The sequence below is a fragment of the Malus domestica genome, chromosome 17, assembly GCF_042453785.1.
Source record: "Malus domestica chromosome 17, GDT2T_hap1".
In the NCBI taxonomy this organism is placed as follows: Eukaryota; Viridiplantae; Streptophyta; class Magnoliopsida; order Rosales; family Rosaceae; genus Malus; species Malus domestica.
The window spans coordinates 15,990,104-16,060,807 of record NC_091677.1 but is presented as its reverse complement, the minus strand read 5'-3'; the positions used below and the strand labels follow the sequence as shown (position 1 = coordinate 16,060,807).

General features: G+C 38.2%; 5 protein-coding genes and 2 pseudogenes across 10 annotated transcripts in view; 4 read left to right on the top strand and 3 right to left on the bottom strand.

Moving 5' to 3' along the window:
• LOC103405424 (uncharacterized) overlaps positions 1–2,167 on the top strand; it is a 4,891-nt gene extending 2,724 nt beyond the window's left edge. Inside the window, exon 1 of the mRNA XM_029097215.2 lies at positions 1–2,167. This exon is cut by the window's left edge and continues 2,724 nt beyond it. Coding sequence (XP_028953048.2) covers positions 1–2,037 — 2,037 coding nt within the window. The 3' untranslated portion in view covers positions 2,038–2,167.
• A 13,798-nt stretch (positions 2,168–15,965) lies between these two features.
• LOC103432197 (pumilio homolog 5-like) lies at positions 15,966–24,119 on the top strand. Of its 4 annotated transcripts, none has more exons than XM_070816964.1 (10): positions 15,966–16,196; positions 18,099–18,747; positions 19,051–20,468; positions 20,568–20,709; positions 20,835–20,942; positions 21,263–21,475; positions 21,558–21,668; positions 22,483–22,677; positions 23,108–23,279; positions 23,525–24,119. In XM_070816964.1, the coding sequence occupies exons 2-10, from the start codon at positions 18,100–18,102 to the stop codon at positions 23,554–23,556; spliced, it is 3,039 nt and encodes a 1,012-aa protein (XP_070673065.1). In that variant the 5' UTR covers positions 15,966–16,196; position 18,099; the 3' UTR covers positions 23,557–24,119. The 4 variants fall into 4 exon arrangements, with proteins under 4 accessions (XP_070673065.1, XP_028953008.2, XP_028953010.2 ...); XM_029097175.2 differs by having other exon boundaries at positions 18,060–18,759; XM_029097177.2 differs by having other exon boundaries at positions 15,968–16,196; positions 18,060–18,747.
• A 1,093-nt stretch (positions 24,120–25,212) lies between these two features.
• Positions 25,213–26,565, top strand: LOC103432198 (mitogen-activated protein kinase kinase kinase 20-like; annotated as a pseudogene).
• Positions 26,566–26,817: 252 nt separating this feature from the next.
• LOC103432199 (reticulon-like protein B22) lies at positions 26,818–29,146 on the bottom strand. The gene is made up of 4 exons (XM_008370374.4): positions 28,713–29,146; positions 28,039–28,180; positions 27,338–27,407; positions 26,818–27,146 (listed from the first exon to the last, which is right to left on the bottom strand). The coding sequence occupies exons 1-4, from the start codon at positions 28,898–28,900 to the stop codon at positions 26,950–26,952; spliced, it is 597 nt and encodes a 198-aa protein (XP_008368596.3). The 5' UTR covers positions 28,901–29,146; the 3' UTR covers positions 26,818–26,949.
• An 898-nt stretch (positions 29,147–30,044) lies between these two features.
• On the bottom strand, positions 30,045–33,998 carry LOC103432200 (probable mitochondrial adenine nucleotide transporter BTL1). 2 transcript variants are annotated; one of them, XM_070817344.1, is made up of 6 exons: positions 33,866–33,998; positions 33,416–33,571; positions 32,929–33,023; positions 31,812–32,145; positions 31,298–31,535; positions 30,045–30,862 (listed from the first exon to the last, which is right to left on the bottom strand). In XM_070817344.1, exons 1-6 carry the CDS (start codon positions 33,899–33,901, stop codon positions 30,822–30,824), a joined length of 900 nt encoding a protein of 299 aa, XP_070673445.1. In that variant the 5' UTR covers positions 33,902–33,998; the 3' UTR covers positions 30,045–30,821. The 2 variants fall into 2 exon arrangements, with proteins under 2 accessions (XP_070673445.1, XP_008368597.4); XM_008370375.4 differs by having other exon boundaries at positions 30,045–30,655; positions 33,866–33,997.
• Positions 33,999–34,940: 942 nt separating this feature from the next.
• On the bottom strand, positions 34,941–37,503 carry LOC139193391 (uncharacterized; annotated as a pseudogene).
• Positions 37,504–58,812: 21,309 nt separating this feature from the next.
• Positions 58,813–70,704, top strand: part of LOC103405397 (uncharacterized) — a 13,006-nt gene continuing 1,114 nt past the window's right edge. Inside the window, exons 1-22 of one of the 2 annotated variants that reach the window (XM_029097912.2) lie at positions 58,926–59,052; positions 59,226–59,328; positions 59,795–60,179; positions 60,293–60,409; positions 60,516–60,595; positions 60,934–61,080; positions 61,173–61,321; positions 61,412–61,542; positions 61,658–61,780; positions 61,913–61,986; positions 62,386–62,970; positions 63,099–63,210; positions 63,393–63,530; positions 63,984–64,307; positions 64,559–64,802; positions 64,933–66,206; positions 66,628–67,030; positions 67,122–68,035; positions 68,123–68,188; positions 68,269–68,394; positions 69,109–69,353; positions 69,506–70,704. The exon at positions 69,506–70,704 is cut by the window's right edge and continues 33 nt beyond it. In XM_029097912.2, coding sequence (XP_028953745.2) covers positions 59,868–60,179; positions 60,293–60,409; positions 60,516–60,595; positions 60,934–61,080; positions 61,173–61,321; positions 61,412–61,542; positions 61,658–61,780; positions 61,913–61,986; positions 62,386–62,970; positions 63,099–63,210; positions 63,393–63,530; positions 63,984–64,307; positions 64,559–64,802; positions 64,933–66,206; positions 66,628–67,030; positions 67,122–68,035; positions 68,123–68,188; positions 68,269–68,394; positions 69,109–69,353; positions 69,506–70,704 — 6,763 coding nt within the window. In that variant the 5' untranslated portion in view covers positions 58,926–59,052; positions 59,226–59,328; positions 59,795–59,867. Of the gene's footprint in view, positions 59,053–59,225; positions 59,329–59,794; positions 60,180–60,292; positions 60,410–60,515; positions 60,596–60,933; positions 61,081–61,172; positions 61,322–61,411; positions 61,543–61,657; positions 61,781–61,912; positions 61,987–62,385; positions 62,971–63,098; positions 63,211–63,392; positions 63,531–63,983; positions 64,308–64,558; positions 64,803–64,932; positions 66,207–66,627; positions 67,031–67,121; positions 68,036–68,122; positions 68,189–68,268; positions 68,395–69,108; positions 69,354–69,505 lie in introns of both variants that reach the window. The other variant, XM_008344399.4, reaches the window with a different exon arrangement.

Genomic DNA, 70,704 nt, shown 5'->3' with positions numbered 1-70,704 from the left:
ACTGCCAGAGCTTTTAGTGTTGTTGCTTCTGCACTTGGTATACCTGCACTGTTGCCATTTTTGAAAGCCGTGTGTCAGAGCAAGAAGTCTTGGCAAGCACGGCACACTGGTATCAAGATTGTTCAGCAGATTGCCATTTTGATCGGGTGTGCTGTACTTCCCCACTTGAGGTCTCTTGTGGAAATTATTGAGAATGGTCTGAGTGATGAAAATCAGAAGGTTCGTACAATTACTGCTTTATCTCTTGCTGCTCTCGCTGAGGCTGCTGCCCCATATGGTATTGAGAGCTTTGACTCTGTGTTGAAGCCATTGTGGAAGGGTATTAGGTCTCACCGTGGAAAGGTTTTGGCTGCCTTCTTGAAGGCAATTGGTTTTATTATTCCCCTTATGGATGCAATGTATGCCAGTTACTATACAAAGGAAGTGATGGTTGTTTTGATTAGAGAGTTCCAGTCTCCCGATGAAGAGATGAAGAAAATTGTGCTCAAAGTTGTCAAACAGTGTGTGAGTACAGAAGGTGTAGAGCCTGAGTATATAAGAAGTGATATTCTTCCTGAGTTCTTCAAAAACTTCTGGGTTAGAAGGATGGCTTTGGATAGGAGAAACTACAGGCAATTGGTGGAAACAACTGTGGAGATAGCAAACAAAGTGGGTGTTGCTGATATAGTTGGGAGAATTGTTGAGGATCTCAAAGATGAGAGTGAACCTTATAGGAGAATGGTTATGGAGACAATCGAGAAGGTGGTTGTGAACTTGGGTGCATCTGACATTGATGCTCGGTTGGAGGAGCTTCTCATTGATGGTATCCTTTATGCTTTCCAAGAGCAGACGAGTGATGATGCAAATGTGATGCTTAATGGATTCGGTGCGGTTGTGAATTCTCTTGGTCTAAGGGTAAAACCTTACCTTCCTCAGATTTGTGGTACCATTAAGTGGCGTTTGAATAACAAGAGTGCAAAGGTCAGACAGCAAGCTGCAGATCTTATTTCTAGAATTGCTGTTGTTATGAAGCAGTGCCAAGAGGAGCAACTGATGGGTCATCTTGGTGTTGTCTTGTATGAGTATTTGGGAGAAGAGTATCCAGAAGTTTTGGGATCAATTCTGGGAGCGCTGAAGGCAATTGTGAATGTTATTGGTATGACAAAGATGACCCCTCCTATAAAGGATTTGCTTCCCAGGTTGACACCAATTTTGAAGAATAGGCATGAGAAAGTCCAGGAGAACTGTATTGACCTTGTCGGTCGTATTGCTGATCGCGGTGCTGAGTTTGTTCCCGCAAGGGAGTGGATGAGGATCTGTTTTGAGCTTCTTGAGATGCTCAAGGCTCATAAGAAGGGTATCCGGCGAGCTACAGTGAATACTTTTGGGTACATTGCCAAAGCCATTGGTCCACAAGATGTCCTCGCAACTCTATTGAACAATCTCAAAGTGCAGGAGCGTCAGAACCGTGTTTGCACCACTGTGGCAATCGCAATAGTAGCTGAAACCTGTTCGCCTTTCACAGTTCTTCCGGCCCTGATGAATGAGTATCGTGTTCCAGAGCTTAATGTGCAGAATGGTGTTTTGAAATCCCTTTCGTTCTTGTTTGAGTACATCGGTGAAATGGGAAAGGACTATATCTATGCAGTGACCCCGCTGCTAGAGGATGCCCTCATGGATAGAGATCTGGTTCACAGGCAAACTGCTGCTTCTGCTGTCAAGCACATGGCTCTGGGAGTAGCGGGATTGGGATGCGAGGATGCTTTGGTCCACTTGCTGAACTACGTCTGGCCAAACATATTTGAGACATCCCCGCACGTTATCAACGCGGTCATGGAAGCGATTGAAGGGATGAGAGTGGCGTTAGGTGCTGCGGTTGTGCTCAACTACTGTCTCCAGGGGCTGTTCCATCCTGCTAGGAAGGTTAGAGAGGTGTACTGGAAGATTTACAACTCACTGTATATCGGAGCTCAAGATGCTCTTGTTGCATCGTACCCGATGCTCGAGGATGAGGAACATAACGTATATACCCGGCCCGAGCTAATGATGTTTGTATGAGCGGCTGCTGCTGTGGCCGACCGGATTTAGGAATGGAGCTGCTGATTATGGTTTACCATGCTTTGCCGATTTACTTCTTAGTTGTTGTATTCTCTTCTAAATCAGTAAAATTGTGGTATTGTTGCTGAAACTCGTTTTAAAAACTCGTTCGATCGCAGGATTTTGCGTTCTTTTCGATTTTCTGCGATTCTAGTGCGGTGAGAATACTTCAAATTGTAGTTGTACTAATAAAAACCAATTGCCCCATATAGGAAAAATAATTATTCATAAATATATGTTAAAAATAAAGTGTCGTGTCATTTAGTTGGATAAAAGTATTCGCTCATGTACATGAGCTTTCGAGTTTGAATCTCTGTAGTTTAGATAAATACTTCCGAGTTTGAATCCTTCTTTCTGTAGTTTAGATAAATATAATGGCAGTTTAGATAAATATAATGTAGATTGCCATGTTTCTTCTCTTCTCTGTTTTTTTTTTGGGGCCCTCACATTAAAATGTAAAAAATGCTCCTGTGGGGCGCATGTGATGTCGTTTCCTTTTTTTGACAGCATTTTGCCTATTCGACGAAAATTATCTTTGCCCTACAAGAATAACTTATATAACACGTGTACTTTTTTATCAATGGTGTCTTGTGCACACTGCACATTTGGTACATTGTAAATTGATTTGAATTTAAACCTGACTCATGAGTTTTGAAATTGATTTGTGGTTACAAGCAAGGAACCTGGCGTTTCAAATTTAAACCTATTTTTTTTTTAAATTGATTTGGTAATTGGTGTTTTCATATATTAAATTCTATTCTAACAAAGTAGTTTTTTTTCTTGGTTATGGAAAGTGCCCAAGTGAGATTATCTTGAAGTTCCTCTTTATTACAATATTTTAATTTTGATAGGAGCTTTGTATACATTTTTTTTTTTTTATTGGTTTGAGTAATGGTTTACCTGATGGCCAATGTTGATGAAGAAATCAATTAAAGATGAACTGACTGAACTAAGCCTTAATCCTTACTATTTTTGTTCGAAGTTTATATGATCTAATCTCCACTATATATGTCCTTGAAAATCATCTTTAGACAACTTCACCTGTCATCTATAATTTTTTTATACATCACGTTACTTCCTTCTTTGGATCCTATCGAGGTATTTTAACGGTGACCTTAGGGTGCGTTTGGTACGCAGACGGAACGGAACGGGACGGGACGGGACGGGACGGAACGGGACGGGACGGGACGGGACGGAACGGAACGGGACGGAATGAAGGTGTAATTTTTGAAAAAGACATGGGGTATATTTGTCTTAAAATGGTAAAACATTGCGTTCCACAGACGTGGAACAAACCCGTTCCAGGGGGGGAGGTGGGACGCAAAAACACCCAAAATCTGTCCCGTGGAACAGCCCGTTCCACCCATTTTTGGCGCACCAAACGCGGGACGGAACGCCTCGTCCCGTTCCGTCCCGTCCCGTCCCACGTACCAAACGCACCCTTAATATCCTGCGTTTACCTGCATAAACGAATAAATCACATTATTTTATGATTATTTCTTAGTTCATTGAGATTGCAAAACTTTTGGAAAGCAGTACCGAATAGTCTTGGAAATTATTTTAAGAATTATAAGTTAGATTTAATTATAATTTTATAATCTTTAATTATCACCCCAGATGTTGCAGACGAAACACTGCCAGAAAATGAACTCTCTTTGTTTAAATTTGCAGGTTGGTGGGAAAGAGTTGGATCTTGTTGAGGTTTGGTGGGTTGGGAATGGGAGAGAGTGAAAGTGAGCAGCAGTAAGTGGAAGAATTTGTTTAATGTTTTAGTGTAAACTAATGTTTTTGCGTCGAAGAATCTGATTAACATTTGTGCTTCTTTGAAGAATTTGCTTTTTACTTACGGAAACGTTTGGTTGCTAAGATTGAGGGAAAGGAAGGCAAAAAACTAATTGAGGGTGTAAAATATGCTAACTTTCGGTATTTTATTCTACAACACTCAAACTTAAAGGTGTAAAATGTAATTTTCTCTAAAATTAATGTTGAAAACTACAAAACTAGCCACACAAATGGCTAGCTTAGCGAGTGATTTCAACTATGTTATGAAAGTGAATTTGTCATTGACTATATTTATTAATTATCATTTTCTATTCAAAGCAAAAATTACTATTTGATTACTAAGGTTGTTTGCGTAAGATTATACTAGTAAGGTGAAGAAAATCAAAATACAATAATAGTAAACAGAAAGTGAGGATGCTGACTATACATGAAGGTGACAGTTTTCCTCCTCAAGTAGCCAAGTGGTTGTCCTCTAAAATGGGAAGAGATCATCTCCGGATCTCTCCCGTCAAAGCCACCAAATCCATTAATCCGGGTAATTGAAATTTGATCCAACGGCTACAATTATTATAACTTTTAAAGGAACCTTCTGTTTGTAGTCATTTGATCAAATTTCAATAGCCCGAATTAATGGATTGGGTGGATTTGGTGGGAGAGATCTAGAGAGGATCTCTTCCCCTCTAAAATAGACAAGTGTATGGAGCAATAAGACAGTGAGAGTATCTCCAATCATGTTTTTTTAAGAGCACATTTTCACTCTTTGAAATTGATGGCCTTAGCACTTGATCCTGCGTCACTTAATGTGTCATCGAGGAATCAAAACCTCTTTTGATTCTGCGTTGCTTGTTGCATCGAGGTTTTTTATTTTAGATGCAGGATAAGGACTGTGATCGATGATGTATTTTTTTAAATCCTCTTTAAATTTTAGTTAAAAACTCATTTAGAGAGCCTATTTAAGATGCTCTGATAATGATTAAGAATTGTTTGGAGTTTTCAAATAAAAGGTAGTTATGAGTTTTGTGATTTGAATTCTTGGTTCCAACCCTCTTTTATGGAAAAGGATCCTCGCCAAATCCTTTTCGTAAGGATCCTAGGGATTCCGTGATAGTAATCGCGATCATTCATCGTACATCATGCGGTCAAAAATCATTTCAAAATTTAAATTTTAAAAATAAATATAAATAATACCTAAAGAAAACTGACCGCACGATGTATGATAAACGGTCACGATCACAAAATCCCTAGGATCCCTAGGAAAAGAAACCGACTACGATCCTTAGGAAAAGAATCCGACGATGATCCCTAGGAAAAGGATACTCAATTCCCTCTTTTATGACAAGTAATTGTTCAAATTTAATAGATTCCTTGCTACTGTTTTTTCTTTGAACTTCATATAAAACACTAAGTATGAGCAATGTATTTGTTTATTCTAAAAATAAAAAAGTTAGAAGTTGAATTCTTCTCGTCAATGTAAATGAGAAATTTCTTTATCATTGAAAAAATCTTGATCATTAGAATGGTTCTCTTCACGCTTTTACGTTACATTTACCAAGTGAAATTTATTTGCATCACAAATTATTGTCGGTAATAATTATTAGGGTAAATTACATTTTACCTCTTAGGTTTGAGTGCAATTGCAACATCATACAACATTTCATACATCCGTTAATCAAACTGTTAGTTTGATTGTTAAGTGATTACATGGCAACTTGCAAGTCCCACGCTTTTTCTAATGTGGCAATCAATAATATGACACATAAGATTAGGGGTGGATTTTTTTGCCAAATTGCCGTACCAACCGAATTGCCAACCGTGTCATACCGATTTTGTGCCAAATTTTTTGTACCAATCGGTAATGGTACGGTATTGTACCGTACCGAAATTTCATGGTACGGTATTGGTAATGGATACCATTACCACGGTATTACCGTACCATACCAAAAATACAATATAATTTATAATTTATAAATTATATAATAGATAATTATATAACACATATTTATAATATTCCAATAATTTGAAAATAAAACCCTACTTATATTAGTATTGTTGTTGGTGACTTTGATATCTTAAAATTGTGGAAATCAAACACAAAAGAGTTCCTAATTCTTTCACAAAATAGCCAAAATATCTTTGTAACGCCCACTTCTACTGTTGCTAGTGAAAATGCATTTAGCCTAGGGAGAAGGGTTGTGGACCCTTTTAGGGTATCCTTGACTCCTAAAATAATGGAGGCACTAGTGCGTACTAGTGGTTGACTTAGGGCAGATGAAGTAAACTTCTACAAGGAACCAACGGAATATATGCTTCAATTTTACAAAGAAATAGAAGAAGAAAAAACAAGAAAGATATGCTTTAATTTTTTTAGTAAATTTGTTATTAAATGGTTTTCAACTTTAATTTTTCTTGCTACTAATTAATATGTTTTCTTTGTTTGTAATGTACGCTTGACACAAACTCAATCTTCTACAAATTCAATGCCTCTTCCAAAAGTTTCGACATCTCAAGCTTGAATAACTGATCAATGAATTCTCCTTTTTGAAGTTTACTTCTAATTTTCATTTGGTTTGAAACTTTAATTTCTATTTGGATTGTTAACTTCTATTTGTTTTGGTTCGTAACTTCTATTTGGATTGTAAGCTTAATTTTCATATTGAATCTTGATGCATCATTTGAATTATTATGTGTGTGAATTGTGAATAATGAATAATAGATTAATTTAATCTACAATGTATGAGATAAAGGTACAAAAAAAAAGTTTTGCCCTTGAATTGGGTTAAAAAAACAAAAACAGATTTTGTCCCAAAACAAAATGGCAATTACCATTGTCATACCATGCCAACCGAACTTTTGGCAATACCGAATTTCGGTATACCGAGAGTTTGGTACGGTAATGGTAATAGATTTTACTAAACCGAAAGTTTGGTACGGTAATTGGTACAAGGGTTTTGGTACGGTAACCGTACCGAACCCACCCCTACATAAGATAAAATAGAAAAGAAATCTTGTTTTTATACAAAAAATTTAATTTAAAAAGAAAAATAATATGTCAAGCGGGTCCCATTCTTCCTCTTCTTTCTCCTTCCTTCTGTATTCTCTCATTTGCTCCCTCCCTTTTACGCTGCAATTGTAACGACTTGTCCCGAAATTTACGGAAAGGAAGGGCAATTTTGTAATTTCACTTTGGGTGGGATATTTTATTTTAAATGGCTTGCTTTTTGGGTCTTAATAGGTCATTTCCTTTTTGGTCCCCCAGCCTTCTTTCCTTCTCCCACTTAGACCCGTGTCCTTTCTCCCTCCTCACAACTCTTGGACCACTCTCTCTCTCCCTCTCTCTCCCTCGCTGCACCCTCTCCTCCCCCGAGCACCTTACACACACACGACACACAAGCAACAATGACAGCGACAACACCACAACATTAAAACCTTCCCATGTCACGATCTCGAACCAGGCTAAGAACCTAGCACTCACCAGTGGCAGAGGCCACTGTCCTTCTCCCTTCCCCGACGAACTCTAGCGAGCTCCCACCACCTCCGATATGGGTAAGCCTCGAAAACACTCCAAACATTATTCCTTTCGTCCTCGCAGTTCATTCTTTAACTATATTTATGTGTTATGGACGTCGAGGTATCACAGAATCACCTTGGGAAGGCTTTTCTAGTTCCCGACGATGAGGAACCCGAAGCTTGCAGACCATTTCCCGACCAACTCCGGCCACCACACGTCTTGAAATTGGTACAAATCTCTCCATTTTTCTCACTAAGCTTCATTTCTATAGCTTGTACATAAAAAAATGATGAAGAAATGAGCTCGAACGGAGCTCGGGAAGGGTTGCCTAAATTCCGACCGAACACATGGCCTGAAACCAAGTCGACCTGACCCGATTACCCTGAAACCAAGTCGACCTGACTCGATTACCCAGATCCATGACCTAATCTTGCAGCCAGCCTAACCTAGACACTTTGGGCCAGACAACCAAGCCCAAACCTATAATTGTGACCCACTAACCTAACCCAGAAAACCAAGCCCAGCCCACTAACCCAAGCCCAAACCTATAATTGTGACCCACTAACCTAGCCCAGAAAACCAAGCCCAGCCCACTAACCCAAGCCTAAACCCAAACCCAGAAACTAGCCCAACCCAAAACCTAGAACCCTAACCAGTGCATGGGCATATGCGTGAGCACCTATCTTTGACGGTGTGTGGAACATACGTGCCTTCACTGGAGGTACTGGCCGGCGAATTTTCCGGCCAACTTTCCGGGGACCCAAATCGGAGCGTGAGGCTACGCGTGGCGGTCCAAGACGCCCCTCTGTGACGGTGCGTAAGGCAGCGTGTGTGGCGGCGCGTAGGGGTACCCGAAGTCCTCTTTTATGTTTTTCGACGTCCTGAATCCGTTTATGACGTCTGTTTCCCGAAATTCAATCGTTTTAGTATAGTTTTATTAATTGGTACCTTTATGTGCTTAGGTGCAATTGTTTATGGCATTTCCATCCTCTCTAGTTTTCACAGCTCTTCGACGGTGAAGTACCTATGAGTGGACCCCTTCCAAAATGCATATTTTACAATTAGAAATGCATACATGAAAAGAATGATTTGTTGGTTACGTTTTATGAAACGTTTATGAGTAAATTGGATTTACACTTTATGATATATTATGCTTTATCGGATTTACCGGATTTACACTTTATGAAGTATATATGATTTATAATTATATACTTTGAACATGATTTACGATATGATGTTTTAGCTACTAGGCTCTGATTGAGATATATATATATATATATATATATATATATTATAAATATTATGTTAATGTTTTTTACTTAGTGGTTATTCATACGATTTGCCTACGGGCGAATGGTCTTGCCTACGAGCGAAAGATACTTATATTGGCTTTGGCCAGAGGTTGTAATGCCTACGGGCGGAAGATATTTTTATATTGGCTTCGGCCGGGGGTTGTAGTGCCTACAGGTGGAAGATACTTATATATGGCTTTGGCCGGGCTTAGGTTGATGGCTTCGGCCGGAAGATATTTATATTGGCTTCGGCCAGGAGATGTAGTGCCTTCAGGCAAATGAAGATATATGTAAATATATATATATATATATATATATATATATATGCCTTTGTGCTACTACTACTTAGCACACTATATATAATATATGTTTTATGAAGTTTTATGGCATGCTAAGGTTTTCGGAAAACCTATTACATACTACGCTATTGAGTTTTCATAAACTTTGGGGGATAATACGTTGTTGAATAACTGTTTTAGTATTACTTATATATATAAACTTGGTCCACTCATGTTTTGTTTTGCACCCCCTCAGGACTTAGAATCGAGGCGTTCAATCCCCGTGTCAAGGCACTCCCGTATTGGCATCTTCGAGTCCTCTCAGTGTATGACCCATCCTTTTATTCATTCAATATTATATTATTCCATTTTAGTGTCTCGGATTAGTTGTATGCTCTGAACACATTCCACAATTGCATATTCATTATAATTAAATTTACAAGTTTTATTTATGTTGGTTATTTGTTTTTAGTTCTCATGCATCCTAATATGGCTTCGTTACCTTCGGGAGTCGGCCATCACATGCCTATCTTGGTGTTTGGAGAATATCAGGGTTGAACGCATACTTAGGATCTTCTGTTACTGTAGTAGTGCGTAGATCATGACATTATTTGGATGTCACTACTTCCGAATTTGGTGTCATTCGACGCAGTTGTGTGAACCTTTCTCTGTTTGATTTGTCACTTTCTGGTTAAAATACAAGAATTTGTGTTAAGATTGTGCCTCATCGGTGACGAAATGGATTGTTGGACGACTTTCAACATCGGATCGATACTCTGTAACATGCGTTCCTTATGAATTGCGAGCATAGTCGGTTTTGCAATGAAATGACCTGAATTTAGAAATCTTAGTAAGAGGAAGTTTGGTTAAGACCATCTGAAGATCCGAGATGGCGATGCCACTCTGCAACATGTGTTCCTTAGGAATTGGGAGCAGAGTCGTATCTACATAAGAGTGTGGTGAAATGAAAAATCTAATTGGTTTGAGTTTGGGAGATCTAAAACGGTGATGTTACTCTGTGACATGCGTTCCCTAGGAATGGTAGGCAGAGTTATATCTTTATAGAAATTGTTTGAAACAATCGAAGAGCGAGTAAGCATTAGATGTTACGAAGTTTAATAGGTGTTAGTTAGTGGAATCGAATCAATGTCCTTTGACTTACTCCCACTGAAGAAATTCGTGTGGATCTTTAGAACGACTCTCAGCGATTGTTCTATTGATAACCTTCTTGCTTACTCCAACCATGAGGTCAAGTTCACTAAACATCGACTGCCAGCTATGCGTCAAATCCTTTTACCATTGTTTTTATTTTAGAGTAGATACTTTTCTTGGGAATTTCTTTGGTAATAGACGTTATTCTCATCAATTTCCAAAAGGAGTTATGACTGTTGAAAATTGAAAATCCTCACAAGATGTTATGAAATACGAAATGTCTTTGGTCTTATCAACAGTTCTTAATTATTCTTTTGAGCTTAAACCTATTTCCTTTTTGGCTAAGAAACCAGTCAACTTTATTACGATGCTGACGGTGAATGAAGTTTTTGACAATGGGGTATTGTCTCATCTGATTGTAGTTCTTACACTTTTCGAATTCTGTGGTGGTATATTATTATTAAATGTTTGGCTACACATTGATGCAGCATGATCGAGTAATGCATGTGCCTCTTGACGATTGGAACCACATGATGTGAACCATCCTATCTTTGAACAAGAGCTAATAACGATCTTCCTTACCGTAAAATCTGCTGATGTTTTCTCTACAGCAAGAAATGTTGCATCCCTTTTTACCGAAGAAGTTGTAGTGTGTTTCACACGAAAATGGTTAAGTTGTGACTGAAGAGGTGGATGGAACTCATCGATGAGTTGATTGCACCTTTAAGTACCATCATGGTCAGGCAATTCTAGTAGCTAATGCTCTTAGTCGGAAATCTCATGGACAGTTTACCTTCATCTGAGCTATCCATGTCCCACTAGTGTTTTCTCTTCGAAGAATTAGCTTTACGTTGGTGTTCGACCCACGGTGAATATTGTCAGCTTACATTTCAGCATATGCCATGCATGCTTGAAGTACTAAATGGTACCACGGTGCTCATCCACTTTATTACTTGCATTGTATGAATGGTTTATCGCTAAATATGTGAGGGAATATCTAACTTACTGATATGTGAAAGAGTTGAGATGGAAGCTATTGGACTTATCTCAATCTTCTTCAACACCTGTTTGGAGGTGAGAAGAAATTTTCATGGTTATCCTTTTTTAGTTGTCGAAGACCCATTGGGGATGCGAATGGAAGCGGACAAGTGTCACCATTGACTTCCTGTACAGACCACCTTGTACTCTTGGAGACTATGATGACGTTTTGGTATTTGTGGTCAACTCACTCGTAGTATTATTTACCAGTCCGCGAGGATAATACTTTTGACTACTTGGTAGAATTCTTCTTCCTAGACTTTGTTTGACTGATGTCTCAATTAACATCGGTTTCGATCAAAATTTCTGTTTCACCTTCGGGTACTAGAATGTGTTATAGTCAACTTTGGATTCTTGTTTACCCTTAAACACTTCGTATCATTTCCAAACTAGAGAGACTATTCAGGAGAACCACTAATATCCAAAAGTTTTAGCCGAAAACATCAGTCATTCAATCACCCATTAAAACTCTATCGAGCGAATCATTACCACTGGTGTTTGAATATCCCTAAGATTTCGTTGTAACAAGTTGTTGTGAATTTTGGAATGGGGAAAAAGTTCAAGTTCCCGTCTATCAGATTACTTTTGACTACCACTTGAGTCAAGTCCCCGCTCAACCATCTTGACTTGCCACCACAAAATCAAGTTAGCTACTCGCACATGTTCTTGCATCAAAGTTACACATTTATTCCAGTTATCTTATACTTTAGATTTGTTGGACTTGTTTTGACCCTTAAATTCGTGAGTGTTCAATTAGCCTTCTCGGCATAGCCGTTCGCTAAATCCGAGAGAAATTTTCAATGAATCAACTTGAGTAGGCGTTGTGGATCATATTGTTCTGGTTTTCAGTGTATCGTCACTTTTGTACCCTATCGTGATGCATGTTTCACTTCTAAGTTTTGTGAAGTTTTTGTGAAGGCCTTGAGTACTAAGTTGTTTGTCCTGTATCATATTTTTATTTGTAGACTGTTGGATAGTCTAAATGAACTATATAGATCTTGAAAGACGTGTTGCGTTCTTTTGATTTGTGGTTTTTGAATGATTAGATTTTGCATTGATCTCTTTTAGAGTAGTTACGGCAATAGTTCTTTTATTTCCAGTTTAAGTATGGCACTATTTAAGACTTGGTTTGATTGATTCTTTTGGCAGCACTAGTTGGACAGTGGAGTTTTGCGAATTAGCTTTTGGATGTTTGATTTCTTTTCGTTATGAGAAACTGTGTGCTTCTGTTATTGTCGACTTGGTGTTGAGCAAATGGTAATGTTTACACCCTTAGGAAATTACTACTTGCTTATCGAGACAACAATGTGTTGTCGATATCATGGGCGACCAACTGTGATATCAATGGATTCGTTGGGTTCATTAAGCAAGTGGGCATGTAGACCCGTATACGATAGTTGTTACAAGCAAGTGGGCAAGTATAGTAAATTATTTAAAATTTCAGGATGAAATTTTCTTAACGGGGGTAGATTGTAATGACCCTTCCCGGAATTTATGGCAATGAAGGGTAATTTTGTAATTTCACTTTATGTGGGATATTTTTATTTTAAATGGTTTGCTTTTTGGGTTTTAATAAGTGTGCCATGGGGAGAGCCACTTCCTTTTTGGTCCACCGGCCCTCTGTCCTTCTCCCACTTGGACCCGTGTCCTTTCTCCCTCTTCACAACTCTCTAACCACACACTTTCTCTCCCTCTCTGCACCCTCTCATCCCCCGAGCACTTTACACAAGCAACAATGACAGCGATGACATCACCATCTTAAAAATTTCCCATGTCACGATCTTGAACTAAGCTAAAATCCTAGCACTCCCCAGTGATAGAAGCCATTGTCCTTCTCCCTCCCCCGACATGGGTAAGCCTCGAAAACACTCTAAACATTATTCCTTTTATCCTCATAGTTCGTTCTTTGACTGTGTTTGTGTGTTGTGGACGTAAAGGCATCGCAGAATCAACTCAGGAAGGCTTTCCCAGTTCCCGACGAGGAACCCGAAGCTTGCAGACCATTTCCCGACCAACTCCGGCCACCACACGTCTTGAAATTGGTACGAACCTCTTCATTTCTCTCTAAGCTTCATTTCTATAGCTTGTACATAAAAAATGGTGAAGAAATGAGCTCAAACGGAGCTAGGGAAGGGTTGCCTAGATTACAGCCGAACCCATGGCCTAAAATCGGGTCGACCCGACCCGATTACCCTGAAACCCAGATCCAAGATCCAATCTTGCAACTGGCCCAACCCAAACCCTTTGGGCTAAGCAACCAAGCTCAAGCTTATAATTGTGACCCACTAACCCAGCCCAAAAAACCAAGCCCAACCAACTAACCCAAGCCTAAACCCAAACCCAAAAACTGGTCCAACCCAAAACCCTAGCCAGCGCGTGGGCCTACGAGTGAGTGCCTGTCTTGGCCGGCGCGTGGAGCACACGTGCCTCCACCGACCAACTTTTCTGGCCAAATTTTCGGGGACCCAAATCGGCGCGTGAGGCGTCTCGTGGCCGTCCGGATCTTCGATCCGTGGCAGTGTGTAAGGCGGCGTGTACGGTGGCGCTTAGTGGAACCCGAGGTCTCCCTTTATGTTTTTCGACGTCCTCAATCCGTTTATGACGTTAGTTTCCAGAAATTCAATCATTTTAGTATAGTTTTATCAATCGGTACCTTTATGTGCTTAGGTGCAATTGTTTATGTCGTTTGTGTCCTCTCTATTTTTCACGGCTCTTCGACGACGAAGTATCTATTGGTGGACCCCTTCCAAAATGCATATTTTACTATTAGAAATGCATACATGAAAAACATGATTTGTTGGTTACGTTTTATGAAAGATTTATGAGTAAATTAGATTTACACTTTATGATATATTATGCTTTATCATATTTACGTTCTTTGAACTATATATGATTTATGATTATATACTTTGAACATGATTACTCCCGCATCGGCATCTTCGATTCCTCTAAGTGTAAGACCCATCCTTTTATTCATTCAATTTTATATTATTCCTTTTTAGTGTCTCAAATTAGTGGTATGCTCTAAACATGTTCCACAATTACATATTCATTATAATTAAATTTACAAGTTTTATTTATCTTGGTTATTTGTTTTTAGTTCTCATGCATCCTAATATGGCTTTGTCACATTCGGGAGTTGGCCAACATGTGCCTACCATGGTGTTTGGAGAATATCAGTGGCGTGTCAGCAATAGGAGCAAAATGCAGTATCGCCAGTTGCACTGCTCACCATTTTTCCGGAAAAAACTAGATGGATAACAAGAAACAAGTTATGGGGAAGAAGAAGAGAGTCACACTGAACAGGAGAGATGGATTTTTGCCAAAACAAAACTCTGGGTTCGAATTAGAAATGGGTAGAAAGGAAGGGGAAATCGAAAGATGAGAAAGAGGTTTTTTTTTTAGTCCTCCTCAGTCCTGTGTGTTTAGAGAGAGGTTTTGCAGTCCAATAAGGACTGGGTAGAAAGGAAGGGGAAATCAAAGGGTCGAACATGTTTGAACTTTTAATCAAAGGGTCTCAATAGGAAATTGGACCTAATCGGGATTTTTGGGTTTCACTTTTAATTGATTTCAAGTTATAACCAACTGTGAGAGAGATTGGAGATAATGAGGTGATGCAAACAAAGGAGGCAAAGAAGTTGAAGGAGACAAAGAACTAAATCGTTGCAATCTACACATAAAAATTACCAAATTCGTACGACCCAAAACACATCTCCTGCATATGGACGGGAAGCTGATGTAACAAACCAACCGGTCAACCACAACGGTCTCTTCGAACAGGGGGAGAGGGAAAAGGAGGCCCTTATAAATGTAGGCGAGCACAAGGAAGTCAGAGAGGGGGAGGTCATCGAGCAGAGATCGGCGAGGGCGGATGTTAAGGATGATGATGGAATTGATGAATTGAAGGGGGTGGGGCTCACTCATTTTGGATTTATTTAAATAATTGAATCTTTATTTGTTTTATGTGTTTTATATTCACAAATTTGACTGACACGTCATCAACTAACAATGTGCTTAATAGAATTTTTAACAGAAGTATGCAATTGTAACAAATGTCAAGTAAATGTATGAAGTTGAAACATTTTAAGGATGTATGAGGTTGCAATTAGCCTCATACCTAAGGATGTAAAATATAATTTACCCTAATTATTATTATAACGTCGTAATAATGTTGGTCAACTTAAAACGATCGGATCTTATACTAAAATTAACTTTATTTACAAGCAACATAGGCAAGGAAAGCATTGATGCTCCAAGTCTCATAGCTAGGAAATTTTGTATCAACTCTGGAGAAATGGCGTGGAGCTTCTCAAGAAAGTTGAATCAAAATCCAAGTAAATACCCAACAAATTTTGGGCATTCCTTGACACATTCAAATACATCCAAACACTCCCTTGAGTTGAGCCTTTGAAATGTCAACAACAACCGGGCTGCCATGTGTTTGAAACCTTTACTTGCACAAACGATGACTCAGCAGGTGTTGTTTGGACGAAATTACCCCTATGCTCAGTATCCAGATTAGAACATTAGTTTATTAAAGTCCAAATTGCATGGGCATTTATGTCGTTTAAATACATAACCAGATTTAATCTATTTTTTTGTAACATAAAAAAATAAAAATAAAAATTAATCATCACCAGATGGCCCAGTGATTGGGGACAAATTTCAAACTCTTATTTCACACAACACATTTTTGAATTGTTTCTTGTTGCTGGTTAATCACACGATGGTAATCAAGAGATGTTAAAATACTTATGTCAATCTTCTTTTACTAAGAAAAAAATAAGTAAAAACAAAAAAAAATTAAATATTAAAAACCGCAAACCCTGGGAAGTGAGAATGTTACGCAAGCAACATTTTTCAATTTAGTATTTTCCAAACAACGAAAAACTCTCTCTGCTTCTTCTCAAGTCTCAGGCAATTTCTGTGCAAAGACTTTATCTCTCCTCAACTCTCTCTCTTAAAACTTCCCCTGCTCAGTAATTCCAGAGCTCTGCAGAGAGACTTGGGCTTTTGGGTTTTGTCCTTTCAAAGTTTCAGACTTTGAAGAATTGCTGCTGCCATTCCCTGGTGAGATATTTCAATCATTTTTCTGATCAAAATTTTAGTATTAATTCTCAAAGTTTTGCATTCCCTGCTTCTTTCTCATGGTCCTTATACTAAAAAATGTGCAAGTTTGTATTGTTCTGATGGATTATACTATTGGGAACTTGGTTACTTTTATTTTTTGATATATTTTTATTGGGTTTGTTGTTTTTCGGAAAATTATTCAAAATCTATGTATATAGGGTGTTAAATGAGTATATGATTAATGGGTTGAATCTCGCTTTCAAAAGGATTGTTACAAGTTTTGTGTCAATTTGGCTGTGATGGTAAGATTACTTCATGGAACAGAGTAATTGTTGTGGCATGCGAATGTCAAATTTTTCTTAATTTGATTTCGGAAGGAAATGCGCTTAACTGTAGTGCTGTATAGGTTGGAAAGCTGAAACAGGAGTGGTGTACTATATTAGAGTGGAAAAATATGCATAGCTGACAGTGTAAGCCATATGAACAATCATTTCGGCCATACTTAATCGAGTGTAATTGGTTATTGACCATGGTTGGGTGATTCAAACAAATACATGAATTGTATGCAGCAGAGAGCATTTAAATGAGCAGTATAATATATCTGAATATGGACTGTACACAACGGTTTCCATTCGTTAAGTTGGTTCTTTTAATATAAGAAATGGTTCTGCAGATAACATCATTCTTACACGAATAAAATGTATATTTATCCTCATTCCCGTAAGACAGCGTGAGTAGAACATTCATGCTACTTGAGATGCTAATTAAATTTGCTGGTACTCGGTAGATGTATACTTCAGTACTTTGACTCATATACTCTGTGGTCAAGAAATTGGTAGCTTAATATAGCCTCGAAACACAATTGAATTTTGTTAGGTGGTCAAATTTTTTAAGGAACCAAAATATAACAAAGTTTCTCAAGTAGTTTAATAGACCTAGACTAATGTTCTGGTCAAAACATTGGCAATTAAGTGTTATATTGGGTGGAAGTTCATTCATTGGCTGGGAGTCTTACAATTCGAAAAGGCCCAAATGTAAAAGGATTTACCTATATTTCAATACCCTTGGTGCTTGTTTTCCATTCTGATAGATTGGTTACTGTTTGCGTATTAGGTATGTGAATAGTTTTTCATAAGATACCTGGACACCTATTTCTGCATTTGTTGTAGGTTTTCTCTATGGGGTCTGTTCTGTAAGTTAGCAATGTAGAACTAGTTTATTCTTTGTAGAATGGATTTCAAAACACATTTTGCATTACAATCTCTATGAACATGTGTACAGAAGTGACATGGTGTGGATAATTCATACAAACTATGTTCTAATCAAGGTTCTAAAAGACACTAGGCGCTAGTCAGACGATGGGTTGGGGCCTGGCGCCAAGGCGGGGCCTAGGCAGATTTAAGTAAATTAGTTATATATCGTATAAATAAATGCCTGGTAATTGCATTGGGATACATAAATTGCAAAATAGAATGACATAGATTATAAAGTATTAGAACATAACGCAAAATGAAAGTTATCTATTTTTTGTCTAAGTGAGATTCGCAATCTAGGCAGGTGCCAAAGCGGATTTGGACGGGCTAGGCGGGTGCCTAAGCAGGTCTAGGCGCCCTTTCTTAATTTTCAAACGCCTACGAATTAATCGGGGCGGTAGCCAGCCGCCTAGCGCCTAGGCTAGACCTAGGCGGTGCTAGGCGGGGATTTTTAGAATAGTGGTTCTAATGCAGGGGCTTCTTGTTACAACTGCATTATTTAGTTTGTGTGTGTGTTCTACCTGCTTGGATCAAATTTTTTTACTTGCAGTTGTGGACTGTTGAAAGGAGCATAACATGGCTTGGATATGCTTCCAAATTGTTTTTTAAGGTAATTGCTGATACATAAAAACAAGCATTATTCTGGTAGGATGGCAACCGAGGGTCTCATGAGAATGGTAGAAAGCAGCAGGGAAATGAAGTGGCCCCCATCTAAGGATTCTGCAACATTTGGATCTCCACTGAGAAGTATGACAGCAGAGGAGTCGGGCTTCATTTCGAAGGGGCATGGCTTTAAGAGAGATAGAGCTGAACTTATACCTAATAGAAGTGGCAGTGCTCCACCAAGTATGGAAGGTTCCTTTTCCGCTATTGAAAACCTGTTATGTCAACAGAACTCCAGCATGAAAACAAGCTTGACTAATCTAAACAATGATGTGGATAGTGTTGAGAATGAAGAAAATCTGAGTTCAGACCCAGCTCGTTTGGCATACTATTTATCGAATATGAACTTGAATGCAAGGCCACCTCCACCACTTATAGTAAGGGAGAATCATCATCTGGTCCGCCATAGTGGTGGTCTAGGAACCAAATGGAGATCGACTTCTTTAGATGACAGCGCCAGTGGGTCCTTACATCTTTCCCAAGGTTCTCTTTCTACTCTTCAGGAGGACCCTAATGATGCAAGTTCATCCAGAAAATCTCAAGATAACTTGGCAGAAGATAGTGTTGCAGTAATGCCTGTCAAGGACACGGCTTCTTTGGCAAGTTATAATAAGAGTTTAGTGGATCTCATACAGGTAGGAGTTAAAGTAAGTGGTTTAGTATGTATAAATTTTATTAAAAAATTAATGTCTTACTTATGCTAAACCATGTTTAACTCCTCTTTTGTTTATTTTAATATTTGCTTCGTGCATTTAACTATAACATATGACTACTACATTTGGAATCATGGATTCATGATTAACCATGCAGTTCAGAATTTCTTAGCTCCTTTGGCCAGCAAGTGGTTTACGAGTTTTTCATTTAATGTAGCAGCTATAATTTTCCAGTTTGTGTTGCCGTGTATTTATAAGTTTTATTTTCTTGGTGGTTTGTTTTAGCAAGACTTCCCCCGGACTCCATCTCCTGTATATAATCACTCTCTCTCATCAAGTCTTGGAACAACAGATGAACTAATTGATAGTGATGCACATTCGCTTTCACCAAATGCTCTCGACAAGCCAAAATTACCAGAACCAAATTCAAACTCTATCAATGATTGTCCAGATACAAGTGCCTCGTACACGCTTGCTCTTGGGATCATACCAAATGATGTTCCTTTGCCTACCTCCTCCCCAAGTGCTCAACAATGTCAACCTGATGATGGTACAGGGAACCTACAGAAAGATGAATCTAATATTGGGCATGATGGGTCGAGGAACAATGCATCGATTAATGGTGACCTAGGGTTGGATATTTCCAGTGCGAGAGCATCTAAAGTTGACATCAACAATAACAAGCAACAAGAACTATCTTATGGGAGGTATGTACCACAACACAATTTGTCTACACAACAAGGTGTTCCATATCAACTACAGGGGTTCCAGGCACAATTAGTTTCCCAAGGAATGAATTATTTGCAAAGTGGAATGCAAAATCTTCCCTACAGCTACCCAAAATTCTCTTCTATTGAGACACAACCATCATTGCACTCACCTGGAGTCACACCTGCCTTGTATAGTACACCAACACCATATATGACTTCAGGGAGTCCATTCTACCCGAATTATCAATCATCTGGTGTATTTCCTCCACAATATAGTATGGGCGGATATACTTTAGGTTCTACTTTTCTTCCTTCATATATGCCTGGGTACACTTCTCATGGTTCCTTTTCAATGCCTTTTGATGCTTCTTTGGGGCCAAGATTTAGTGGTCAAACTGTTGATGTTTCGAGAGGGGAGAGAATTCCCCATGAAGGTGATATGCAACACCATAGTAGATTCTATGGGCAACATGGGCCAATGCTCCAGCCACCTTTTGTGGATCCCCTTTATACGCAGTACTATGCTCGTTCTTTGGAGGATTCATATGGTGCTTCAATTCAATATGGTTACTTGCCATCAAGGGGTCAACTTTCGCAACAAGAATTAAATGCTAATGCTTATACGGATGGCCCAAAATTCCACTCTTCAACTAATGGTAATCAGGGTATTCCAAGTCCAAGAAATGTGGGAATCAATGGTAGTGGTTATTACGGACTTCCTTCTGGCATGGGTGTAATGACACAGTTTCCAGCCTCACCTCTTGGTAGTCCAATATTGCCATCATCTCCAATGGGCAGAACGAATCATTTTGGTCGGAAATATGAATTGAGGACTCCTCAAGGTTCTGTTAGTGGAGTATATTCTGGGTGGCAAGGGCTGAGAAGCTCCATCTTGGATGATCCTAGAAGACATTCTTTACTTGAAGAACTGAAATCTAGTAATCCCCATAAATTTGAACTTTCCGATATAGCTGAGCGCATTGTTGATTTCAGGTATTGCTTGCTCCATGTTTGTTTTTCCTTTACTTGTACATAACATGATCATGGTTATAATATTAGTTATAATTTTTTAATATTCATATATAACTTCAGTATCGATCAACATGGGAGTCGATTTATTCAACAGAAGCTAGAATACAGCAGTGCTGAAGACAAGGTATCTGTTTTCAAAGAGATTCTTCCAAATGCTTCAAAATTAATGACGGATGTATTTGGAAATTATGTTATTCAAAAGGTATGATTTCATAATTTGTGTCTGCTTAATTGCATTTTTGTTGCATCACCTATCATCTTTATGGACATGTGAATTCTGTGGATGGCCTATTAAAATTGTATGATTCTTGTATTTTTATGTTACAGTTTTTTGAATATGGGACTCCTGAGCAGAAAAAGGAGCTTGCAGATCAACTTGCTGGGCAAATGTTGCCTTTAAGTTTGCAGATGTATGGTTGTCGTGTAATCCAGAAGGTATGCTAAAACTTGATGTTTTCAAAATAAACATGTTGTTATAAGTCCGATGAGCAGGCTATTTTCTGCTTATGAGATTTTTACCAAGGGATGTGTTATTTATAGAAAGTTTTATACTGCAAGTGTTGATGGGGTTGGTTGGAAAGAAGCACGGAAGATAAACTTCAGGAGTTATTTCAAAAACCCTTTGCTGTGTAAACAATGAGTACTCTATACAGATTTGGAGGGAACATCTCTTTATGAGTCTGGGAAAAGTTGTCCTAATGCTTTATATTATCCGAATCTTTTCTTCTTACGTCTGTGCTGAATGTTTCTTTTAGGCTCTCGAAGTTATTGAGCTTGACCAGAAAATACAACTTGTGCATGAGCTTGATGGACATGTTATGATATGTGTACGAGATCAAAATGGAAATCATGTAATACAGAAGTGTATAGAATGCATTCCCACAGAGAAAATTGGATTTATCATTTCTGCTTTTCAAGGACAAGTTGCCACACTTTCTACTCATCCCTATGGCTGTCGTGTCATACAGGTATTGCACAAAGTATTCAATTATGAAGTCTCCAATTAGATTTGTGGATCAGATTTTGAAACATTACACTATAACTTGCTAGAGAGTTTTGGAGCATTGTTCGGATGACCTTCAAAGTCAATGTATAGTTGATGAGATCTTGGAATCTGCTTATGATCTTGCTCAAGATCAGTATGGCAATTATGTTACCCAGGTTGGTTTCTACTTTGTACTTGTGCTGTCTGTTGATTCTTTATTTAGAACACAGTAAATATTTAATTCGTCAGTTCTTTTGTTTGCTAAGAGGAGGTTCCACAAATACCCTGAACCCTAATTTGATTGTCTTTCCTGTTAAGTATTATTCTTAATTTTCTGTATGTTCTCTTAGCACTTGGAAAGTGACTTCACTGCTGTAGAATTCTGAAAATGCTGCCAGGTGGTAAAATTCTTGAACAGTATCACACAGCCGAAATGGTTTTTCTTGATTGAAATAACTCTTGGAACAATATCGCAATTATACATTTCTTTCAAATGTCGGCAATGGTTTAAGGGTAAAGGCTAATTGGTTCTTAGTTAGGTCAATGGTTATTATAATTATATTAAAGTCAAACCAAATATGTCATATGTGGTGTCTCTCCAATCAAGAGAGAAGAAAAATGTGGTGCTGGAGTCTTTATTGATAAAATTTGAAGTTAAAGACTTGTTTTTGAAGAATGGACTTCTCGAAGACTGGCTTGTCCACTTCATCTTATGATGATAGAGTTAGCTTAAATAAGTTGTGGAAAAATGAGGTTACGACAGGTTAGTAACAGCAATTCATTAAAGCATAAAAATAGTTGAGAGATTCTTGTTAGACGATGAGAAGAAATCTGTAAATGTAGTTCATGGTGGTCTAGCTAATGGTTATAGGTGATGGTTCCTTTAGTTTCTAATTTACGTTTTTCTTCTTCATGTGTCCTTACATTGCCTATGTTTCTATTATTTCTAATTGAATGTAATATAAAGATGGAACAATATACTGCTTGCAGCATGTTCTGGAACGGGGAAAGCCCAACGAAAGAAGCCAAATTATCAGCAAGTTGGTTGGGAAGATTGTACAATTGAGTCAGCATAAATATGCATCAAATGTTGTTGAGAAGGGTCTGGAGTTTGGTGATACTGCTGAGCGGGAGCTCTTGATTGAGGAAATCATTGGACAAATGGAAGAAAACGATAGCCTATTGGTAAGTGAAGCAAAAACTAATATGATAGGCTATCCCATGTGTTAAGGTTTTTTGTTCTCCATAAATTTTAATTGCCCATCAACATTAGATATATGTTTGATAGGAAGGTTTGGCTCAAAGGGAGCATAATTATTATGGTTAGAAACCTGAGCCAATTAGGAAACATCCGGTTGTGCATTTCGACATTTAGTTAGAAATATCAAATTTTATTTACAAGTCGACCTGAAGCCGTCATTTCCATGTGAGTAGATTTCATTTGGTTCCAAAAAGTTTTCAAACACACTCTGGTATTTTAATAGCATGAGTATTGTGGATTCTGCTTGACTCTTGGGGACCATCCGGAGTTTGAAAGTGTAGATATTGAATGCTGCATAATGCTGGTTTTATGTTTTCTGTATATTGAGTTTCGTCGTTTTTTTTTATATTCCAGTCAATGATGAAGGACCAATTTGCCAATTATGTGGTTCAGAAGGTTCTTGAAACAAGCAATGGTAGACAGCGGGAAATACTGCTCAAACTTATAAGAGTTCATATTGATGCTCTGAAGAAATATACTTATGGGAAACACATAGTTGTTCGTTTTCAACAGCTATCCGGTGAAGGTTTGTCAATTTCCCGTTTGTGATTTGTGCACATGATTATGAGCATTGATTATTTGTTTCCCATTTTATATGCATCTCATAGAAGACTGGTTGTCTCTAATATGGCTTCTTAATCTAGCATTGTCTGTTGGAAAAATGGTCTCAGGCTGTGCAATTGTTACACGAGCTTAATGGATTTATGTATATTTTTTAGTTTATACTGATTATCCTAGTTGGATGTTAAACCTTTACCCATTAATATGCAGAGGTCCAAACCTCAGAAGCTGAGGGGGTATAGAAGAAAGGGAGAAGCGTTAACAGAGGATCCATTTGGCTCGCTGGGCCCTCCAGTTTTTCCGATCCCCCCATTTGGCTTGAAGGTTTTGCTTGAGGAGTGCGGCAGTTAACAGAAGGCAGAAGCGTTACCTATTCTTTTCAAGAACGGCACATTTTACAAGAAATTCCAATAATACAGAAACAACGGTGGCGTTGATTGATGAAAACTCAATGCCGATGCACCAAACTGATGGTCTTTTAAGTCTCCTAGTTTTTGTTATTGTTGAAAAGTTTATAAAATGTGCGATTCTTGAAAGAGGGGTAGACGTTTGCTAGTTTTATAGGACAACTACCGCGTCTTCGTTGCTAGAAGAAGAGCCGGATGATTGGAGCTGCCGTGGTGTATTTTCTGATTGTTCATTTATGTATATTCTGGTAAACATATATGTAAAGCAATGTAAGGATCCATGCAGGGCTGAAGGCCGGCGTAGATATTACGTTATAGTTATGGCTTAGTCATCGTGTATGAATTTGGGACGATAACAAAACTGCGTTGATAATATGATGTAAAAAGTTATATCTGCAGGGTATGTTTCATTATGCAAATTATGTTTGTGGTTTTGTGTTTCTCAAAACACTGGTGCCTCCAAACCCAACTTTCTCGCCAGTTCCGCCGCCTCCCTTGCCGGCAGTGGCGGACCATAGAAGGGACCGGCGTTGGCCGTGTCCCCTGAAATTCTTTTGAGTTGGTGGTCTAGTTATATAAGCCAATCCAGAAGAAGTCTACAAACGTGGCACCTCCAGAAGTTTAAGTAGTTTTAAAATGTTAGTTTTCTTTCCAAATGTTTGCTAGTATGACAAAATTAACACCCGACTGCACAACTTTAAAAGAACAAATATGCATTTTGTCTATGAATTTATATTGTTAATTTAGAATTTTTTTTGTTTTTTTTATAGATGAGATTTAATATTGTAGAAAATTTTCATTTCTATGTTTACCATGTACATTCACAACCTAGCTACTATCTGAACAAAAATAGTTTTCAATTTTTGTTTGGATTTCTCTTTCACATGTAATTTATTTTTTTATTTTAAAAAAAATGATCAGTTTGTGACTTTGACACGCCAGTTCATCCTTCTTTTTGCAAGAATTATGTAACTTTGATTTGATTCTTTTAGAATCTATGTTAAGGACAACAATATATACACTAAAGGGATGAGGAGTTGGGCTAAGCCACACAATGGACAACTTAATTTAGTATTGAATTCGTTATCCACAATATTCGAACCAGATTGTAGTCCTGAGTGGCTAGTTTTTTCAATTTTAATTTGCTAATTTGACTTGGAATGAGGTATTCGGGTAAGTTGGTTAAGATGGGTCAGATGGCGTAAGATCTACGTTTCAAATTTACGAAAATATTTGTTGTATTAAGATATTTTCTTTTGGTTGCATTAATTGGAGCGTAAGAACACCGCGAAGAAAATATGACCGTTGGAGCCACCATTCCCTCCACGCGCTTTCTTATATAAACCCCAATCCCTGAATTCCAAGTCCCACTAGGAAATCCAAACTCTACTTCCCCCCAAATCCTCCTTACACAGTAGCGAATAGCGACCGACCTTCAATCCAACCAAACCCTAGAATTCTTGATTTCAATCGCGATTCTTTCGTCTTCGTCTTCTGCGTCGATCACTGACGCCGCCGACTTCACTCCTCCGCCGCCAACCAGTTCAGTCTCTCTGTTTCTTCTCTGATTGCTCTGATTCTCTTCTTACCCATTCCATCGGTGCCTCTTTTGATCATTTTTTTCTGAACCCAGAAAACAATGGGTTCGATGAAGAGGAAGAGACCGGACGAACCAGAGAAGAGCTTTTTCCGTTCGAAATTCGAGTGGGTTCGAGGGCCGATGCTCGGGAGTGGGGGATTCGGGTCGGTTTATCTGGCGACCGTGAAAAAGTCCAAGTTGGGTTGCGAGGGTTTCCCGACGGTGATGGCGGTGAAAACCTTCTCCAGGTCGAGTGAGCTCGCGACGGAAAGTTCGTATCTGACCCTGTTTCGGGACTGCCCTTTTATTATCGGAAGCTATGGAACAAATCTGACCATTGGGGACGATGGTTACTTGAAGTGTAATGTGTTTTTGGAGTATGCCGATGGAGGAACAATTGGGGATTTGATCGAGAAATCGGGCGGCTCAGGGTTGTGTGAATCGGATGTGAGCAAGTATACCAAAGCGATTCTGAAAGGGCTTGAGTACATTCATGAAAGGGGTTATGTGCATTGTGATTTGAAGCCGGATAACATATTGCTTGTGAGATCTGATTCTGGTTTTGTGCCGAAAATTGGGGACTTCGGGTTGGCAAAGATGGCGATGCAGAAGCTGTCACGCCAAGGCACATCAATGTATTTTTCTCCCGAAACTGTGACTCACAAAATTCAGGAGCAGCCTTCCGATATTAGGTTGCATTGTACTCGGGATGTTAACGGGGAGACAGCCATGGGAAGCGAAGGGAGGCGCTGACCTAAGGCCTCTTATTGCTTCAAAACTTCCCAATGTTCCCGGCTGGTTATCAGAAGATGCTAAAGACTTTTTGCGAAAATGCCTACTGAGGGACCCTTTCAAGAGATCCACAGCTGCTGAGCTATTGAAGCACTCGTTCGTGACAAAACCGGACAGGGTTGGAGAGGTTGAACCAGTAAAGGAGGTTGCTTCAGTGTCATCTCCGGAGCAAGGCGATTATGGAAGCTTTATACCCCTCGGAAGCTGGAGTTCTGAAGAGGCAGTAGATTTTGGGCCAATTCCTCCTGTGGCAGTCTTGAACCCTAGACCGGTTATTCCAAGCACGGCTTGCCAAGGGGCATCAAATTTTGCTGTAATGGGTGCAGCTTAGCTTTAATTGTTTCCATACCTGTTGACGAAGTCAGGGATGTGTACAGTGCAGCCATCTTCCGAAGGAGGTTGAGCTTGAGGAGGAAGTCCACTCAAAATCCGAGCTCAAGTTCGGTTCCCTGACCTCACACAACCTATCTGATTAGGTCCCCAAACATTTACTACATTTAAGGCGCCGATTCTTCCTCTGGCACTCATGAGCCCAAGACCTGTTCTGCTGTTCATGGATTGGTGTAATACTTCATTATTCCACATCTGTAATTGTAAATTTTGACATGTAATATCTTCTTGGCGGCTGTATCGATTTCACTTTATATATATGGAATAAAAGTTCCACTTTGATCCATCTATCTATGTTTCCTTTATTAGTTTTTAAGTTGCAGTTCTCAAGCTCATTCAACAGTTAAAGCTTTATGCCTTTTTCGAAAGTGGTCAAAATATAAGTTGTTCAAAAGTTGTAAAGCTCATCGAGCTTCTCCGATCCTTGCCCTTTTTCAATTTTTACGACTCAATGATTCAATACTGTGTTAAGTAAAGGCACAAGGTTGTAGCAAAAACCAGCATTTATTCAGCAATAGGGTCATGTAATCAACAATTTGTACGGTATCACTCTCGGCAGCATCTTCCCCGGTTAGATCAGTTGTTCTCCTCAGAAATCGAGACAAACATGCACTGATTGACTCACTATTCTCCGCAACCATATAAAGGCAAAACAAGCATAGTCCTGTTTCAGGTGCAAACTGATTCTTGTCAATTTTACGTATGTGCGATGTTCAAAACAAAGATCAGGCTAGGCCAAGAAAAAAGAGATTATACTAAATCATCAATACATGTCACCCTGAGCCAAAAGACCAAACTACTTTAAATCATTTCAGCTACGGAGAGGTAGGTAACAGATTTAAGAAACCAACGTACCAATATAGGCAACTGTAAGACCTGAAATCAACCGTCCCAAAGCCGAAAGCATGTAGAGACTAAACACTACCTGGAGAAAGATTTACGTTACATCTGTTAGCTGTGCGCAACCATCCCAACAAAAAGGAAAAACAAAAAAGATCAATTTGATGGACTAGCAGAGGCAAAAATTGTTCTTCAAGCAGAATGCTTTTATTAGAGCAAAGAACCTGCCACCGCAAGCTGCCTTACTTAGGTTTAAGGTTCCACAAATAGATTGATATCTTGAAAAAATATAATGAGGGCGACATGTACTCTGTGAAAAACTTTGTTCTCTTGTGTACTTCTATTAAAATTACATTTCAGCTTCCACTTTGTTCTTAGAATATAATTTATAGTAAAACAAAGGTACATTATAAATTGTGCTCCCAGTGGTGTGAGATTCGTCATCAACATAAACATCGAAGTCTTCCCAATGAGAAACGCACATGTGCAGATAAACAAAATGCATATGCAGTTATATGCCAAAAGAAATCAAAATTCTGACAATTTCCGAGTTGTTAATACAGGTATTTAACACCTCTCCCTTGATACTTAAAGCAAGCGGCACTATATCTAAATGTAAGCTTTTGAAATTTATCATCCATACCAGCTAAGTTCTAGAAACTCTGCAACACCTCATATCAAAACAAAAATCCTTTTTAGGCATCAAGCATTCTTACCTTGAAAAACAACCTCTTGTCATGCCCTGTGGCCGCAACCCTCAATACAGACTCAGCTGCTCCTACGGTATTGGCTAACCACGCAACAATGCTATTAGCAGTGTCCTGTGAAATCTGCCACTCAAGTGGATCCACTGGTACCCTAATCAACAATAAAATTAGATATTTGAACACAAAGATTACCATTCACCGCTACAATATTATCAAGTACGTAAAATCATTATTTGACATTAAAGCCTCTTATGAAATGGTACTGTTGACATGTTTTTCATTTGAAACTGACAGCATTTCATTTCAAAGAAATCACAATTTTTCAGTTCATCTATCATGGTACTAAGTACTAACTCTGGTACTTCTTCAATGCCCCATAACCTATTAAATTTCCAAATGCATCCACCAAATTCAACCCTAGAGTGTAGAAGAGCATCACAATCCAAACAAAACCCAAATTTCTATAAGTATTTGTACTCAAACCGAATTAAATACAAAAAAAAATTGCATTCACATTGGACCATTACCAGATAAAACCTGGTCTTATCAGCCAACAACCCAATAACAAGACCATAGAATCCCTAATTCCTCAAAAGTCAAAACCCAGAAAAACAAACCACTCTCCTGAATTTTCCGGGGAGGCAGAGGGGAAGGGGAAAATTGGGAAATGTGGGAGGACTTACGAGACGTTCATTTGGCGAAAGAGGAGGCCGAGAATGGCGAGTGAGCAAAGGAGGACGATGAAGACGTCGGAGACGAGAGAGAGGAGGCTGGAGTTGCGGTGGGCGCAGTGGTAATAGACTAAGCTTCCGCATATTAGCACTACCACCGGCTTCCCTACTTCCGATCGGTAATCCACCATTTCCTCCATTTCTTCATTTCCTCATCTCTTCATCTCTTCATCTGGTTGTGTTTCTTTCACTCTGTTTTTCCTTCTTCTTGCCAATTTTTTATTTATTTTATTTATTGTATATTTGTAAAATAGATGTTCTTTATTTTAATTTTTGAGGGTTTTTTTTTTTTTTTTTTTGAACAAATTGCAACAATTATGATTGATTATTGAGTTTGTTTCCACAAACCAAAGAAAAAGCATTTGACTAAGAAAAAACAATGCAAACGAAAACAAAATTATATTTTAATAATGGTTATACACCGTTGGCTTCTAAACTTTTATACCAATTAAAAGCATATTTTTTTTATAATAAATGATAAGATAATGCACGCTAATTCAACTAAAATATGGGAGAGGAAAAAATTTCAATCCGGAATAAGTTATAACATATTTATTCTTTTTGTTAATTCCATCCATTTTCTGTTAAATTTTCGGAAAAAAACAATTTTGAGACAAATAATAATTTCTGATCCAAAAACTTTTATTAACACAAACAAGAATAAAACAGAATTTTGATCAACTAGAGGCCGGAATCAAAAGTTTTCCATATATAAATAAGCTTCTTCTCAAAGCTCCTACCTAGGGGTGACTTTGGATATCCCCTCAATTTCTTTTCAATTTTATTTTATTGTCTTACATAATTTTTAGAGTTATAATGGTGGTTGTCATCGTGAGAAGATATTAAAATTGAGACATATGTACAAGAAGATATCAACTAAAAGTTCATGACCCTTGGTACAAAAATATGTAGCTATGATCATTTTCGTCAACTTCGTCACAATCTATCAAAATGTCATGTTCAAAGGGTCATTGCTATAATTGGATTAAAGTTGAAGGATCATTACTTCAATTGAGTTAAAGTTGATAAACCATTTCTCAAATTCGGTTGAAGTTGAGAAAGTATTACTGCAATTTTTCTCATTTGGTTTTCCATTTTTGCCCATTAGCTTCACATGCATAGCATGTGACATATTTTGACATAATTTCTAACGGAGTTGATGAAAATGACCATAATTGCACATTTTGATAAGTTAAGAGACCAATGGTCACAAATTTTTAATTGAATGACCATTGCTACAATTTCCAGGTAAAAAATCATTGAGGAATTGAGCGAAATTTGAACTTATACGGCAAAAAAAGTATATTGATAAAAAGACACTATGTTGTAATGGTACAGCACATTCATCGGTACTTCATATTCCTTGCAAGGCACATAACTGAAGCTCAACCGACCGTTTGGTTAAAAAACACAACCGGAAACCAGCCCCAACCGAAAACCGAAAACCGAAAAAAGAAGAACAAGAAAGTAAAACTCTCAACGGATGCAAGATCAACCAAACTAGCCTAGGCCTGTGTAAAACAACCTAGACGTAACTTCAACGAATTAGTCGACACCTCCCGCCTGGTAATTTACACCAGCAGAGATCCCAATGTGAGTTTAAACTATGATCCTATGTGAAACCTTGCTTGAGCTTGTTACAGCTTATAAGGTATGTCTCTGAACAAGCAATATGTCCTTCCAAGCTTCATAAAACATCCAGGTGATGCCGGAGGATGGCATGACCTTCAAGCAGCTTGCACCCCACCCTCTGTAAAGTCCCCGCAAACCTTCTTCCTGGATGACTTCTGAAAGTGCCGCTAACATGTGCGGTGGGCACTTGCCTTTCAAAGCTCCAACCATCAGCCGTTTCCTGGCCACCTCCAATGGAAAGCTGATTGTGCTAGCCGTAAAACCTAGACATGTTTGAGTAAGCTATTAGATAATCAAGTGGTCAGGATATGATACCATAAATTATTCATCCAATCATTCAGCAAAAGAGCGCCGAAGTTTCAAAGTTCTGCATACAAGTTGCAAAATTGACAAGTAATTTTACTCTGTTTACTTCCCTAATTATGCAGTTCATTCATATTTCTTGTGTCCAAGAGGTGGAAGACCTGAGACTATCAGAATAAAGTCGGTGAAATACAACTTCATTGTCCAATAATCGATAAGTAGCCCAAACAAATCAACATAACTCTTCTATACTTCTAATTAGTAATTTACACAAAAATTACGTAAATTGTTGCATGACACTGACAATAACAAAAGCTTTTTCCACAGGATGCATGTTTTACTAAACTGATGAACAAAAGGTTATATGCCGTCGGTAGGCAAAATACTAAAAATAGAAAGCAAAAAGGAAATGCTTCAATAATCTTCACGACTTGAGACATATTATTCTTTAAAAAATGGACTATGACATAAGAGTTAGGATCCACAATGTCCAAAAACTAATCAAAATCGAAACAAGATTTGAAAGGGAAAAGAAAAAGAAACGTAAACGGTTTGCACTATCTTTTCAATTTGATTTACGTAACCCAGGCCAAGTTTCTGACCTGCAAGAGCTCCGACCAGTAGCATCTCAGGACGGTTAAGAGACTCTTTATTCTTTGCTCGGCAGTGGGATTTCTTCAATTTCTCATACATGAAATAGTAACATGTACTGTAAGGAAGCATCCCAATAAGTGTAGGTGAAAGACCAGAATAGCATGCAGCAATCCCACCCTCCTTATAAATCTTGCTGATTGCAATGCTTAAACTGGGATACGCCTCAGGAGACACGGTCAGCCGATCCTGTTGTAAGAAATTAGAAGAAAGAAACAATAAATAGTTAAATACCAAGAAAAAGTGTCAAACATTAGCAGTTCCTAATTGAAACATCGTACAGTGAAATCATACAGAGATGCAATCCAAGAGGATATAAAACGCAGAATATATTTCCACGTGAACACACGAAAACCACACATATAAATGAAACACGGAAGATGAGATAGATAACATAGTCATCAGAAATGATATAACGTAGAGCAGGCTAGACTAAATTTCTATCCTCATAAAGTGTACCCGTACCTTTAGAACTTCAAGGGGATGACACACAAGTGTGCTAACAACTCCAGCAGCAGCACCAGCCACAGCGACAGGGGAAATCCAGGAGATAGAGAAGTTCAAGGTTACACGACCAATCTGCACCTTTGGGGATTCACCCTGCTTCCACTTTTCTTGTGTCGATGTCATTGCTCGTTTAATACACTCAAATGTTCCAAACTCAAGAGCTTGTGTAGGGATTATGCGAAGCATGTTGACCGCATTTCCAGCCCACAGTCCTTGCCACCCTTGCTTCTCAATGACCTCTAAGAAACTACCACAAATGTGTCTAGATCCAACACCGACTACCATTCTGGTTCTGCACATATCAAATCCAACAAATTATGATCATGTATCAACACTTACAAAATAACCTTCATGAATTCATGAATTACATGTCATTACATATTTTCAAAATGGTCTGAATGAAAATAATCTTCATGAATTACATGTCATTACATATTTTTCAAAATGGTCTGAATGTAAGCTATTTGAAATTCAAATCATTAAAAAAACCACTTATAAGAAACCCTTGGAATATCCTCTAACTTCCCTAGACTTTTTCCAAAACTGTAACATCTTAATGGAAGAAATTAAACAAATTTGTCCCATAGCTCCTCAGCCACCCTCACATAAACTCGATTGAACACTACAACATTGAAATTCATAAATGGGGAGTGTTATTAAACATACAACATTAGGATCAATTCATAACAAAATTTATTCCATTTTTTTTGAACTAAAACAAGACTATTTCCATCCATCCCCATTACATACCTTATATACGGAGTGCACAGACATCAAATATAAACCCAACATTGTTGTCTTCAGGACTTTCATTGTTAAATGAGCTAATTTCGGGTAGGATAACACTTCTTCGCTTATATATGCTTATATAAACACAAAGCATCAAATGCAATGACTACTGATAACATTTTTAAAGAGGGTGAAAACATTGTTGTCTTCAGGACTTTCGTTGTTAAATGAGCTAATTTCGGGTAGGATAACACTTCTTCACTTATATATGCTTATATAAACACAAAGCATCAAATGCAATGACTACTGATAACATTTTAAAGAGGGTGAAACAGCAACCACTAACCTGATGGTCTCAAGAGGAGCAAGAACAGCTTTGGTCATTGCCCCTGCTAAAGCGCCGCTTAAGAACTCTCCAACTTCTCTCTTCTTCGATAAATCCTGAAGCACATCAAGGCACACTTTTTGTGATACCAATGACAAAATAGCATGTTATTTTTCTTTTGGCCCCTAAAATTATGCCCAATAAATCGATATGAAATTCTATTGAAGAATGATACCAAAAGTCCCATCTTTTTCAATATTTGGGCTTTTCCAAAAAAGAGGCATCTCATTCTCAGAGTTCAGAGACACAATAATTAAACAAAAGAAACAAATTAAATGGCAAATTTCCACACTGGGTTTTTGTTCCTGAACTAAAATTATCCATATAACTCCATTTCCCTAGCTTTTATGCCATTTTCTCAGCAACCAAACAGACCAACAAGGAAAAAAATAAAATTTTCCCTTCAGATTATAATCAAGAGGCCCAAAAAAGAAGTTGGGGGACTTACTCTCAGGGGTTGGGAGAGGTCAGGGAGCTGAAGTCGGAGCTCGAATTTCGGGTGGGCAGCCTCCTTCTCAAGCTCAACCTCTTTGGGAAGTATGGCCATACTGTAAACATCCCCACAAACCCCACCACCACTGTACTTCGTCTCCTTCTTCAGAGACTGTGATTCAAATGCCATGCTTTTCCTTATCAGTATCAAAAAGCAAAGTAAAATCCCCCAAAATAAAAAACAATTCAATCAAATGCAGATATCTGTATCAAAAAATGAAAAAAATTCCAAAAGAATATGCAAAGTCTTTTTTCTTAGATTCTTATTGCATAAAGCCTGCACACACACACACACACACACACATATATATATATATATATATATATATATATATATATATATATATATATATATTTGATGAAACGGAGAGAGAGAGAGGGGGACGTGGGTTTGGAATTGACATGCCTGAGAGAGGGAGAGGGAGTGGGGTTTTGGGGACATTGATTTTTTTTGTGGGGTTTGGTTTTTTGCTGCCTTTTGTGACCCGCCAAGTCTCGCGTCTGTCTGAAGTTTCTCAAACGTTTATGCTGTGGTTGTTTGAAAGTTTCTTGGGTTTTTACGTCGACACACAAGGGAGAACACTTGGCCACTCTCCCATTTGCGCACTGCAACCCTACGCGCCCAACAATTGAGACGGTTGAAAGATAAGGATGGAAACCATGATTTAGTGCCCAACATTCAATTGAATTGTTGTTCTATAATATGTTTTGGCTTACGAGTGTATTCAATTCGGATTTTGAAAATTTTAAATAAATCACTTTTGTTTGATACATGACATAATTTGGGTAGGATTTATATTGACATGTCATTAGCTCTATTAAATTATTACTCTCCTGATCATTTAAACCTAGTACTTGGGACATGGGCCTCAACAACCTGAACTCAAATTTGGAAATGGTTATGATATTCAGGTTCAGGTTTCTAAACCCACGGTTCAAGTTTGGAATGAGAACTTAGAGGGTTTAGAGGGTCGTGTTGATATTAGTATCTCTTGTCTGCATTTAGGCTTTGTTTGGCTGTCTGTATAACACACCTGATAGGATTAATAATAAGAGTATACTTGTTTGGTGCATTTTTGTACTAAATAACCGGATGACTAATAATCTGGATTTGCTTATTTTGTGCGGTCTACTCCTGCTAACTAATACACTCTTAGGCCTTGTTTGGCAGCTCGGACTGTACTGACTATTTTTGTCGGATAAGATAAATAGCCATCGGATAGTATTGACTAAATTAGTCGAGCGTTTGGTACAGTATCGGACTAATGATCGTATTATTCATAATGTATCGAATATAAATTTAATGTAATTATCTAAAAACCCAAATACTTTTCAAATCCTAAACTTCAAAATAAAAATCAAATTAAAAGCCCCCAATTAAGCAAAATCTAATTTTAAAAAATAAAAATAAAAAATTGCCCAGATGAAATATTGTTCAACAGTCAGGCTGAAGACAACCAAATGAACAAAAAATACACAAATTAAATGTTGAACAAAAATACATAAAAATACCAAAAGATTGCCCAGATGAAATATTGTTCAACATGCATGATGGTAACCCGCTTGGCATGGATGGCGCATAGGTTGGTGTCCTCAAACAGACCCACAAGGTAGGCCTCAGCAGCCTCCTGCAGTGCCAATACCGTGTGGCTCTGGAAACGCAGATCAGTCTTGAAATCCTGGGCAATTTCACGAACAAGTCTCTGGAATGGCAACTTCCTGATCAAGAGCTCAATACTCTTCTGCTACTTACAGATTTCACGAAGAGCAACAGTACCAGGAGAGCAGTGCGACAGTACGAGGAGAACAGCGACGAGAAGAGTAGCGACCGAGAGAACAATGACGACGAGAGGGACAACGGGAGAGGAGGTGTCGTGGAGAACCAAGTGTGAGAGAGAGGAAAGGTTTATACCCGACTAATAATCCAATGCTTTTGGAAAGGTTTATTAAGAAGGTGTATACCCGACTATCCTATCCGACTACTTAAATTAATCTGGTGACTATTTAATACTAGAGGACACCAAATAGCTGGGTTCATACTATTAGTCCTACCCGATTCCTTATACGACATGCCAAATAAGGCCTTAAAGGGTTGGGAAAAGGATTCCGGATCCCTTCCTCCTAATCTACCAAATCAGAGAATCTGTGTCATTGAAATTTGATTCAACGACTACAAACATGGGTCCACTTTAAAAGTTATAATAACTTTAGTCGTTTGATCAATTTTCAATGACACGGATTCTCTGATTTGGTGGCTTGTCTCTATCCTCGTTCTTTTTACTCCAGACCGACTAGCAAGGCCATAATTGGCTAATCAAGAAGGCCAAGCCTGCATAGCCAGCTCAACGACCTTCCCTCATGGAACCCACATTCGATTCTAACCACCGCGTCGGTTCTGGCCATGAAAACCCATAACCCGGCCATGGCCGGCATCCACTGCTTCACGGGGATGTGTTGTAAAACCAGAAAATAAATTAAGTGTTTGCTGTAAAATGGGTGAAAGGGATGCGATTCTGCAATCTTTTCTAATACCCAATTTTGGAATCTTTCCAATTCTGCAACCCTTCCAAGATCAGCGCCTCTCTCTACAATCCTTCCAAGATCCAAGGTCTATGCGAGGATGAAGGCGAAGTCAGTTCGTGCTTGGATGATTGGTATTTTGGATTGAACAAACTTTTGATGTGGTGATTATGGTTGGTATTGGGTAGCTTATGGGGTTTGTGATTTGTCTTGGGTTTTGTTTGTGCTTGGAAATTGGATGAAAATTAAGCAAATTGAAGCTGGAAGTATTGTTTTGTTGGTTTCGGTTCTTTTTCATTAATCAACATTTTTTTCCCTTATTATTTTGAATTTCTCTTATCCCATACAGTATCAAATACAGTATAAAATAATAGGATAATTAGTCCGATATTGCACCAAGTGACACACCCCGATCCTAGAATCAAGGCATGCTGGCCGTCACGTGGGCGTGACGTAACCAAAAGTGCGATGCGGAAGTAAAAGATAAAAGAAAATACGAAGGAATAAAAACCAACTACTAGCAATAATATCCAACTAACATGCTAGAGTGAGTTTAAGTATGAAACACACATATTCAGAGCATAAGTACTAAGTGCAGTCAAGTAGGACCATTACTAAATTACAACACCCGAAGGTGAGTCCTACATTTAAGTAGTCTGTCAGAATGCCGTAGAAATCCTCGTGAGCCACCAACACTGCTAACTAGAACTTGGAGGGGCGTAAAACAAGATTGAGCGGGTCAGTAAAATGAAGCTTTTCGAAAATATTTCATTTAACAACACTTATAACCCCTCACTATAAAACCTGTATACTTGATAGGAGCATATTTATGCGACTTAGTTAGCTTGTTTCTAGGCATTAGTTAGCTTGTTTCTAGGCATTTATGTTGTTAGTTCGTAGTTATTTTAGTATTTTAAGCTATTTTCGTGTGTTTGAAGGTCCAAAGGGTTAATGTGGCAAAGAAGTGCATTTTGGAGAATTTTGGAGCATTTTTTGGCATGGAATGGATAGCATATGCTTGGAGCAAAAGGAATGGACAAAATTTGAAGTTTGTGCATCATCCTCTCCCTATAAATAACCATTTTAGCACACTCATTTCACCCAACACATTCACCTACCACTACATCCACTCATTTCACCCAACACATCCACTCATTACAACCACCCAACACATTCACCTACCACTACATCCACTCATTTCAACCACCCAACACATCCATTCACCTACCACTACATCCACTCATTTCACCCAACACATCCACTCATTACAACCACCCAACACATTCACCTACCACTACATCTACTCATTACCACCACCCACTACATCCTCTCCCTAGCCTATAAATACATCCACCCTTCACCATGACTAGAATTCCAATTCCCTAGCTGTGAACACCTTACATTCATCCATATATTCTCACATCCCACAAACACATACAAATCCATTCCCTTGCCGTGGCACTCATCCAACCAAAAATCAAACACAAATCCATACATTCCCTTCAAACTTGCCGTGGCATCCATCCAACCTAAATACATTCATAACCTTTCCATAAATCCATACACATCCTTAGATACATGTGCTGCAACAAGATGGTGAAAACGAAGGTCCTTGGCGTTGCAAGCTTGAAACTTTGGAGCGTTTTAGGTGTACTTCGTTCTTGTTTTCAATATCTACTTTGTTATTTTCTGATTTTGTTGCAATTATGAGTAACTAAACCCCCCCTTAGCTAGGGGGAAATTCAAGGCCATGAACATAATTGCAATATGAATTGATTACCTTAAGTTGTGATTTCATAAGTTGTGAATTCAATTTGTTTTGCTACTTGATTGTTAACTTATTCGTGTATGTTTATTAAGAGTGCACACTTAGTTGCATGCATGAATATGATGCTAGAATATAAGGGAGTTTCACCTAATAGTTACAAACTTATATTCACAAGTAGTGGAGGTCACTTATAAACAATCGCGTTAAATGAATTCTTGGCATGAGTTTCATGCTCATCATAGTATCGAATGCCTCGTCAATACTTATAGTTTTCATAATGCTTAATGATCTTTGATTGTTTCTTTATTGTGCTGTTCACGTAAAGGACTTTTGAAGAATGCTTGAATTGTTGTATGCGCTTTCCCATCCAATTCAATAACTTAAGGAGAACTTGAAGGTTAATTTAAGCGGACTTAATTAACCTGGGGTGTTGAGTTTCATGATTCATCGAAAGAACAACTGAAAATTGGTTTATGTGCAAGTGCGTCATGTGTGGAGACCAACCATCTAGCTAGCCCATCATCCATAGTTTACCCAAATTCGTCCAAAATCTGTTTTAGCTTACAATCTGTTTGTTTTGTTTTCAAATTCGTCAAAATCCAATCCCCCTTTACTTTAAAGTGTTTTATTAGTCAAAATCTGTTTTGATTTGTATTTTTAAGTGCCTTGAGTCAAGTTAGAACCTAATTTCGTCCAAACCCATCCCTAGAGTTAGTTTAGAGTCTAATTCATTGTTTTAAGCTGTTTTGAGTCTTTTAAACTAGTTTTGAGTCTTTTTAGTTTGTATTGCATCTTTTGAGTCTAGTTTGGTGTTTTAAACTTAATTCTACATTTTTAAGTCAGTTTCAGGTGTTTTAGCAATCCCTCATAATCCTTGGCCTAGAACGATCCCTACTTACATTCTTTACTACAATTGACAACAAGAGGATTTAATTTGTGTGTTAAGTTAATTTTCGCATCAAATTTTTGGCGCCGTTACCGGAGATTAGCAACATTGCTAATCCCTTGTTATTTCTTTTTTATTTATTTTTGTGTGTTTTTATGTCAGTCACTGACCTTGTTTGTTTTCTTGTTTTAAGGTACTAGTTTATGACTCGGAGTTCTCATCCGATTCATGAGCATATCTTGGACTTTGACGATGATTTTGAGAGGACTTTGAGAAGGAATAGGAATCAGCAAGATCGTAACCCACCTATTCCTGAACCTGAGTTTGAAGAACATCCACTTGAAGAAGAAGAGGAAGATCCCAACATGGCAGCGGACAATCGAATAATCAATGAGCTTTCCACTTCGGGATTGGACAATGCCACTCCCCTATGCATCCAATACCCCCTGGCTGCCCTAGGGAAGACGGATGAGTTCGAATTGAAATCAAGTTTGTTGCATCACATTCCTAAGTTCCACGGGATGTCCATGGAAGATCCTAATAAACACTTGAAGGAGTTCAAGGTTGTTTGTTCGAGCATGACCCCTGTGAATGTTGATGAGAGCATTATGAAAATGAAGGTTTTTCCCTTTTCTCTCTTAGAAAAGGCTAAAGATTGGTTGTATGAGCTAGCCCCCGGAATTGTCACATCATGAGAGAGTATGAAATGGGCATTTTTGGAGAAGTTTTTCCCAACTTCTCGAGTCATTCTACTACGCAAAAGGATTAGTGGCATTCAGCAAAACCAAGGTGAATCCTTTCCTACTTACTATGAGCGTTTTAAAACCCTTGTTGCTTCATGTCCACAGCACCAGATGAAGGAGAAGCTTATTCTTCAATATTTCTACGAAGAGCTTCTACCAATTGAACGCCAAATGCTAGACGCCTCAGCGGGAGGAGCTTTGGTGGACAAAACACCCATGGCTGCCAAGACCTTAATTGCTAACCGAGCATTGAATGCTCAACAATATGAAGGCGTTGGTCAAAAGGACACCCCACGGCAGCAAGTGAATGAGGTAAGTTCCGCATCCGACATTCAATCGCAGTTAGCTAATCTTACTTCCATTGTGTCTCAGATGGCTGAAGGAATGAGGATGAAAGAACCAAGTGTATGTGGTGTGTGTTCTATCCAAGGACATGCCTCTGAAAAGTGCCCTCAATTGATTGAAAATGGTGGATGGGAAAGTGCCAATGCAATTGAATTTCAAGGCCACAACCAGCCAAGGAACGATCCATATTCTAATACGTACAATCCAGGTTGGAGAAACCATCCAAATTTCAAGTGGATGGAGCCCCAACAACCCCAACAACAAAGAGGCTTGAGGCAACAACCTCTGGGCTTCTATACCAAGCAATATGCACCAACACAAGCCCCACAACAACCTGCCCAAAACACCTCAAGTACATCTTTAGATAATGACACACTTCTTAAGTTACTCACCAATTTGTCTCTGGGGCAAGAAAATCAAGCCAAAGCAATGCAAAACCAAGACAAAAAGGTGGACCAAATGGAGAAGCAAATTGGGCAGATTGCGGAGTTTGTAGGACAATTCAGAGAGCAAGGTAAGTTGCCTAGTTCGACCGTTGTCAACCCAAATGGAGGATTCGAATCTGCAAAAGCCATGAGTTTGCGAAGTGGAAAACAAGTTAGATCTGATCCCTAACCATCCAATTCACGTTCCAATGAGGTTGAAGAGTTGATAATTGAAGAGGAGGAGCAAAGCACCCCCACGAAAAGGGTGGAAACATTTTTGCCGCAGGCCCCAAAAGGTCCTAAACCATCCAATTCAGCCAATAAAGGTAAGGAAGTTCCAATTTTGATTAATTCTAACGTTATTCCTCCAAATGTACCTTTTCCTCGTAGGTTTATGCAATCAAAGAATGAGGAGGCTGAAAAGGATATTTTGGAAACGTTTAGAAAAGTTCAAGTCAATATACCACTTTTGGATACAATTAAGCAAGTTCCAAGGTATGCCAAGTTTTTAAAAGAACTTTGCACAACTAGGAAGAGAATTTCGAGCAAAGAGGTTGTCAAGGTAAGTGAAAATGTCTCAGCTGTTTTATAGCGTAAACTGCCCACTAAATGCAAGGATCCGGGTAGTTTTACCATTCCTTGTGTAATTGGGAATACTCATTTTGAATCTGCCATGTTAGACTTAGGTGCATCTATAAATGTCATGCCTTATTCAATCTATGCATCTATGCACTTAGGCGAATTGAAAAAGGATGGTGTGATTATACAATTGGCCGATAGATCTAATGCCTATCCAAAGGGAGTTTTGGAAGATGTTTTAATGCAGGTCAATCACTTAATCTTTCCGGCGGATTTCTACGTGCTTGAAATGGACGAGTCGGACCACTCCCCTACATTACCTATCCTCCTTGGATGGCCATTCATGAAAACTGCCCGTACTAAGATTGATGTGTTTAATGGAACTTTGATGATGGAATTTGATGGGGAAGTTATCAATTTCAATCTTTCTGATTCTATCAAGTATCCTAGTGAGGATCACTCATGTTTTTCTATTGATGTATTTGCTTCTTTGGCGCAGGACCATTTTGAACAATTGAATGACGATGCACTTGAATTGGTCATTGCACGAGGAATGGACATTCAAAACAATGAAGCAGTAACCATGCATCGCCACGGCATGAATGATTTTTCCCTTGCCGTGCCCTCTAATGAAGACGTGATTGAGATGGTGGCTACCCTCGAATCATTGCCACTACAATCTGGTAAGTTTTTGGACCCAATTTCCATTTCAGTTTTGGCTAATAAGTTACTTCCTTCAGTTGTGCAGCCACCTACACTTGAACTTAAGTCATTGCCAAGCCATTTAAAGTACATTTTCTTAGGCGATGATGAGACGTTGCCCGTCATCATCTCAAGCACACTCACGGCATAAGAGGAGGACAAGTTGGTAAGGGTGCTAAGGGAGTACAAAACAGCAATTGGGTGGACATTGGCCGACATAAAAGGAATAAGTCCCACCACTTGCATGCATCACATACTTTTGGAGGAGGGGTCTAAAACATCTCGAGATGCTCAACGCCGACTCAACCCTCCGATGATGGAAGTTGTGAAGAAGGAAATAATCAAGCTTTTAGATTGTGGAGTGATCAATCCTATTTCCGATAGTCGTTAGGTTTCGCCCGTTCAATGTGTCCCAAAGAATCTGGAGTAACTGTAGTGACAAATGTCGAAAATGAGCTTGTGCCTATTCGAATCCAAACAGGTTGGAGGGTGTATCTATTACAGGAAGCTAAACGCCACCACTAGGAAAGACCACTTCCCTTTGCCATTCATTGATCAAATGCTTGAGAGGTTAGCGGGTTATGCTTTCTATTGTTTTCTTGATGGTTATTCTAGTTATAATCAAATTGTCATAACACCCGAGGACCAACAAAAAACCACTTTCACATGCCCCTTTGGTACATTTGCTTATCACTGCATGTCATTTGGTTTATGTAATGCACCTGCCACATTTCAAAGATGCATGATGAGCATATTTTCTTATTATGTTGAGAAAATTATTGAAGTTTTTATGGATGATTTCAGCGTTTTTGGTGATTCATTTGATGGTTGTTTGCATAATCTCAGTTTGATCTTAAAACGATGTGTTGAAACTAACCTTGTTCTCAATTGGGAAAAATGTCATCTCATGGTTAAACAAGGCATAGTTTTAGGACATATCATCTCTGAAAAAGGAATGGAGGTTGATAAATCAAAGATCGATCTTGTACGTCACTTACCCTCTCCTACATTGGTTAGAGAGGTTCGTTCTTTTCTTGGACATGCAGGTTTCTATCGAAGATTTATCAAAGATTTCTCAAAGGTTTCCCAACCTCTTTGCCGTCTCCTTCAAAAAGATGTGGCGTTTGACTTCAATAAGGAGTGCACGACATCCTTCAAACAACTCAAGGAGTTGCTGACCACGGTTCCTATTATTGTTCCACCGGATTGGAGCCTTCCTTTTGAGCTCATGTGTGACGCATCCGATTATGCTTTAGGGGCTATTTTAGGACAAATGAAGGATAATAGGCCGCATGTCATCTACTATGCTTCACGGACGTTGAATGATGCCCAATTAAACTATTCCACAACGGAAAAAGAACTTCTTGCCGTTGTCTTTGCTTTAGATAAATTTTGATCATATTTAATTGGTACTAAAGTAATTATTTTCACTGATCATGCAGCTTTAAAATATTTGCTGAGCAAGAAGGAGGCCAAGCCAAGGCTAATTCGATGGATATTGCTTCTCCAAGAGTTCGACATTGAGATTCGAGATAAAAAGGGAAGTGAAAACGTGGTGGCTGACCACGTAAGCCGTATGATGCATAATGAGGAGTCCCTACCCATTGCTGAAACGTTTCATGATGAACAATTGATGTCCATTAAGGTAAGTGAACCTTGGTATGCTGATTTGGTTAACTTTTTGGTGTCTAAACGAATTCCAAGCACTCTCACTAGACACCAACGTGATAAGCTTAGAAATGACGCACGGTTTTATGTATGGGATGATCCATATTTGTGGAAATATTACCCTGATCAGATTGTCCGTCGATGTGTGCATGATTCTGAGTTTCATTCTATTTTAAGCTTTTATCATACATATGCATGTGGTGGTCACTTTGGCACACAAAGAACAGCATTTAAGGTGTTACAATGTGGGTTCTATTGGCCTAGTATCTTTAAGGATGCTAGAACTTTTTGCTTAACATGTGATAAATGCCAAAAAACATGAAATATAAGTGCAAGGGATCAAATGCCGCAGATTTCCATCCTTAATGTTGAAATTTTTTACGTTTGGGGTATTGATTTTAGGGAACTTTAACGAAAAGCACCCGGTACTGTTCACTTTAACGAAAAACCACATTTTTACACTAAAAAGTCAATCTTGGTACTATTCACTTTACCCTTTATTTTGTCCTTATCATTAAAACTCAAAGTTTTCAAGCCTTTTTCATTAGTTTTCCTTTGATTTTATGGGTCCCTTTCCTTCATCAAATGGTTTCATGTATATTTTGCTTGCAGTTGATTATGTGTCAAAGTGGGTGGAAGCAAAAGCCACCCGGACTAATGATTCTGAAGTGGTTGCAGATTTCATTAGAACTAACATATTTGCAAGGTTTGGCATGACACGAGTAATCATCAGTGATAGAGGGTCTCACTTTTGCAATCGGACCAGTGAGGCGTTGTTGAGGAAGTACAATGTCAACCATAAGGTTTCTACACCTTACCATCCTCAAACAAATGGCCAAGCTGAGGTTTCGAATCGAGAGATCAAACAGATTCTAGAGAAGACTGTTGGGCCAACAAGGAAGGATTGGAGCTTACGCTTAGATGATGCATTGTGGGCGTATCGTACTGCCTACAAAACACCAATTGGGATGTCACCATTTCGGCTTATCTATGGGAAACCATGTCATCTTCCCGTTGAGTTAAAGCATCGTGCACATTGGGCCGTCAAAACTTTCAATATGGACATTGATGCTGCCGATCTTCATAGAAAGCTTCAATTGAATGAGCTTGAGGAAATTAGGAATGAAGCTTATGAGAATGCTCGTATTTAAAAGGAGAAGACGAAGGCATTCCATGACAAGATGATTCGTAGCAAGACGTTCTCTATAGGGCAGAAAGTGTTACTCTTCAATTCTAGTCTTCGTTTGTTTTCGGGTAAGTTGCGTTCCAAATGGATTGGTCATTTTATTATTACTAATGTTTTTCCTCATGGTGCAGTCCAAATACAAAGTTTGAAGACGCAACAAGAATTAAAGGTGAATGGGCATCGTTTGAAGCCCTATTATGAAGCCTTTGAGGAGCATGTCATGGAGAATGTACCCCTCCATGTCGTGGGCCCTGTTCAAGCTTAAATGGAGGTATCGTCCGGCTGGAAGATGTTAAAGCAAGTGCTTCTTGGGAGGCAACCTATGTATTCAAATATGGAAGATTTTTGAATCGCTCCACAATCAGTTTTGTGTTTCTAAAAACCTTCCCTTTTCTGCATTTTTATTTTTTATTATCATTTTTATTTTTTTTTGTTTAATTATTTTTGGGTGCGGGTTTATTTTTGAAACATTGACAGATATGTGAAGTATTTTTACATTCATTTTCATGAAAAGAAAAAAGGAACATTAAGCAGAAAATACAAGAGGAAGCCTTCACAAAGGCTGCTTAGGAGAAGTTTCAGTAGTCGGCGGAGCCTCAGCAGTCGGCGGAGCCCCAGAAGGAGGAGGCATCAGAGGTTGATCATTTGGAGCTTCGTTACGCGGTACAGCCCCAGAAGACAAAGGCAAATGTTGTTGGAACAAACCCACAAACCTCTGATGATCAAGTAAAATCTGACCATCAGATTCCTGCATCTGGTCAATCTTCCTCTTCATGTTTGTAGCATAGTTATGTGCGAACTTGTGCAACTGTTTATTCCATTGTTTGAGCCCTCTAATCTCCTGTTTGAGACTCATCACTTCAGCCGCCAACGATTCAACTTGACGGGTTCGAGCAAATAGGCGTTGGGCCATATTGGACATAGAACCTGCACACTGCACACTGAGAGCCAGAGTATCTTTAACAGCCAACTCATCAGATCGTTTGGAAAGTAGTCTGTTATCTTTGGAAGTGACAAGGTTCTGGGCTACCACCGCAACGGTCATATCATTCTTCATCACCGAATCCTTAACGGGAAGATGATCAGAAGGGGATATGAAAGATGGGCGCCATATGTTGTCTAGAGAAGGCATGAATGCCTCTTCACCAAGATTCAAGTCAAAACGACGATCAGAAGGGCCATACATTTTCAAATGTGTTGAAGAAAGAAGAGGTCTGACAAGTCAAGATCGTAGAAGTGCAAGAAGGGAGTTTCTACAAGCAGAAATTCAAGTGTGCTTTGAAACGTACTGCATACCTCTATAAAAATCAGCACTTGACGGGATTTCAGAGATCGAAGAGGCGAGCTCAGAAATCAAAGAGGCCAATTCAAAAATCGAAGAGGCGCTAGCTTTCTCAAAAGCTGGGCTTGCTCAGAAACCGCGGGCCAATCTTCTTTTCCAGATTTATCCGCACTTATCACATGCAACCTCTGCACTCGACGGAGCTCAGAACTTGAAGAGGCGAGCTCAGAACTCGAAGAGGCAAGCTTAGAAATCGGAGAGGCATCTGCTTTTCCAGACGTGTGAGCGCCTGTCACATACACACTCAGCCTTGCGAAAATTACAGGTAATTTGTCGAAGATTTCTGGTGAAGTAGAAAGCACGTGAAGTTTATTGTTCAATCATCCAACGGTTGTTGATAAGAGTGAAAGAATAGTACTGGTTATTATTTCCTATAAATGTCAACATTCACCCTCCATAGCAAGGCAGACATACATAACCTTCCGTCATCTCCGAGAATGCCTTCCCAACGAAGCCTCTCGAGTCACTCAGTATTCCTTATTCCTTGGGGTACCTCTGCAAACAACTCATCCAAAGCAAAAGTATTTCATATCATGAAGGTTGAAAGCAAGAGTATCTCATATCATGTTTTCTCCCTGTCATTCTCCTTATCGTTGTTTTCATCTGCGGGATAAAGAGAAAGAGAGCAATCAGCCAGCACTTGGTATCAATCTTCCGATCTGGAACCGACTGCCTGAAACCCCTTCCTGATTGCTTACCTAGCCCTGCTCTCGAGTACTCATCTTCAACATTTTATGCTTCCTCTTCGTCTACCACATCTGCCTGGGGAACAGATAAGGGAAGTGAAAATGATACCTCGAAGCATGTGGAGATAATGTGCTAATTCATCCTCAGCTAGGGACAAGGAGAAAGAAAGCAAGAGGTGGGCACTTGGAAAGATTGAAGAAAGAAACAGACAATCACCTCTACCTCGTGCCTGCCTGCCGTGCAGAAGAAACAAGCAGAGAAGAATGTAGACTACACAATCAAATCAACCCAACAGAAAGAGTCTGATTTGAAACCAAGGAACTCTCGCTCAGAATTCCGAACCAGTTCGAGATCAAAGCTATGGAAAGACAACAAGATCATCTATATCCAAAACCAGATTTGCGTTCTTAAACTCTACTCTGTCTGGTTTTTACTTTGCCATACTTGTCATGTTTATTCGTTGTTTGTTTGATTGTTTGCTTGTGTTTGTGTGAGTTTATGCTTGAAACATTGAGGACAATGTTCGATTTAAGTGTGGGGGGGGTAACCAAGTTGTTTTGCATGAAATTCGTGGGAGTTTATCACCCATTACTTCTAAGTGTTGTTCCTTGCTATTTTAAAGTGTTTTTAAGCTGTTTTGGAGTGTTTTAGTGTGTTTTGACTTAAAAATCCGGAAATCTCATAAAAATTTGAAAAATTGTTTTGAAAAACCCAAAAAGAGTTGTTTTTGTGTGTTTATTTGTGTCTTAGGGTACCTTCCAACACAATGATAAAGATTAGGTTTTTAATTACATGACTGTTAAAGAGAGTTATAAACATGGATGAAAATTTGATTTACTCTTTGGTGTATGCTTGGTTGTGGTTTAAATTTATGAATTCACATGCAATCATAAAAGAAAAATCAGTTTTGTAACATGCTTGAAGGAAGGAACTCAAATTAACGCCACAACCTTGTGAGACTTGAGCCTAAAACGTTTATTTGGAGAGTAATAATCTATGCATTCTTGTTTTCTAAAGTCGTTGCATGATCTCATTATTCTTTGCTTGGTTACTACTTAGAAGGCGTTTCATCATTTAGTTCCAAATGCTAGAACTCATGCCCATTTCATTCAAAGCATGCTATTGATTTGCATAACACATATTCAAGATGAAGTTGTGTAGTGACCACCACCAAAGCCAAATTGCCGTGTATCCTACTTCATTATATGTTTAAGTTTAACCCCGTTGAGCCTTGTGTAGCCTATGTTCTTTGTTAACCCACACTGTCCTCACTTAGCCTATATTAGAACCATCCATACCCTTGTTCTTGAAGCATAGTAAAGCATGACTCAAAATGAATTCCTTTTGATTAATGTATTGCAGAAAACAAGTGTGGGGGAAGTGATTCTTGTTGTGTGTGTGTGCCAAAGTCCTTAATAAGGCACGGGTACGAAAGAAAAAGAAAAAGAGAAATTCGTGGAAAATAGAATGAAAAGAAGAAAAGTTGTGAAAATGAGCTTTAAAGTGTTGTTTGTTGAAGAAAGGGTCCAAAAACATTGAATTCGGCCCTAAGTGTTGCATGAATCTTCCTTTTGTATTTAAAAGTTGATTCTGCATTCTAAAGTGAATTCCAAGTGTCGATTTCATTGCTTTGCTTGCTATCGCTTTAAGAACGTTTGTTACCCATATCCTTCCTTTGTTAGCCATTACTCCCAAGCCCCGTTACAACCCTTGACTTCTATCTTGAGTGTTATGTGTTTCAATTTGTGGAGTTTGAATTTGGTATGAGCATATGGTGTCACTAGTTCTCGCATCTAAGTAGTAGCATTCCATTCATGAGATCATATTTAAACATGCTTATTAACTCCAGAAATTGCTTTCTTTGTTGTAACATATGTGAGTACTAGTCTTTCATGTTTACATCAATCTTCTCACATATAACTAGTGTAGGGTGTGCAGTCAGAAAATGTGTGTGAAAATAGAGAGTATCTAGTAAGGAATTGAGGGAATTCTCTAAGGCATGTTACTACATTCAAAATGTTGTTTTAATTGATTAAATGTGAACTAGTGAATGGTGATTATGATTAAGTATGCTCGAGGGTAAGGATTGCTTAAATCTATGTAAGTGATGATCTTTGGCATGTCATGTTTCATTAAAAATCCCTGAGGCAATTGTTGGAAGGTCTAGGTTGTGTTTTGTTTTGTTTTGTTTTGTTTGTTTTGTTTTGCTCGAGGACTAACAAAAGCTAAGTGTGGGGGAATTTGATAGGACCATATCTATGTGACTTAGTTAGCTTGTTTCTTGGCATTTATGTTGTTAGTTCGTAGTTATTTTAGTATTTTAAGCTATTTTCGTGTGTTTGAAGGTCCAAAGGGTTAATGTGGCAAAGAAGTGCATTTTGGAGCATTTTTGGGCATGAAATGGATAACATATGCTTGGAGCAAAAAGAATGGACGAAATTTGAAGTTTGTGCATCATCCTCTCCCTATAAATAACCATTTTAGCACACTCATTTCACCCAACACATTCACCTACCACTACATCCACTCATTTCACCCAACACATCCACTCATTACAACCACCCAACACATTCACCTACCACTACATCCACTCATTACCACCACCCACTACATCCTCTCCCTAGCCTATAAATACATCCACCCTTCACCATAACTAGAATTCCAATGCCCTAGCCGTGAGCACCTTACATTTATCCATATATTCCCACATCCCACAAACACATACAAATCCATTCCCTTGCCGTGGCACTCATCCAACCAAAAATCAAACACATATCCATACATTCCCTTCAACCTTGCTGTGGCATCCATCCAACCTAAATACATTCATAACATTTCCATCAATCCATACACATCCTTAGATACTTGTGCTGCAACAAGGTGGTGAAAACGAAGGTCCTTGGCGTTGCAAGCTTGAAACTTTGGAGCGTTTTAGGTGTACTTCGTTCTTGCTTTCAATATCTACTTTGTTATTTTCTGATTTTGTTGCAATTATGAGTAACTATACCCCCCCCTTAGCTAGGGGGAAATTCAAGGCCATGAACATAATTGCAATATGAATTGATTAGCTTCAGTTGTGATTTCATAAGTTGTGAATTCAATTTGTTTAGCTGCTTGATTGTTAACTTATTCCTGTATGTTTATTAAGAGTGCACACTTAGTTGCATGCATGAATATGATGGTAGAATATAAGGGAGTTTCACCTAATAGTTACAAACTTATATTCACAAGTAATGAAGGTCGCTTATAAACGATCGCGTTAAATGAATTCTTGGCAGGAGTTTCATGCTCATCATAGTATCGAATGCCTCGTCAATACTTATAGTTTTCATAATGCTTAATGATCTTTGATTGTTTCTTTATTGTGCTGTTCACGTAAAGGACTTTTGAAGAATGCTTGAATTGTTGTATGCGCTTTCCCATCCAATTCAATAACTTAAGGAGAACTTGAAGGTTAATTTAAGCGGACTTAATTAACCTGGGGTGTTGAGTTTCATGATTCATCGAAAGAACAACTGAAAATTGGTTTATGTGCAAATGTGTCATGTGTGGAGAAGAACCCTCTAGCTAGCCCATCATCCATAGTATACCCAAATTCGTCCAAAATCTGTTTTAGCTTACAATCTGTTTGTTTTGTTTTCAAATTCGTCAAAATCCAATCCCCCTTTACTTTAAAGTGTTTTATTAGTCAAAATTTGTTTTGATTTGTGTTTTTAAGTGTCTTGAGTCAAGTTAGAACCTAATTTCGTCCAAACCCATCCCTAGAGTTAGTTTAGAGTCTAATTCATTGTTTTAAGCCGTTTTGAGTCTTTTAAACTAGTTTTGAGTCTTTTTAGTTTGTATTGCATCTTTTGAGTCTAGTTTGGTGTTTTAAACTTAATTCTACCATTTTAAGTCAATTTCAGGTGTTTTAGTAATCCCTCCTAATCCCCAACCTAGAACGATCCCTACTTACATTCTTTACTACAATTGACAACAAGAGGATTTAATTTGTGTGTTAAGTTAATTTTCGCATCAATACTTTCCCAGAAAAATAGTATATACATAATCATATATAACAACAAAACTCAAATCACAAGTCTTTAACACTTTTCAAGAATATGCCATGCTATGATTCAAAACATGATAAGGATGCATCAATATAACAGGCGAAATAAGGAATCAACCGGAGACCCTGCAGCTGTCCTGTACAGTTAATTCTATAGCTCAATATCCAATCCAACCGGAGTCACCACTGTGACCTGTACGACACTACTTTGCACATAAATCGGAACTACCTGAAGTAGTCTGTACGACAAGAATGGTGTAAGAATACGCTCTAGTGCTTCTCTCATCAATAGTTGTATAACAATCTAAAGTCACCTACAAGTTGAAACCACCTCTAATGGTCTGTACGATATGTCGGAACCACCTCTAGCGATTTGTACGACATGCACCTACTTGGATCCAAGGTGAGCGTGTGGTGCGGGATGAATAATATAAGCACTAACACCAGGGGTGCAGGTTATGAGCTCTCAACATAATTCACATCATCAATAAACCATATAAACAACATAAAACTCACCTGATACTCACATGTGCGTCCACAACACCATTTCACATATATGCATCAAATACTAATTAATATATTTCATATATTATGTATGCATGGCATTTTAAAATATACTTTCATTTAAGTTCAATTTCTGGGAAAAATCAGTGATATATAGGTATAAACAGAAAATAACTGCCCACTCACTGGTAAGTTGAAGGGTCGTAACCCCCGTGACGCCCTTGAATGCGTTCATCCTCGTGATAGGTCTCACCTATATGGAAACAACTATAAAAACATTATTTTAAAGCATATAACCGACAATACGTAATAACTTCTCATACGATGCTCAAATTGGGTATATGAATATACCACAGTGACCTACTCGACGTCACAGACGTCGAGATATTTTTAGAAATTTTTTTGGATCTATCACGCGCCAGGAATGGCACGGACCTACGCGCCCCCCACGCGCGTCATCCCCTACCTCCAGTCGTCGAACTGGTTTCGTCGGTGACGGAAAAGTTGCCGGTTTCTGGGAAATTTTCAAACTTCTTATTCTCCGTCAATTCTCAACCATTTTTTACGCAATTTATACCAAAATGAAGCCCTAAGCATGTAGAATCATGATGTACTAATTTAAGGCTAAAAAACACACGAAATCTCACCGGAGAAAATCCAAGAAAAACGGCCAACTTCAAACCCTATGATCCCGACGTCCAAAACCTTCAAACTAAGTACTACAAGCTTCCTTGGGACCTCACTAAGCTCCATGTAGGCTTAGAATTCCCTAAAAACCAACATTTCACGTGTGCATGAACAGTGACATCAAACTGGGTTACAGTTTCGATGTGATTTCGAGGGTTTCCAGTTCTAAAAATAGTACCAATCGATTCAGGAGGTTGAAAGGATGAAGGAACTCACCTTTTTGATGTCGATCCGTGAAGTTTTGAGGGGTTTTGATTCTTGTCCGTACAAGTTCGAAGGGAGGGAGAGAGAGTGAACTGAGAGGGAGGAGAGAGAGAGCACGGGGTGAGTGTGCTTGTCCCGTGTGTGTGTGTGTGGTCCATCCAAAACAAATCACAATCCAAATTTTCTTTAATTCCCTAACCACACAAATTGTATACAACTTTTAATCCACTTAAAATTTTCCAAGAATTTAGGAGAGTATGCAATATTCAAATAACATGTCACACGTACCTTAACAACCGTTAAGGACAATTCCGTCATTTCACATTAGCAATAAATAAAATTTCGGGACGGGCTGTGACACCAAGTGCCAGACTAATTTAGTCAGTACCATTCATAATTATTTATCTTATCCTACTGAAATAATTAGTACAATCTGAACTGCCAAACGAGACTTTAAGGGTTCATGTGATCAAGTAAAAGATGTGTACGGTTTGAATTCGAAGTTGTATGTCTAGACTTGTGATCTTGGTAACAATCTGACTTATCCATGTGAATTACCTATTATTACACTACTAGCGTAAACTACCTATTATTATACTACTAACTTGATGTATCTTGTTCATTCTCATTACTTACATGATGTGGTACCTCTTTATTTTGAGATCTCCTTTGCTACTAAAGCAAAGTATAAATAAAATTTTCTAAATATAATCCATAAACATTGGTTTTCTTTCAATACAGTAATAAAATTACAAAGAAAACTTGGAAGGCAACCACCGATAAAGGCTCCAAACTACCAAAACACAACTAACGTACGAGATGAAACATCAACATAGCATGTCAGGAGATCAAAATCTAAATAGGAATGCCTCGAACCCGCCAAAACTTCGGCCTCGAAATTAGCCTTGATGAAAATATACTCCTCGAGATTAGCTTGATGAAAACATATGGGACAAATAACCCTTGGTTTATTAGGCTGTATCCACAAATTTAACAAAATCCATTTCTAAGCGTGCAAAGTCCTTCTCGAACAAGAGGGGCTATTTCGTAACCAGCAAGAGGCTATATCTTAGGCCATCTCCAACCGAAGGGTCTAGAGGGCCAGATGGCCGAAAATAGCCCTAAAACCGTCTCCAACCGAGGGCTAGGCCAAAGGGCTCGGGAATCTGGCTATTTTTTTTTTTATAGTTTTGTTATTCCTATCAGTTATAACCGATAGGAATACATGCTATTATTTAATATACTAAATAATGGCATGTATTCCTGTCGATTATAACCAACAGGATTTTTTTTAAAAAAATTCAAATGAAACGGCTACTAGCCGTTGCATTTGATTTGATATTTTTTTTACATTATTATTATTATTATTTTTTATTTACAAAAAATTTCATATAACTTCTATTTTTTCCTATAACTTCTATTTCACAAAATTTGTTTTATATTTTTTTTAAATTCCATTTTTTTCCTATAACTTCTATTTCACAAAATTTGTACTTTTGCATAATAAATTATGTTTGGCCCTATGGCCATTTGGCCCTCGGTTGGAGACGGTTTTTTGTGACAGGGCTAAAACAAGTCATCTGGCCCTCGGTTGGAGATGAAGGCAAATATGACCATGTACTATTCATTAAAATATTAATATCTTAGGGAATCTTGGAGGGCCAGAGGGTTAAAACGAGCCATCTGGCCAGCCCTCGGTTAGAGATGGCCTTAGTTGGCATTGAAAGGGTGACTACTTGAGTACTTCTAGCCCATCGAGGGAGGCAGATTGTCTGCCCTCCTGTTATGGTGCCCTTCTCATCCCCTCCTATTTGTGTGGTCACGGTTAAGCCACGTCAACATTTTATATTCTTATTGCTTTTTGTTTTATTATCTCTATAAAAATCAATATAAAATGTTGACGTGGCTTAACCGTGACCGCACAAATAGGAGAGGATGGAAAGGGCACCATAACAGGAGGGCAGACAATCTGCCTCTCCCATCGAGCTACATTTAGCCTTCTGAAAAGCGTTTTTGTAAATAAAAATATGGGTAAAAGACTGTTTACTACCTTCATGTCTTGTGGTTTTCAACATTTAGTACATCAAGTTTTTTTCGTCCTAGAGTCATACCTAAAGTGTAAATTTTGGGACAGTCTCATACATCCGTTAGTCAAACTGTTAAATCTGCCATTAATTGTGACGTGGTGCCATGTGGACAATGACTGGGCGCCACGTGTCATCCACGTTTTGTTTTTTTCCCTTCTTCTTCTTCTTCTGGGGTTCGGTTCTTTTTTTTCCTTCTTCCTCCTTCTTCTTCTTCTTCTTCTTCTTCTTCTTCTTCTTCTTCTTCTTCTTTTTCTTCCGAATTTGGGTTGCAGATTCGATTTTTTTTTTCTTCTTCTTCTTCTTCTGAATTTGGGTTGCAAATTCGGTTTTTTTTCCCAGATTTGGTTTTTTTTCTTCTTCTTCCTTCTTCTTCCGAATCTGGTATGAAGATTCGATTTTTTTTTTCTCCTTCTTCTTCCTTCCCGTCCTTCTTCCTTCTCCTTCTTCCTTCCTCCTTCTTCTCCTTCTTCCTTCTTCTTCCTTCTTCTTCCTTCTTCTTCTTCTTCTCCTTCTTCCTTCCTCCTTCTTCCTTCCCCTTCTTCATTCTTCCTTCTTCTTCCTTTTTTTTTTTTTCTTCCTCCGAATCTGGGGAAAATGAAGGTTTTTTTTTTTTAAATTTTATTATTATTTTTTAATATATATAATTATTTTTTGGGTTAATCTCTGTTTACTACCCTGAAGTTTTGTGATTTTCAACATTTGGTACATGAAGTTTTTTTCATCCTAGAGTCATACCTCAAGTCTTCAATTTGGGATAGTTTCATACCTCCATTAAGTTTTCCGTTAGAATTTATGTTAACTGATGACGTGGCGACCATGTAGACAATGACTGGGTGCCACGTGGATATTAAAAATAATAAAATAATAAAAACTAAACAAATTTAAAAATAAAAAATAAAACTTTGTCTTCCTCCTCCCTCTTCCCCCGCACCCTTCTACCCCCACTGGATTTCCCAAAACCCCACTGCCCTCTGAAAAATCCCCAAAACCATGTCTAGAATTAAAAGCAGTACCGAAGACGGAAAAGCATTAGGAACAATCCCATTGCTCTGCATCTTCCTGAAAATCCTCTTAGCATCTTCAAACTTCTGTGCTTTGCAAAACCCATCAACCACAGCAGTGTTTATAACAACCTTAGGAATAGTACCCTTTTCGCTCATCGACCCAAAAAGCTTTATGGCCTCCTGGACTAGCGCATCTTTGCATAGCCCGTCAGGCATTGCCACCACATTCAGAATCAAACCCGTCTTCTTCAGGCTCCTTCCTCTTCGACTTGTCGAGTCCAAGCTTCAGCTTTCCAGCACCGTCAAGAGCTCTATTGTGTTGCACATCAAATCCTTAGAACCCCAAAACCTCGCCGCAGGCAAAACCGAAGACGGAAAAGCAGCATCATCAGGAGCGATTCCGGCTCCGACATTAAGATGAGCAATGGCAAAGAATGGAAGAGCGAGAACGGGAGGATACGGCGTCGTTGGTGGGTCTGTGTGTTCGATCTGGACCTCCGATAGACGCCTCAGAACGTAATTTTTCAGATCCAACGGTAGTGGGTCTTGGTGTTCGATCTGGACCTCTAATTGACGACTCTGAACAGACTCAGTACTGAGTCAGCGTTGTGGGTGACTATGGGTTCGAATTGAAGCTTCATGGAAGCAGAAATGGGGGAATCTAGTGACAAACCACATAATTTTTTGAGGTAACAGGCTGAAAAAAATTGTGGGTTGGCGAAATTTGAGAACTTGGAGGTGGTTTTTGGAAAAGGAGGTTGGGAAATGGAGTAGGAGTAGGAGGGTAAGGGTGCATATGACAAATCTAGAGGTGGGTTTAGGCCTAAACATGGTTTTGGGGATTTTACAGAGGGAAGTGGGGTGCGGGGGAAGAGGGAGGAGGAAGACAGTTTTTTTTTTTTTTTTTTTCTTGAATTTTTTTAGTTTTTATTATTTTATTATTATTATTTTTTAATATCTACGTGGCGCCCAGTCATTGTCCACGTGGGCGTCATGTCATCAGTTAACAGAAGTTCTAACGAAAAACTTAACGGAGGTATGAAATTGTCCCAAATTTAAGACTTGAGATATGACTTTGGGATGAAAAAAACTTTATGTACCAAATGTTGAAAATCACGAAATTTTAAGGTAGTAAATAGAGATTAACCCATATTTATTTATTTATTTTATAAATAATTTATTTTTAATTTCCACATGGGTGACACGTGGTGCCCAGTCATTGTCCACATGGGCACCACGTCACAATTAACGGGAGACTTAACAGTTTGACTAATGGATGTATGAGACTGCCCTAAAATTTACACTTTAGGTATGACTCTGGGACGAAAAAAACTTGATGTACTAAATGTTGAAAACCACGAAACATGAGGATAGTAAACAATATTTTACCCTAAAAATAAAAATTGTTAGTATATAACTACGTATTGCTAGATACGGGACAAATATAGACAAGACTACATGTTAAGAAAAATACTCTTTAGCCCTTCCATACGGAAGATGACCACATCTTTTATAGGGAAAATATTTAAAAATTACACTATGTTTTGATGAACAAATTTAAGATTACTAAGGAATTTAAAATGACGGGATTTTATTTTTTAGAATTTGTGAATTTTCTTGTTTGGTTAATCTAAAAGAACAATAAAATTGAAAACGGAATTTGTTATTTTGAAGCTTTCAATCATAGAAATTGGGAAGTTACACCTATTTACATATAATTTAAACTTAGGTATTGGAGGTCCCAAATTCAAGTTTTTTTTCCACGTGTAAATTTGAAATTCCTATGTTTATGTAACCAAACAAGAGAATTAATGTGTGTCAATTTATAAATTCTAACTTTTATCCAAATTTCCAGTTTATTTTTCTCTTTCAAACATAATGTTACTCTCTGGTGTAAAGAGTTATTTCTTTTGGCACCTATGTTACTCTCTGGTGTAAAGAGTTATTTCTTTTGGCACCTAAATCATATTACAGATGTAAAAAATTACTCGTTTTGTAATTTTAACTAATGTGATTGGCGATTAAAAAGAGGACTCCTACGAAAACCAAATGACAACATAAATCCAGACTTTCTGGGTGAGATTCCGATGTCCAAACCCATCACCCACGTTCTCTACAAATTTTGATTTTTTTCCTATTTTTTTTGTTATTTTTGGCTTTATGAGATACTTCCATGGATGATTTGGGACCTTCTAAAACGACACTAGTGGACAAAGTATGAGAGTTGAAAGCCAATGGAGTTTTCAAGGCTACGAACGTAATGCTATCATCCAAAAGTTTAATTCCCACTTGTTTAACGTGACAATGGGACCTCGTTCAAAAGACGGTGGTGCAACTTATAATCTTCTATATTTCATTCAGAGCGATCGACTGGATTAGGACTAAAATTGATTATTTAACACTAGCCTTAATTTGATAATTTAGATTATACTGATTATTTTAGTCGAATAAAATAAATAATTATAGAATAGATAACCCAAAAAACAACAGCAAAAAGATAACCCAAATTCCTAATTTCAAACACCCAAATGACGAAATCTCTCAAATATCACCAACTAATGATTAAAAACTTAAACCAATACCATACTGAAAAACCCAAATTGGATCAAATGTTGTGAGACGAGAGAGAAGCTCTCTTTGTGCTGTGGTCGGTGCGAGACAGCAAGACGGTTGGTGCAAAGTGTCTTTCTCTCTTTATGGGTGTCTCCAATTGTCAGACGGAGAACAAAGGTGACGGGGATAATTTGCACAAGAGAGAGGAAAGAGAATCCGACTAATAATACATGTGTTTTGGACGGTTTTATTAATCATGTCTATACAATATAAAATAAGTGGGCTGGTTAAATTAATTCGGTGCCTATTAATACGGGAGGGCACTAAACGATTGTGTTCGTATTATTAGTCTTAACCGGTCTCTTAAACAAACTATCAAACGAGGCTTAAACTTAGCTTGATCTGAAAAGTTAATTAACAATTAAACAAGCTCTTACATGAGATTATTTTAGGTCATTTAAAATAAGAGGCCTAGTTAGATCTAACCCAACCAAAAGCTAATTTCTACAATTTGTCCAAGTTAAGTCAATTTTATGTATCAACAAGTGTGCTCTTAATGAGTCGATTTTTCCCACAATTGTACACAAGCATGCCAATTTCAAAATCCAGTTTTGAAAAACCGGTTTTTTTTTCACATCTGTTTTACATAAAAGTTTACCAAACATTATAATACTGTTTTTTTTTTCAAAAGCATTTTTACAAAAAAGTTTACCAAACACTCTATAGCTTTATTTCACAACCGCTTATTCTCACAGCACAATAGAAGCAACTTTTTTTCAAAGCACAGCAATACCAAACTAGCCCTAAGAGTTTTTATAAAAAATGTGTTGCCTAACTTGTATCTAATAACTTCCAGAATACAATAATTGTCATAAAGGGGCTTAATCTAAATGAAACCACTGAATACAAGTCATACATAGTTTTAGTTAATTTTCAGGCGTAAAATTCTTTTATTCTTCAACAGTTCCCAATGCTTTAATCCTCCCTAATTCTTTTGTTGTGCTTTTAACCAAAGCACTTTCAACAACAAAAAAAAATTCATAAACAAGTGATTTGAATCAAGGAAAAACTAATGAAAAAAGTTTAAAAACTTTGAGTTTTGACTATAAGAACAAAATAAAGGATAAAGTAATAGTAACATGATTGACTTTATAGTGTAAAAATATGATTTTTCGTTAAATTAAACAGTACCGGGAGCTTTTCATTAAAGTTCTTTTGAATCAAACATTCTTGGACGTACCCCCTAAAGTCCAGTAGTTGATCAGCCCACAAAGCCCAATTACCCCAAAGGGAGATGGCGGTAAAATGAGTCCGGACATCGTACTTGCCCTTTCCAAATTTTGTTCACATTTTGAAATGACCCATATACCCCTCCTGGCCTCCAAATTCCAATCCCTATTTATTCTCCTTTTTCCCTCTCTCTCTCTACCATCTGAGTTTCTCAGACTCGCGCTCTCCCTCCATGGTCTCTCTCTCTCCAGAAAACCCTAGTTAATTGTAATTCAAGAAATTCGAACAGGATCAATGGAGAAGAAACTATCCTCGAGAAGAGAGCTGTTGGACCGCTGGAAAGCCATTGAGGAGGAAGCGGACGAAGACGACGATCGCATTGACCCCTCCAAACGGCACCGTCTCCACCACAACAAAGAACAATGGTGCCCCCTCCCTCTCTCACTTAGATTTTTTTTTAGTTCCGTTAATCATTGTTTTCGAAACGCGTAATCTTTTGAAATAGGAAACAGTTATCTTTGGTATACTGTGCTTATTGACTTTATTTACATTTTAGCTGGTTTTTGTTAGTAATCTTGTTTGGGTTTGGTGGTATAAGTAAATTGAAGAAGTTGATTTAGGAGCGGAAATGTTGAATTCGATTAGCGGCGTAGGAAATGGAAGCATGTGGGAGATGGAAAGTGTGCTTTTTGTGAGTGGAGGTAAGAAATGGAAGAAATAGAGAACTTTAGTTTATTACTATTACACTAGGCCTGCAAGCATCGACATTGTTGTTTAACCGATTGTGATCCTTAGCAGAGTTGTAAGAAACAAACTACATTATTAGGATGTTTGTTTCTGTCTATGGTTCACATTAACTTCTTCACGGATTTGTCTGATCGAGGAACTCTTAGGTTTTTCAGTTCAACCTTCTTTCTTAATTGTTACACCTCTAAAGTAAATAAATTTTAAACATAGACTTATTTACGAGAGATTTTGAGCTACCGATTCATCTCTCACTTTCTTTCTCTTTGCTGCACAAGATTGAATTCAAGAACCACGTGAACCTGAGAATGCGAGCATACATGCTTCAAGTTTATTTGATGGTTTGCTATTCGTAATGAGTTGATAGGCTCTATATGTATTTGTTTATTTTTAACATTTAAGATTTATTTGGCATTGTTTCAGGTTTGCAGATGCATTCAGTTTTTTGATCTGTTTGCCAAAAGAAAATCATATTTGGTGTGGGTCGTGGGACTTAATGGGGCCTCTTTTGGAGACATTTTATAACTACTTCAAAGATGACAATGCTGATTCTCCTCTTAGACAACTATGGAGGAGAATCTCTGAGGAAATGCGGCAGTGCATCCAGTGCATTTCCCAGCACTATCAAGCCCAAGACATGTATAGCATGGAGTATGAGACCAGTTCTATTGGTCCCCTCTTGGATGTTTTGCGAAGTCTCGATGAGGAAAGAGTGACGCAGCACTTGATAGAGATAAATACTAAATTAGCCCGAAAAGAATATGATGCTGCCCGTGATAATGCAGAAGTCATTAGTGTCATGTATGAGGTATGTCAGTGTTCTCTTATGGAGTTATTTTGTATGATACAGTTAGCGTAGTATAACTTAAATCAGGATGGAATTGACATTGATTTGATTGTTTGTTGTTAATTGGTTCGCAGGTTCTAATGTTCCCTGTATTATTGGATGATGAGTCCTTATTCACTGAGTTTGAAAGATTCATTGAAGCAGTTGACAGCATGCATGAACTGGCTCTGGCTGGACAGCAACAGTTTCTGGTATTTTGTTGATAGATTTATTTCTAGATGTTCATTAATTAGCTTTCATTTTACTTAAATAAGCGTAATTCTTCTTTCCTTATAGAGTGAAGCTGTTTTCTGTTAGGGTGTTTATGCATTATTTTTCTTCAAGAGAAGAGTGCGCTCTGTTGGTCATCGTCTAGCTGGTTCTATGGGAAAACTGAGGTACTGTTTCTTGAGTTTCAATATTCATCATTCAGATGATTATATCAACAAGTCAGTTTTGTTTTTGGGTTCTTTGCACTATGGTGGATAAAAGAGGAGGTGGCAGGTGTTTAAACATTCTACATTGTAATGTTCGAATGTGTAAGTGGTTGCTGCCTCCCAAGTTCCCAACCCACCCCCAAATCACACTTTTGGTTGGTACTGTCATTGGTATGCAGTGCTAATATCACTATTCACCTTCAAAAGACTGTACATTTTGGAAATGCTTTATGTTTCAACTTTAATTGTAATTCTTTCTTTTGCATTTGGTTTTCATTTTTTATTCTCTTCATGCATAGGAGAGCAACAGATTTGGAACCCTTGCAGCCTATACTTAAGAAATTCATCGGCTTCTTGGAGACAGAAGTGTTACCGTCAACTTTGAAAACTTCAAGGCCCAGAGTGCAGTTGGAACGTATATCCATATGGGTTGGAATAAAATCTCTGTAGGAACATCTGGATAAACCTGTTTATTACTGACCATTATTTTTCTTTTTCCATTTTTCTTGCTAATGATTCTTTTGTGTGTTTTATGAAGGCTTGGGTTTTTGGAACCTCCAGCTTTTGAAGAAGGGATATTAGAGCGCTATCCTATTTTTCTTGATATTGTACTCAACCATATTAGTGGGGATTCATCGGAATTCTCTCATGCAGTTTCTTGCTTGAGAATACTCTTTGAAATGCTTGGTACAGACCTATTTTATATTTTCAATTAAATGTTGGGATTCTGTTTAAAACGCTCAGAGTTTTTTCTTTATCATTGTGGCTTGGCTTAAGGTTGTAAGCTTTGGTTGAGATCAACACTGTCTCCAAGTGTGATGCGGAATACTCTGATAGGGCAGTGTTTTCATACTCGAAGCGAGAAAAGCCATAAGGATATTTTCGATCTTCTTCAGCCTTTTCTGCAGGCATGTCCGAGATACTCCACAACTTTTAGTGACAGTTATGTAGTCTATTTTTTACATGCTAGTAGGAGCTATTCTGACTTTACTCATCTGATAAGTGCAAGTCCAATTTATGCAGTCTCTTGAAGCTTTGCAAGATGGGGAACATGAAAAACAGCGCAGGCATTTTCTTTATTTTCTCCTCATTCAGGTGCCTGCGAGCAGTAACTTCAGTGGCTTAACGAGGCAAAAGGCTTGTCAGGTTCTTATTTCTTTCTGTAGATAGTTTCTCTTTTACAGGCTTTCTCTAGTGTATCCTGTCATTGCTACAGTAAGACACTTATATTTTTTTTGGATTGTGCTTGCTTTATTTATTGCAAAATTGTATTTTCAGATAGCACTCCTTATTATACATCGAGGCTACACAATGAACCCGCCTTGTCCTCCTTCTGAATGCGCACATATGTGGTATGCAATTTATCCGTCATGGATTTGACATTCTGTGGAGGCCTTTCTTGATTATGAATAAATTAATAGACAAAACAAATGACAAAACCATTTATGCTTTTACTTTTCAGTTTCAAATGTGTCTTTTCTGTCCTTCGTTTTTGCCAACATATTATTCAAAATTATTGGAGGGAAAGGAGGAGACTTTAAAATGAATCTATTTTTCTCCTGGGTTGATTGTTGCAAGGAATTATAGTTTCATCATCATATTCCCTTCCTAATGGCTTATAAAGCGAATGTATAAGAATGGTTAGCGATTTCTGCATATGGGTGGTAAATCACGTATTTGTTTTTGTTTGTGTTGGTCAAGGGTTCTGCACAATATTGCTGTTGCCTCATTAATCTGTTTGTATTTTTCAGGGGCCCTTCTCTTGTGTCATCTTTAAAGGATTCTTCACTTCACAATTCTCTAAGGCAACCTGCCTTTGATCTGATACAAACTATCATGGTGTCTGATGCTGCTGTGTTAGTAAGCACAGTGCTAAATGCCCACCTAAACCTTTGTTCTGAAAGAAGCATGTCGTATGAGTTGAATGATGAAGATGATGAGGGGCTTCCATTTGCTGAGAATACAGAAGAGCAGGATAATAGCTCATGGAGTGAATTTAGCATACAAAGTAAAATTGCATCCCGGGAATTTAGAGAGTGGATGTGCATTCCAATGTTATGGATTGATGTCCTTGCTGACATCAATCCATCAGTTCTTCCTATATCATTTTCCAAGGCTGTTTTGTGGGCACGATCTCGTTTTCCTATGGTAGAACCAGTGACTGGTGGAGAAACGGCCCTTCCAGTCAGAACCTGGCTTTCATCCTATTCTGCAGAAATATCTTCAACCTTTGGGTGGAAGCTTCCTACTGGTTCTGACGATTGTGGAGATGTGGTGTCAAAGAATGCAATAAAAGCCTCAACAATGCCTCTTCCTCTAATACGAACATTCAATAGGTTTTTTTTTTCATTAAATGCTGTTATATTTTTGTTGGTTTCTGTGCTGTAGCTTTGATTTTGTGCGTACTTTGTTCCCGGTTGATTTGGTCCTAATAATAACATGGTGGTGTGTAACCGTGTTACAGGTTAACAACACATTTTCTGGTTCATGTGGGGCAGGGGGAACTTCGTAAGCAGTGGACGTGGGAGCCAAGGATGGGTGAAAGCTTGTTCCTCTCACTTATAGATCCCAATGATGTAAATACTTGATTTGAACAATTATTTGAACCTTTAGGCCAGAAGAAAAAAAAAAAATTTGTAACTCAGATGCCACTTCATTTTATCTTGTAATTTATCATTCAATCATACTTACAAAAATGTTTGCATCTTGTGTGGTATCTTTATTCGTTTTGTATGACACAAATTTATATGTGATGCAGGATGTAAGGAAATTTGGCAAGTCAATCCTGGAACAGGTTTCCAATACACAGGGTCTTGCTTGTAGTTTGACATTCCTATGTTCTTATAGGTCTTCATTGTCTGCTGTCTTTTTAGGCTTGAGACATGCTGTGAAACTGGTAATACTTTTGTTTCATTGAATTTCTTGAAAGTTGAAACTACTGGTGTATAGTACCAGCATGTTGTTTACCTATCTGTGTTTCATCTAGTATATAACTAAGTACATCAGTACATGCTCAATTTATTTGAGCTCTAAAAGTTTGTTCAAGTCTCTCTCTCTCTCTGTGAGCCGTACTGTATTTAATGGACACCTTTTTAGTGGGTAAAAGAGGCTAAATGTTGTGACCTTCTATGTTGGGATAAACATTCATGTTTCCTCTAATTGGAATGTGAAGGCATATGGTTCCTTTTACTTATGTCAGGAAACCAGTCACAGATAGACCCTATGTTTAACGGGTAGAACATAAGTTCTGAAACTCTGTTTATGATGTCTTACCGTCTTACGGTGATAGATTTTCCTATTTTCCTTACTGTAATACTCTTTTTGAACTACAGTTCATTTCAATTTTCAGGTCCAACTGGATATTGTTTTATTAAAGTTTCAGACTCTGCATCATTTTTTCTTTGTTCTGCGGAGACTACTTATTGATGGAGATTCACGTGCTGCGGATATTCCAGAATCTGACCACTTAAATATGGCAAAATTCTCTTCCCAAGGTGGATTTCTCAGGCAGCCAGTCTTTGATTCATCCCCTGCCAACGTCAATGGGCATTCACCAAATCTTGACTCAAATTTACTGAAAAGATTTTATTACTTGATATCGGAAACTGCATGGCCTTCCATCTGCAGGTGCTTATTGGAAGGAAAAGCATTTATTGATAACAGTATTAATCAGGTAGTGTTTCTAATTGTAAATAATAATGTACTTTGGTAATCTCATATTGAAGACAACTTATTTGCATTTATGGTAGCAGTAGTATTTGTTTCCCTTTGGGTAGGTGGTGGGGTAACTTATCAAATGAAGTAAAATATGTATATTTGTGTTTGTCTGATACTAAAGAAAAGAAGGAAAATTGAACATCAGTTTCTTTGGCTTGGTTCGATTAAGCTGGAATCTTATTATATATTTATTAATTTTTTTTTCAGATGACTTGTGTACGCATACTTGAGATCCTCCCATGTGTATTTGAAAGAATATACTCTGGCATACGGGAAAACACATGTGACTTCTCATGGCTACATGATTTTATGGATTGGGGAAAGTCATCACTTAAAACTGTGGTTGTATACTGGCAACGAACAATCACCTCCTTGTTGAAGCTGCTGAAAGGGTCATATAACAGTGCTATTGCATTGACAATCAGCACCATTGAAAATCTCATTGCATGTGGTGAGCTTTCCATACTGAAATAGATTGATGCAAACTATCTTGCAATACTCCGTGTCTTCTGTTGAAGCAGTGACCATTTTTCAGTACTGAAAGTAACGTTTTCTTTATGGTTTTTGCCTTCTAAATCTAGATTGCGTTTCCATGGATGAATTGATGGAACAAGTGTCACGCCTTTCTGTTTCTCTATCTAAGGAAGCCTCTTCTAGTATTGGAAAGACCGACCTCTGTTCAAATGCCTTGTTTCCTGAAGGCTTATCTTTTGAGAAGTATTCAGCTCCTTATGTGCAACCCTTGTCCATCAAGGATCCAGATGTCCAAATCTTGCACTCACCATTGGTGGATAGTAGAAGGCATAGAGATGACATGATTGTCCTTTCTGATGAGGAAACTGAAGCTGTTTCACCCGATGAAGTAATTTTGTCTGATACTAAGGTGAGTCGGTGTATGGTGGATGACAAAACAATTGCTCCTAATGATGACAAAAGCACTTCATATACCGAATCTGTGAAGAAGAAGGTTTCTGGTGTTTACACATCCAAGTTTTATGTGAAGGCCTTCGAGAAAAGAGATGCTACAGATAGTGCTGACTTGGCTGTTCAGAAATGGGAGATTGATAGATCTATAGGAAAACGGCCACCTGTTTCCTCCCTGAAATCAAAAGATGAAGATAATAGCAGGAAAGCAATAACATCTGATAGCAATATAGCTGATTCTGAAAAATTGCAGGATAGAACTAGTACTAGAAACTCATATGATAGTACGGTTAGTTCCAAAAAGTTGAATCAAGCTCCCAACGCTTCATTGAAAGAGATAGTAAGTGATGCCAAAGACAATTCCTTGGAGTCTTCTCTCAATTCGGTCAGGCATCAGCAGTCACTTTTGGAAAAAATTAGCATTGCTGCTCCTAAACGACAACTCATTCAGCTTAAATCACCTTTGCAGAACAGGCCTGGCCATTTACAAAGGCTGGAAGCTCGAGTGAAAAGGTTCAAGCCACCAAAGCTTGATGAATGGTATAGACCTATTTTAGAATTAGATTACTTTTCACTGGTGGGGGTAGCATCTGGAAGTGAAAATGATAACCAAAAAGTTGCAAAATTAAAGGAGGTTCCTGTGCAGTTCCAATCACCTGAACAGTATGTTGAAATTTTTTGTCCATTGGTTTTGGAGGAGTTTAAAGCACAGTTACATAGTTCTTTTATAGAAATGTCTTCATGGGAAGAGATGTATTTTGGAACTTTATCAGTGCTTTCAGTTGAAAGAATTGATGATTTTCATCATGTTCGCTTTGCTCACGATGACAATGATTCTACAATGTCAAGCAACTTTTCAGAAAATGACCTTGTATTACTAACAAAAGAGCCCCCTCAAAAATCTTCTCATGATGTTCATGTGCTTGGGAAGGTACTCTTTCATATTATTCATGCGGCTAGTTAGTATTTTATTTGTTGTGATTTACCTGTCTTTGTCTCCAGTTGACTCAGAACTTTGATAAGTGATGATCAGGATGTTGTGTAGTTTGTTGATGGAAATTGACATCTTGCTAACAATAGTAAGAACGAAAAAGATTAGCGAAACCTGACTTCTAAATTTTAATCACTTATGATTGCACAGAAGTATTATTAAACTTTTATTCTGCACATTCTTATAAAGGTGCTATTAGGCTAGATTCATGTCCATACCATTGAATTTTTTGTTTGCATTTCCATTGTAGAAGATGAACCGTGTAAGCAAGTTTAGGCTGCATGTATATGCACTTTATTATATCATTCACGAAACCAGGTTTTTTAAGTTCTTTTATGCTAAAATAATGTGTGCTTCTCAGGTGGAGAGGCGTGAGTGGGACAATAAAAGAAGGTTAAGCATACTACTCATCAGGTTTTATCTGTTGAATGGTACGTCACGTTTACATCAAGCCAGAAGGAACCTCCTTGAACGCAGTAAATGGCATGCAAGTCGTATTATGAACATTACACCTCAACTTCGGGAATTTCAGGCATTATCATCACTAAAGGATATCCCTTTACTTCCAGTTATTTTGAAGCCTGCGAATGATTCTTATGATTCTAGTGAAAGCAAGGAAGTAGATCTGAGCAAACTGTCCCAACCCTTGCAGCGTATACTGAAGTCATCCTTTAATGACAGTCAACTTGAAGCTATTAGTGTTGCCACTGGAACACCTAGGCGGAAGAAAGATTTTGAATTATCCCTTATTCAGGGTCCTCCAGGTTTGTGGTTTACCTGGCTAACTTTCAGTCTGAAATATTACTTGATTTATCATTTACTAATTGGGTTGAATTCCATGTATCATATATGTAGGTACTGGTAAGACGAGAACAATTGTGGCCATTGTCAGCGCTTTGCTTGCTTCCCCTACCCATAAGACAGATCCTGACGAAAAAATTTATGATCGCAGTTCGAAGCAAATTTCAGTTCCCAAGATTAACCAGGCTGCTGCTGTTGCAAGGGCATGGCAGGATGCAGCCTTGGCCAGACAAATAAACGAGGATGCCCAAAGGAATATGAACGCTGTAGATGGTTGCTTGAGAGGAAGGGTGCTCATCTGTGCCCAGTCTAATGCTGCTGTTGATGAATTAGTGTCAAGGATTTCTAGCCAAGGGCTGTATGGAAGTGATGGAAAGATGTATAAGCCATATCTTGTGCGGGTTGGGAATGCAAAAACAGTTCATCCAAATTCGCTACCATTCTTCATTGATACACTTGTTGATCAACGGTTGGTGGATGAGAAAATGAAATTGACAGACACAAAGAATGATTTGAGTGTCGATTCTTCAACTACACTGCGCTCTAATCTTGAAAAGTTAGTCGATCGTATTAGATTCTATGAAGCCAAACGTGCTAACTTAAATGATCGGGATCCTGACCTTAAAAAGTCTTCTGTAGATGATAATTATAAGGGGGATGATGGGAAGGACATGTCTGATGCAGAATTATCTTTCAAGTTAAGAAAACTTTATGAGCAAAAGAAGCAAATTTATAAGGATCTTAGTATTGTTCAGCAGCGGGAGAAGAAAACTAATGAAGAAATCAGAGGACTTAAATATAAACTGCGGAAGTCTATACTAAGAGAAGCTGCAATAGTGGTAACTACATTAAGTGGCTGCGGGGGAGATCTTTATGGAGTGTGTTCTGAATCTATGTCAAGTCAAAAGTTTGGCAGTCCACCTGAACATACTCTTTTTGATGCCGTTGTTATTGATGAAGCTGCTCAAGTAAAGTTTGTCAAGTTCTTAAGAATAGTATCTGTGGTTGTGTATTGTTTCTTTCCTGCCTTCTAAAATTGGTCTTTGTTACAACAGGCTCTGGAACCTGCTACTCTGATTCCTCTTCAGCTTTTAAAGTCTAGGGGCACCCAATGTATCATGGTAATAATGCTTAACTGGATCACATATCAATTTTCTTTTGTGTTGTTTGGTAGTGCTGACATTTGAAATTAATGTTAAAGGTTGGCGATCCAAAGCAGCTTCCTGCAACTGTTCTTTCAAATGTTGCCAGTAAATTTCTTTATGAGTGTAGCATGTTTGAACGTTTACAAAGGGCTGGACACCGTGTTATCATGCTGACCAAACAGGTAGATTAAAATGGCAAGACTTCCCACCCCTTCCCACTTTAATGTATTATACAGGTTATAGTATAAATCTGATGGAGTTTGTGCATCTATTTGTAAATTCTCTCACTTTTGTTGGCATTGATTGTGTTTGAGGAATGGGGAACCATTTCCTTTCAAATGAACATGATAGATCTCTTTGTTTCCATCATTGGTTTATTGTTATACTTCTGGACACTGGCTGTGCATCAAAAAGCATGAACATTAATATTTGTAATTTGCCCGTACACTTCTAGTCGGTTGCGATGTGTGTGATCTTTGACAACTGATCCTAGTTTTTCTTGAACGTTCATATTATTGGAATTTTTTGTTTAATTTCCAATTTTATTCACTTGTGTCATCTTTGCAAATATGTGTTGCCTGATTGAAAAATTAAGTGGACATCCGTCTTACTGCAGAGAATGACACCCCATGCCTTCTATCAAAGTAATTTTCTCAGTGTTACATAATCCCCGACTATAATAATATCTCTTGCTTATATTTAAACCTTTTCATTTTACATGAACCCGCATTATTGTTTGTAAACTTACTGTATACTCACTACCACCACTGCCTGCTGCTTCTGTTGCTACATGTTATTTTACTTTTGCTGCCACTGTTTCTGGATGAGGTGGGGTATGAATATCTTTCTTGTTTAAAATGTTAAGATATTTTCTTAGACGTTATTATTGTTTGCAGTATAGGATGCACCCAGAAATATGTCTGTTTCCTTCTTTGCATTTTTATGAGAAGAAGTTGCTGAATGGCGATCATATGTCTAGCAAATCAGCATCATTTCACGAGACTGAAGGTCTTGGACCTTATGTATTTTACGATGTTATTGATGGCCGGGAGCATCGTGGTAAGAATGCTAGTGGGCTGTCCCTTTATAATGAACATGAAGCTGATGCTGCAGTTGAATTACTCAAGTTTTTCAAAAAGAGGTACCAAGTTCTTTTTTTTTCTTCTCAAAATTGGTGGTTCAAATTAAGCCAGTGGTTCAAATTTATATTTGATGTTGCCTAGGTACCCAGTCTTCTTTCAAGATTAGTTATTGATTTTTGGTTGATGCTCATATAGTGGATATGTTGCTTAGGTACCCTTCTGAATTTGTTGGTGGAAGAATTGGCATCATAACTCCATATAAGAGTCAGCTCTCGCTGTTGCGTTCTCGTTTTTCTAGTGCCTTTGGATCTTCGACCATGGATGATATGGAACTTAATACTGTTGATGGCTTCCAAGGTCGGGAGGTTGATATACTGATACTTTCTACCGTTAGAGCGGCAGAGCCAAGCTCTGCTGCACCTGGAAGCAACTCTAGCAGTATCGGATTTGTTGCTGATGTAAGACGGATGAATGTTGCTTTAACCAGAGCCAAGTTCTCACTTTGGATTTTGGGTAATGCAAGGACTTTGCAGACAAACCAAAACTGGGCTGCTCTTGTGAAAGACGCTCAAAAGAGAAATTTGGTTAAAACAGCTAAAAAGCCATACAAGGACATGTTCAAAACAGCTTCCGAGCAAAATTCTGGTAATCGTTCATTGGAGCCACAACATGTCCAAAAGGTTAAAGATGCAAGTCAGCATGCAAGGAAATATGTCCGAAGTGCAAAGGAAGCGCATGAAAGAAAAACAAAACACATCGATCATGTTCAGAGTAAAAGAAGACTTGGTGCTAGTGAACCAGATGTTTCAGCAACTAAAGATGATACCAGAATTAAAATTGTGCATGCCAGAGATGAATATGATTTACCACTGAAGGACGGCTTTTATACCGTCACTCCAGATGGCCAGGGTAAAAATTCCAAGGATGTCAAGTTCACAGAGTCGGAGGAACGTGTTACAGATAGTGAAAGTATAGATAAAGATAGCAAAAAAAGGAACATTAATTTGAACAATACTCAAACTGGTAAGAGGAAAAACAAATTTGAAAATTCAAAAAGGGATGCAGATAACTCTGAACAAAGAACAGATGATGGTAGACCTATGAAATTGCGAGAGTCAAAAAGGGCTAAGAGATCTTTTGATGGTGACAGAAGCCAGAAAAAGCAAGTTTTACCTCCCTCAGATCAAGCAAAGGATGCAAGTGATGGAGGTAGAGCTTCAAATCAAGTTGCAACTTCTCAAGATTTAATTGCAAAAAGGAAAAAACAGCGGGAAGCTGTTGATGCTATACTTTGCTCATCTCTGATTCCTTCAAAGAAGTCTGAAAAATCAATGAAACCCGTGCCTGCTAAAAGACCTCAATCGTTTTCCTCAACTGCAAGTGGTGGCATAAAACCACCCAAGTCAAGGA

Excerpts from the sequence above, each read along its gene's own strand:
- LOC103432199 (XM_008370374.4), bottom strand. The coding sequence starts at position 28,900 with ATGGAGGAAATGGTGGATTACCGATCGGAAGTAGGGAAGCCGGTGGTA. Across the intron at positions 28,181-28,712 it reads TTTCGCCAAATGAACGTCTC|GGTACCAGTGGATCCACTTG; the intron begins GTAAGTCCTCCC and ends ATTGTTGATTAG. Across the intron at positions 27,147-27,337 it reads TCTTACAGTTGCCTATATTG|GACTATGCTTGTTTTGCCTT; the intron begins GTACGTTGGTTT and ends CACCTGAAACAG.
- LOC103432200 (XM_008370375.4), bottom strand. The coding sequence starts at position 33,901 with ATGTCCCCAAAACCCCACTCCCTCTCCCTCTCTCAG. Across the intron at positions 33,572-33,865 it reads ACTCCCTCTCCCTCTCTCAG|TCTCTGAAGAAGGAGACGAA; the intron begins GCATGTCAATTC and ends TTTGAATCACAG. Across the intron at positions 32,146-32,928 it reads GCTCCTCTTGAGACCATCAG|AACCAGAATGGTAGTCGGTG; the intron begins GTTAGTGGTTGC and ends TGATATGTGCAG.
- LOC103432197 (XM_029097175.2), top strand. The coding sequence starts at position 18,100 with ATGGCAACCGAGGGTCTCATGAGAATGGTAGAAAGCAGCAGGGAAATG. Across the intron at positions 20,943-21,262 it reads GTTGTCGTGTAATCCAGAAG|GCTCTCGAAGTTATTGAGCT; the intron begins GTATGCTAAAAC and ends TGTTTCTTTTAG. Across the intron at positions 23,280-23,524 it reads TCAACAGCTATCCGGTGAAG|AGGTCCAAACCTCAGAAGCT; the intron begins GTTTGTCAATTT and ends ATTAATATGCAG.